The sequence below is a fragment of the Hemitrygon akajei genome, chromosome 5, assembly GCF_048418815.1.
Source record: "Hemitrygon akajei chromosome 5, sHemAka1.3, whole genome shotgun sequence".
NCBI lineage: Eukaryota > Metazoa > Chordata > Chondrichthyes > Myliobatiformes > Dasyatidae > Hemitrygon > Hemitrygon akajei.
In genome coordinates this window covers 89,952,353-90,024,441 of record NC_133128.1, presented here as the reverse complement: position 1 = coordinate 90,024,441, position 72,089 = coordinate 89,952,353, and the positions used below count along the sequence as shown (strand labels likewise).

The 72,089-nt window shown below is 44.0% G+C and overlaps 1 protein-coding gene across 2 annotated transcripts; it reads right to left on the bottom strand.

Annotated features, from left to right (window-relative positions):
* Positions 1 to 19,115: 19,115 nt before the first annotated feature.
* Positions 19,116 to 65,796, bottom strand: epsti1 (epithelial stromal interaction 1). 2 transcript variants are annotated; one of them, XM_073044600.1, is made up of 10 exons: positions 65,519 to 65,796; positions 52,196 to 52,254; positions 51,595 to 51,678; positions 43,676 to 43,749; positions 40,928 to 41,085; positions 37,887 to 37,980; positions 31,061 to 31,144; positions 24,569 to 24,642; positions 23,292 to 23,503; positions 19,116 to 20,030 (listed from the first exon to the last, which is right to left on the bottom strand). In XM_073044600.1, the coding sequence occupies exons 1-10, from the start codon at positions 65,686 to 65,688 to the stop codon at positions 19,903 to 19,905; spliced, it is 1,137 nt and encodes a 378-aa protein (XP_072900701.1). In that variant the 5' UTR covers positions 65,689 to 65,796; the 3' UTR covers positions 19,116 to 19,902. The 2 variants fall into 2 exon arrangements, with proteins under 2 accessions (XP_072900701.1, XP_072900702.1); XM_073044601.1 differs by having other exon boundaries at positions 65,625 to 65,796.
* Positions 65,797 to 72,089: the final 6,293 nt, after the last annotated feature.

The following is a 72,089-nucleotide window of genomic DNA, read 5'->3' as shown; positions in this document are numbered from 1 at the left end:
TACCTTGTTCCCTGAGAGGAGATCTAGTATGGCACCGTTCTGTGTAGGGGCCCCTATATATTAACTCTGGAAACTTCCCTGGACATATTTCATAATTTCTACCCTGTTACCTCTGGCACTGGGTCTGACCCTGTGGTGCAGAATGATGGGATGGAGAAGAGGAGAGCTGTTGTCATTGGAGACTCTATAGTCAGGGGAGCAGACAGGAGATTTTGTGGACGTGAGAAGGACACCCGCATGGTTTGTTGCCTCCTGGATGCCAGGGTCTGGGATGTCTCTGACCGGGTGCATGACATCCTGGTACGAGAGGGAAAGCAACCAGAAGTCATGATACATGTTGGTACCAACAACATAGGCAGGAAGAGGGATGAGGTCCTGAAGTGTGAGTTTCGGGAACTAGGCAGAAGGCTGAAGAACAGGACCTCAAGGGTGGCGTTCTCAGGATTGCTGCCAGTACTACGTGATAGTGATGGTAAGAATTGGAGGAGATGGCAGTTGAATGCGTGGCTGAGGAGTTGGTGCAGGGGGCAGGGTTTTAGATTTTTGGATCATTGGGATCTCTTCTGGGGAAGGTGGGACCTGTACAGATTGGATGGGTTGCACCTGAACTCGAGGGGGAGCAATATCCTTGCAGGTAGGTTTGCTAGCATGGTTTGGGAGGGTTTAAATTAATTTGCAAGGGGGGTGGGACCCGGAGTGATAGAGCAGCGAAAGAAGTGCATGGAGTAAAGCCAGATCTAACATATAGAGAGGCTATGAGGAAAGAGAAGCAGAATAAAGGGTGTAACGGTAGTAAGGTAGAAGTGTGTGTACTTCAATGCAAGAAGCATCAGGAACAAAGGTGATAAACTGAGAGCTTAGATACATACATGGAATTATGATGTAGTGGCCATTACGGAGACTTGGCTGGCACCAGGGCAGGAATGGATTCTCAATATTCCTGGATTTCGGTGCTTTAAAAGGGATGGGGGGTGGGAAGAGGAGGAGGTGTGGCATTACTGGTCAGGGATACTATTACAGCTGTAGAAAGGGTGGGTAATGTAGCAGGATCTTCTTTTGACTCACTATGGGTGGAAGTCAGGAATAGGAAGGGAGCAGTTACTCTACTGGGGGTATTCTATAGGCCCCCTGGTAGCAGCAGAGATACAGAGGAGCAGATTGGGAGGCAGATTTTGGAAAGGTGCAAAAATAACAGGGTTGTTATCATGGGTGACTTTAACTTCCATAATGTTGATTGGCACTTGATTAGTTCCAAGGGTTTAGATGGGGCAGAGTTTGTTAAGTGTGTCCAGGATGGATTCCTGTCACAGTATGTTGACAGGCCGACTAGGGGGAATGCCATACTAGATCTAGTATTAAGTAACGAACCAGGTCAGGTCACAGATCTCTCAGTGGGTGAGCATCTGGGGGACAGTGATCACCGCTCCCTGGCCTTTAACATTATCATGGAAAAGGATAGGATCAGAGAGGACAGGAAAATTCAAGGCAGAGTACAAAGTAAATGGCAGGATACTTGGTACTGTGGAGGAGCAGAGGGATTTGGGGGTACATGTCCACAGGTCCCTGAAAGTTGCCTCACAGGTAGATAGGGTAGTTAAGAAAGCTTATGGGGTGTTAGCTTTCATAAGTCAAGGGATAGAGTTTAAGAGACGCGATGTAATGATGCAGCTCTATAAAACTCTAGTTAGGCCACTCTTGGAGTACTGTGTCCAGTTCTGGTTGCCTCAGTATAGGAAGGATGTGGAAGTATTGGAAAGGATACAGAGGAGATTTACCAGGATGCTGCCTGGTTTAGAGAGTATGCATTATGATCAGAGATTAAGGGAGCTGGAGCTTTACTCTTTGGAGAGAAGGAGGATGAGAGGAGACATGATAGAGGTGTACAAGATATTAAGAGGAATAGATAGAGTGGACAGCTAGTGCCTCTTCCCCAGGGCACCACTGCTCAGTACAAGATTAACGATTTGGATGAAGGCATAGAAAATAACATCAGCAAATTTGCTGATGATACTAAGCTGGGTGGCAGTGTGACATGTGATGAGGATGTTAGGAGAATTCAGGGTGACTTGGATAGGCTGGGTGAGTGGGCAGATACTTGGCAGATGGCGTTTAATGTGAATAAGTGTGAGGTTATCCACTTTGGGAGTAAGAACAGGAAGGCAGATTATTATCTGAATGGTATAGAGTTGGGTAAGGGAGAAATACAAAGAGATCTCAGAGTCCTTGTTCATCAGTCACTGAAGGTGAATGAGCAAGTGCAGCAGGCAGTGAAGAAGGCTAATGGAATGTTGGCCTTTATTACAAAGGGAATTGAGTACAAGAGCAAGGAAATCCTCTTGCATTTGTACAGAGCCCTGGTGAGACCACACCTGGAGTATTGTGTACAGTTTTGGTCTCCAGGGTTAAGGAAGGACATCCTGGCTGTAGAGGAAGTGCAGCGTAGATTCACGAGGTTAATTCCTGGGATGTCTGGACTATCTTGCGCAGAGAGGTTAGAGAGACTGGGCTTGTACACGCTGGAATTAAGGAGATTGAGAGGGGATCTGATTGAAACATATAAGATTATTAGGGGATTGGACAAGATAGAGGCAGGAAATATGTTCCAGATGCTGGGAGAGTCCAGTACCAGAGGGCATGGTTTGAGAATAAGGGGTAGGTCATTTAGGACAGAGTTAAGGAAAAACTTCTTCTCCCAGAGAGTTGTGGGGGTCTGGAATGCACTGCCTCGGAAGGTAGTGGAGGCCAATTCTCTGGATGCTTTCAAGAAGGAGCTAGATAGGTATCTTATGGATAGGGGAATCAAGGGATATGGGGACAAGGCAGGAACTGGGTATTGATGGGAATTGATCAGCCATGATCTCAAAATGGTGGTGCAGGCTCAAAGGGCCGAATGGTCTACTTCTGCACCTATTGTCTATTGTCTATTGTCTATTGACATGGCTTTAAGGTAAGGGGAGGGAAGTTCAAGGGGGATATTAGAGGAAGGTTTTTCACTCAGAGAGTGGTTGGTGTGTGGAATGCACTGCCTGAGTCAGTGGTGGAGGCAGATACACTAAGTTTAAGAGACTGCTTGACAGGTATATGGAGGAATTTAAAGTGGGGGTTATACGGGAGGCAGGGTTTGAGGGTCGGCACAACATTGTGGGCTGAAGGGCCTGTAATGTGCTGTACTATTCTATGTTCTATGTTAGGCTCTCAACTCTCTAGGTGGTTCAGTCAATACAATGCTGGCGAAATTAAAATCTCCAGCTAATACAACCCTATTATTCTGGCAACTATGAGCAATTTCTCAATACACCTGTCCTCAAGTTCCCGCTGACTATGTATGGTCAATGATACAACCCCACTAGATTGCTCCTCCCATTCTTGTTTCTAAGTGCTGCCCGCACAGCCTCACTGGACGATCGCCCAAAGATGTCATCTCAAGTTCTGCTGTTAAGTCGCCCTTTAGCAAAAAGGCATCACCCTTGCTCAATTGCCTGTACCTCTGTCATGTATTCTGTTCCTCTGCTCTCACTGTGCCCCTGGCTATTCTGATTCCTAAACTTGCTCTCACTGTCTACTGATTTATTCCATGATCTGCTCCTGCTCAGAGTCCCACTCTCATTGTAGCGTCATACAGGACGGAGACAAGCCATTTGGTACATCAGATTCGGTGGGCACCCACTCTCCCAGCACTGGGCTCATGACCTGTAATGCTGAAGCAATACCTATTCACAGTATTGTTAAGAAATATATTCTCCACATCTGAAATGCAAACAGAAAATGCTGGAAACACTCAGCAGGGCAGGAACCATCCACCACATGGACAACTGTTTGAAGTTGGCTGCAGCAAAATAGGAACTAGGGTCCCACCAAATCCTTTCCACCTTCCACATACTAGTCAACGTGTGGCCTCCATAGCTGGTTGTCTTCCATGCCAGCAGTGATTGTTGACTGTTGTGAGTCTAGAGCTTCCAACTCCAAGAGATGCAGGTGGCTTATGATAATGGGCTCCTAAACTAAAAAGAATCTTGTTGCTGTTTCTTTCCCATTCTGATGTTTGATCTGAACAAGAACTGAACCTTTTGACCATGTCTGCATGCTTTTATGCATTGCGTTGCTGCCTCATGATTGGCTGATTAGATATTTGCATTAATGAGCAAGTGTACCTAATAAAGTGGCCACTGAATGTATTTTGTTCATATTTTCTACTTCTTATAACGTATTAGGAGTCCATTCAGCCCATCAGTTTTAAGAACCATCCCATCAATCCTTTTTCCCACTCTCCTTCTTGTATTCCATTTGTCTCCCATACATCAACTCTTCATCCCAGATTCTACCTGCTGGCATGATTCTGTCCATGTTAAGAGAAACAGAGTTGATGTTTGAAGTCAAGGACTGGGAAAGGAGAGCAGAGAACCTTGTTAATAGACAATAGACAATAGGTGCAGAAGTAGACCATTCGGCCCTTCGAGCCTGCACCGCCATTTTGAGATCATGGCTGATCATCTACTATCAATACCCGGTTCCTGCCTTGTCCCCATATCCCTTGATTCCCTTGATTAAGCTGTAGGGAGGGTGAAGGAAGGGAGATAGGAGTCTGACAGGGTAAAATCAGGGTGATCAGGGGCATATGTTGTAAACAAAGTTTTCTGGGCAGTGAGCGAATGGGAGCAGTCGGGAAGCAAGGACATAGACGAAAGAATTTCAGAATTGTGAACTGTAGGCTCAGGGTCTTCCCTGCTCCCAGAGGGGAAAGAAAGGAAACACAGGTTGAGACAGTAATGATGGATGACCAATAGAGTTGGAAACTAAATTACCTGAAGCTGTAAAATTTAGTGTAACAACCTTTCATCTGTTTCACTTCCCACAGGCTCAGGTTGATCTGCTAACTATTTCCAGAATTTTCTGGTTTTATTTTAATTTCCAGCTTCAGCAGTTTTTTTTCATTTCAATGTCTGAATTCTTTCCTCAGAAACATTAGAAATGTAACAGTCAAACATTATTGAGCCATTGACAAACCTTCAGAAGAGCACAGAAAGGCTTGTCTGTTTAAATGTGGTATTTCACGTCTGTGTGTGGTTTGCATAATTTGAAATAAGTGCAGGTGCTGGGAAGTTTTTAAAGTTTCACTTTACCCACTTGACATTTAACACTAGTGGGAAGATGCAATTACAGTAAGAGTCCTTTTCTCACTTGTAAATCTTTAGAAGTAAGGCAGTGTGATCCCCTGTCAATACTGAAATTGTGCATTTGATCACCTGGGTTATAATTCAGAATAATGGTTTTATTACAATTAAAAGTGTCTCAAACAACAAACCTTCACACTAGATCACAGAAGAAGCAGCTGTTTCTAGTTGCCGGGGTTTGTAGGAGCCTCAAGGTACTGCAGTCAGGTGAAGGGTGAACAGGGTAGTTCCCAGGCTAATAGTGAGTGACCCAAACCTTAGAGGAACCGTGAGAAAGCAAAAGGTATCCACATGCTTCTAGTCCAGGGGTGGGCAAACTTTTTGACTTGTGGGCCACAAAGGGTTCTAAAATTTGACAGGGGGGCTGGACCAGGAGCAGATGGACGGAGTGTTTTGGTAATACACCTCATAAGAGAAAATAAAATATCATGGGATATGTAGAAAACATGTGCTTTAATTTCAATTGAAAATGAACAAATGCATTACAACAAAATATCTGTCTTTGAAGTCCCATGCTATTTAGCTATTTATTGAAATGACTTTTAAAACACTGAAAATTAAATGAATAAAATACAGCTTTTTAAAATAGTAACAGTTATTATTTTAAAGCACTGAAAATTCTGTTATCCTTCAAGATATTATCATCACCATTCTCCTCCTGACTGTCTTTATTTCAAAAACGGTAGGAGATGCAGGTCTACTTGTCCTGCTCCTTCTTATTCAATTGTCCCCTGTGCCAAAACTCAACAACGACCAGCACAAGGACAGAACAGTGACAGCGCGCCAGTATGCAGAGCGCGTTATTTGATCTGGAGCGCATTTTTTATTTTGAGAACGTACGTGCACCTGCGCACTACTCATGTCCATCACTTAACAGAAATGACATGTAACATGTAAGGCTTATTGAAAAAAATATTTTCAAATGCATTTTTTACATAACACAACGAAGAAACTTATTTTTAATTTCAGTGGGAACAGTGTTGTTGGTCTCCCTTTTTAGCCAGCGCATCAAAGTCTGGATTTAGTTTTGTTGTGGCGATTCTCAGGATGGATCTGAGGTGTTGGTCAGTTAACTTGGATCTGTGGCTGGCTTTGTTGATGTTCATGACGCTGAACGCCTGTTCACACAAATAGGTCGAGCCGAACAACGCCAGCATCTTCTGTGCCGTCCTCCGGAGGTTTGGAAACACCTCTTTACCAAGTGAAGCATAAAAGTCATTCAGTTTAAGAGAGTTGAACTTCTCTTTTAAGACGGGGTCAGACTGAAGGTCGATCAGTTCCAGCTGTAGCTCCTCTGGTGCTGTTTCAGGATCTTGTGACAGGGGACAGGCCACCAACTGAAGTGACTGGTCAATTTTTTCAAAATCAGAAAAGCGACGGCAGAATTCTCTGTGCAGCGCATCCAGTGACTCGCTGTATTTTTTCACATTTGCGCCGGCCTCTTCCAGCGTGGCTAGTGTGGGAAAATGAGTGAATAACTTATTCAAAATTTGCCTGGAGAAAAAAGCCAGCTTGGATTTAAAGGCTTTCACGTTTGTGTACATGTCATGCACAAACTGATCCTTCCCCTGTAGCTTCACGTTCAGTTCATTCATGTGTGAAAATATATCCACAGCAAACGCAAAGTCACAAAGCCAGCTCTTGTTGCTCAGCTCAGGAAATTCGCCGGCCTTCCTCAGTAACTCCAAAAATGCACCGATCTCCTCTTTGAGCTCCCATACTCATTGAAACACTTTGCCCAAACTTAACCAGCCGACACGGGAGTGATAAAGTAGGTCCTGGTGATCCACATCAGTTTCCTCCAGGAACGTGATGAACTGACGGTGCTGAAGTCCCCTTGCACGTATAAAGTTGACAAGTTTTACGACAGGATTCACAACCAGATTCAGCTGTAATACCGATTTACATAGAGATTCCTGGTGGATGATGCAGTGAAGGAAAATAACATCCTGGTCAGGATTTTCATCTTTCACTTTATTCTGTATTCTCCTCAGCAGGCCGACATTTTTCCCTGTCAAATTAGGAGATCTATCTGTGGTGACATTGATAAGTTTACTCCAAGGGAGCTTCATATTTTCGATGACAACAGACACCCAGTCATACAAGTCCTCTCCCCGTGTTTTTCCTTTCAGAGACTCCATTGTCAAAAACTCCTCCATTATTTCAAAAGTATTGTTAATTCCTCGGATAAAAATGAGGAGCTGAGCAGTGTCTTTTACATCGTTGCTTTTATCCAGTGCTAATGAATATAACGTGAATGACTCTGCCTTTTTATTTAAGTCACTGGTTATATCTTCATCTATCAGTTCCACACGGCGAGTCACTGTCCTGCGTGATAAACTGATTTTTTCAAATTTGTCTTTGCTCTCCGGACACAATACACCTGCTGTCTCCACCATACATTCTTTTAAAAACTCGCCTTCAGACAGAGGCTTGCTGGCCTTTGCTAATTTGAATGACAGCATAAAACTCGCCTTGGTACTTGACTCATGAATGGCAGTTTGACGGTGAAAAAAATTTTGTTGAGCCTGTAAATTAGCTGCCAACCTCTGAGCATTAGCTTCCCGTTCTTTCGTTGGCTGGTTGCTAGCATAGTTGGAATGTTTTGTGGCAAAGTGACGGCTGATATTATATTCTTTAAAAACCGCCACAGTCTCTTGGCATATCAGGCATACAGCAGTTGATCGGTGTTCGGTAAAAAGATATTTAGTTGTCCACTCCTTATTAAACACCCGACATCCTCTATCCACTTTTCTTTTCTTAGCTCCACTCATCTTTACAGAAGGAGTGAGAGGTCAAAGAGTAAAGCGCAAATGTGGAATAATACGCTGCACCTCAACAAAGGTCAATGTATATAGAGTGCGTCATCTATTGGGAAAATGCCAGAATTGCGGGGAAAAAACGTTAACAAGGTTTATTAATATAATTTCATCAAGTTCTGCGGGCCGGATTAAAAAGCGTAATGGGCCGCATATGGCCCCCGGGGCCGTAGTTTGCCCATGCCTGTTCTAGTCCCTTAGCCTTCGGTAAAGGATTCCGGCACAGAAAGCGGAACTGCTTCTCTTTGTCATTTAGAATCAGATTGTTATCACTGACATATACTGTATCATGAAATGTGATGAGTCTCAGTAGCAGTGTAGGTATAAAAAATATGAGAAGGAAAAAATAAATAATGCAAAAGAGGTGTAATGAGGCAGTGTTCATGGGTACATGAACTGTTCAGAAATCTGATTTTGGAGGTGAAGAAGCTGTTCCTAGATACAGGCAGCGGTTATGCCCCAGATGGTGAGGGCCTGAATGATGGAGGTGGCACCACCTCTCCGAGATGTCCTTGACGATGGAGAGTGTTGTGCCCATGATGGAACTGGCTGAGACTACAGGCCTCTGCAGCCCCCTGCACATTGGAGCTATCGTACCAGGCAGTATTGCAACCAGTCAGAACACTGTCCACTGTACATCTGTAGACATTTGCAAAAGTCTTCAGTGAAATGCCTAAACTCCTATTGGAGAAGAGCTGCTGGCCTGCTTTCTTTGTGATTACGTATGTGTGTTTGGCAGGTCCTCTGAGAAGCTGCTCACCCTTTCCCCCACTGACCCCTCAACAAGGACTGGTTTGTGTTCTCCCGATTCTCCTTTCCTGAAGTCTACTGCCAGTGAAGCTGGTGGAGGTGGATACAAAAGGGTATTTTAAGAGACTCTTAGTTAGGTACATGGAGCTTAGAAAAATGGAGGGCTATGCAGTAGGGAAATTATAGGCAGTTTCTAGAGTAGGTTACATGGTCAGCACAACATAGTGGGCTGAATGGCCTGTAATGTGCTGTAGATTTCTATGTTCTCTCCAAGACTGATATGTTCTTAATCAATACCCTCTCTGAATGCTCTCTCGTTCCCCCCTTTTACTTCAATGAACCTCCTGTGACCTGAAATATTTAGAAACCCTTCCCGGCCTCTCAGATATTGCCACAACATCATAATCCAACTTGGTTCACTTGCACCTGTAACTGACCAGTCTTGTTTAGAATGGTTCATGTGTTTATGTACACACACTGTCGAACCACCATACCTTCTCTGCCACATAACAACAGAAATACTGGGGATACTCAGCCAGCTAAGTGGAGTGAGAATGGTTTAGTCAAAGTCCCTTCATCAGCAAAGGTGCTGCCTGTCTGATAGCTATCTCCAGCATTGTATTTTTTAATTTCAGATTTCTAGGATCTGCCATTATTTTTGATGATCAACTTTTGTTCTTTCTGTTACATTGGTTTAATTGATCAAAACATTGTTTCTACATCTTCACAAAATGCTGGTGGAATGCAGCAGGCCAGGCAGCATCTATAGGAAGAAGCACTGTCGACGTTTCGGGCCGAAACCCTTTGTCAGGACTAACTGAAAGGAAAGAGAGTAAGAGATTTGAAAGTAGGAGGGGGAGGGGAAAATGCGAAATGATAGGAGAAGACTGGAGGGGTTGGGGTGAAGCTAAGAGCTGGAAAAGTGATTGGCAAAGGGGATACAGAGCTGGAGAAGGGAAAGGATCATGGGACGGGAGGCCTAGGGAGGCCTTATATTCCGTCTGGGTAGCCTCCAACCTGATGGCATGAACATTGACTTCTCTAACTTCCGTTAATCTCCCCCCCTTCTTAACCCAGCCCTGATTTATTTAGTTTCCCCACCCATTTTTTTCTCTCTCTGCCCATCACTCTGCCTGTTCTCCATCTCCCTCTGGTGCTCTCCTCCCCCTTTCTTTCTCCCTAGGCCTCCCGTCCCATGATCCTTTCCTTTCTCCAGCTCTGTATCCCTTTTGCCAATCACCTTTCTGGGTCTCAGCTTCACCTCACCCCTTCCGGTCTTCTCCTATCATTTTGCATTTCCCCCTCCCCCTCCTACTTTCAAATCTCTTACTATCTTTCCTTTCAGTTAGTCCTGACGAAGGGTCTCGGCCTGAAACATCGACAGTGCTTCTTCCTATAGATGCTGCCTGGCCTGCTGCATTCCACCAGCATTTTGTGTGTGTTGCCTGAATTTCCAGCATCTGCAGATTTCCTGGTGTTTGGTTTCTACATCTTGTTCTGGATCCATTTCTCACTCCCAATCTTTCTTCCACTGTCAAATGCTTAACTCCTAGCAAAGGGGATGAGCCTCCAGTGAACCTACTTGTGATGGACTGGAGTCCATTCATTTTGTATAGATCCCTGAAGTAATCCCACAGGAACTGAAATCCCTCCCTCCTAAAATAAGTCTCGAGCCATGTGGAGCCCTCTCAGTTCTAAGCTCACCTGCTAATGGTGCAGGCAATGATAATCCCTTGTCCCTTCTACGCCGTGCTTTGGTACTGATGTGGTCTGTAACCTTTGCCCTCCCCCTTCAGCATGTTTTGTAGTGGTATTACCAGCCCTGAGGACCAGGGAGGCAATGGTACCACAGTGACACACCAGACAGCAGTGCTGAGCAAGAACTGCCAGGCAAACTCGATCAAGCGTCATCTGTGGGGGGAAAACAGACAGTCCACGATTCTGTTTGAGACTGCATGACCAGACACGTCAACTGTCCACTTCCTTCCACGGATCACGGATGCTGCCTGACCCACTGAGTTCACCCAAATGATTTCTTTGTTGATGTTGCTCCCTTAGCTATTGCATCCTGCACAATTACTGCTCTGACCATTCTCTTCAGTCACTCTACAGCCAAGATGCCTATTGTGCTGTGGTGCTGATCAGGATTAGAGGCAAACTAACCACCAACCCCCCACCCCACCCCCTCCGCTGGGGGGGGGGGGGGGGGTGGTGTCTCCTGAGCTTCAGAACGACCACATCCTGGAAAGTGTCATCACTCAGGCTGCCGCACATGAACCGCAGTGACGGCAGGAGCTGAGCTGACAGGGCTCCGTTACCTAGAGCTGCTCCAGCTGGGGGCCCCTCCTGCACCTGCAACCACTGAGAGCAGGGCCCCCCCCTTACAGTTCCCACAAACCTCAGGATCCACGTTCCATGGCTGAGCGGCACCCTGCCACGCCTTTATTTAGACAATTCTCACCTAACAGATAAAGGATATATTTGATGTACTATTATAGTTAGTTTATTATCCACGAAGGTAACTTGAAACCAGATAGTCACATAAACTCAGAGGGGCTTTGTTTTATTCACTGAACACAGTTTCTCAGACACTCTTCAAATCTGACTGGAATGCTTTCTGATTGCCTTGTACTGGAACTTCATTTCCCACTCTCCGCTGGTCTCTTGTGCTCCTTTTGCTCAGCGTGGGTCTATTCCCCAGACTCCTTCTGGTTGACCGGATTGTGTATCTGCTGCTCTTTCTGTTTTCCCTAAGGTTAAGGGTCTAGCAGATGGAGTATAATGTTAGTAAATGTCAGGCAAAAATGGATCAGATTATTGTTTAAATGGTGAAAGATTGCAGCGTGCTGCTGTGCAGAGTGACTTGGGAGTGCTCGTCCATGAATCACAAAAGATCTGTTTGCAGATGCAATGGGTTATCAAGAAGGCAAATGGAACGCTGGCCTTCATTGCTAAGATCAGCGAGGGTATGCTGTAATTGTGCAGGGTACTGGTGAGGCTGCACCTGGAGTACTGTGTACAGTTCTGGTCTCCTTACAGAGAAATGATACACGGGGTTTGGAGGCAGTGCAGAGGACGTTCACTAGGCTGATTCCAGAGATGAGGAGAGAGTGAGTTGCCTGGGACTGTACTGACTAGAATTCAGAACAATGAGAGGAGATCTTATTAAAACATAAAATTATGAAGGAGATAATTAAAATAGAGGCAGCAAAGTTGCTTCCATGGGTAGGTGAAATTATAAGTAGGGGACGTAGCCTCAGGATTCGGTGGGGTGAGGGGGGTGTAGATTTATAATGCAGATAAGAAGGAATTGCTTTTCCCACAGAGTTGTGTATCTGTGAAATTCTCTCCCTAGAGAAGCAATAGAAGCTACCAAATTAATATATATATATGAGACTCAGATTTTTGCACGCATGGGGGGAAAGGCAGGCAGGAGGAGGTGTGTACAGGGTTAGATCAGCCATGATCTTACTGAATGTTGAAGCTGACTTGTCGGGCCAGATGGCCGACTCCTGCTCCTATTTCTTATGTTCCTAAATAACAGGCACTGGATTGTTGGAGATAAAACTGGGGAAAGATGAGTGGAGGAAGGAAGAATAAGGAAGTTTTGCAGGGTGGAACAGGTGATTGGATAGATGCTGTAGCAGTGTAAGAGAGGATTGTGTTAGCACATGTATCGAGAAGGTGAAAGGGGATACGGGAGTGTGCCAAGTCACTGCAAGGTGCTCCCTGCAGATCCAGTCATTATTTCCATTCTACCTCAATGATTTCATCTGTACGAACAGCATGCAGGACAAGTTTTTCACTGTATCTCAGCACAGGTGACAATCTGAATACCTATACCAAACTGGGCTTATAGTGTGGTGGACTGTGAAATTTTAAGGTTCTTGCATCAGGACTAATAAGTTCATAAGCAGGGAGAAAATAAACTTTGAGAGAATACTTGTATATTCTGTAGAGATAAGCAATAAGAGTTTCTATGGATGTATGAATAGGATGAGGGCATCTAAGGTAAGTGTGGGGCCTCTAGAGAAGAAGGCTGTTGAATTAATAACAGTAGATTTGAGGAATTTTTTTTTGCATCAGTCTTCGCCTTGGAAAACTTTACTAATATCTCGAAGATGGGCTCATTTCAAATTAGTGTGTGGAGCTGACAGGGGATAAAGCGTTGGAGAATCTCACTAAATGCAGGCAAGGCCACAGGTCAATGAGTTGCAGGCCCAGAGGCCCGTGTGAGTCCGTACGTCAAGGCCCAAGGGTCAAACCGATGATCAGCCAGTCCTGGGTCTGAGGCCTGAAAGTTAACCCTGTGATCCTGAAGGTCAAGTTGGCAGGTGAGGACAGAGACCAACAATCCACAGATCGGCAAGTTCTGGGTTGGACGTTCATACAAACAGGAGTCACGAGGGCTGGTTAATCCCCAGGTCATTGGTGTTGGAGTCTGGATTTCGAAGCCTGAAAGGTCAAACCTGTGATTGGCGACACCCAGAGGTCAGCAAAGCCTGGAGTTAGAGCCCAAGAGTCAAAGCCCCGCAGCTGGCTTGTCCAGAAGTCAGAGGCCTACTGTCTGCCAGTCTGGGCCAGGGACTGGAGGCTGCAATCTCACAGGTCAAGAAATGGAGGCCGGGAGGTGGCCTGTGGGAGTGTGTGGTAAGGGGCTTGTTCTGCTGTTGTTGCTGCTGCTGTGTTGTATTGTGGGCACGCTATGTGTGGTGAACTAGATATACCTGTCTGACTGCTCCTGTGGCTCCTCCCACAGACCCTGCTGACTGCTCCTGTGGCTCCTCCCACAGACCCCTGCTGACTCCTCCCACAGACCCCTGCTGACTGCTCCTGTGGCTCCTCCCACGGACCCCTGTGTAGAGGCGACTGTGGGCTGCTGCTCTCCCTCATTTTCCCCAGGATGTAGTGCTGTTTATTCTTCCAGTCAATAAAAGCCAATATCTCGTTTCCTAAGTCTCAGCGTGCGCGAGGGATCCCTGACACCTCCAGTTGGGACAGAACCAACCCACTCTCCGCCTCCGGTGCCAACACCACCTCCGGCACCTGTGCAATTGCAGCCGGAGCTACGTAGATCGCAGCGAACGATTTGACCACCTGATAGACTTAACCTGTAAATATACTTGGGGACTTTTTTTTTAAACAAAGGGGGGGTGAATGTGGTGAACTAGATATACCTGTCTGACTGCTCCTGTGGCTCCTCCCACGGACCCCTGTGTAGAGGCGACTGTGGGCTGCTGCTCTCCCTCATTTTCCCCAGGATGTAGTGCTGTTTATTCTTCCAGTCAATAAAAGCCAATATCTCACTTCCTAAGTCTCAGCGTGAGTTATTGATGGTGCATCACTATGTCGGCACTGGAATGTATAGTGAGACCTGTGGGCTGCAGTGTTATCACACATTCCAGTGTCAACATAGCATGCCACAAGCACACTGTACAGTACAACACACCTCACTGCAAGTTTCAATGTACACGTGATAAATAATAAACCTGCCTGTCTGCCTGCCTGCATTTTACAGGGAGGGTAGTGAACTCTGCTTGAAAATCTCACAACTCTGGGGATTACCAGAACACTGGAGAACAATCAATATGACTTCCTTGTTCAAAAAAAAGGAGACAGACAGAAGGGAAGGAACTGCAGGTGAGTTGAAGAACTAATTTTGGCAAGGTGTGAATTCCTTGAACGTGTGACAGGGAGACATGGTAGAGCAGAATATACCGATATATTTAGATTTCCAAAAAGGTCTTGTACAAGGAGGCGGACGTATAAATTGGAAGTTCACCATATCAGAGGAAGAGTGTTAAGAGGGTTTGAAAACTGACTGTCTCATGGAAAAAAAGAGTTGAAACCAAAGGGTCCTATTTAGATTGGAAGGAGGTCTGCAGTGGAGTCGTCACATTGGGAAAGAGAGTGAGCTTTAAAGTGACAGGTAACTGGAAATTTGCAGTCATTCTCGCGCAGATAATGAGCATGCTCTACAAAATGGGTTTGTTGTACTTCAGTGGGCGTTAGTGCAATGTTATTATTGCTCGGGATGTTTGAGATCGCAGTTTAATTCCAGCACCCTCTCCATGACCATGTGTGTTCCCTCCGGCTACTCCAGTTTTCTCCCTGATGCACCATCAATAACTCACTCTGAGACGTAAGAAGCGAGATATCGGCTTTTATTGACTGGAAGAATGAACAACACTACATCCTGGAGAATGAGGCCGGGCTCAGGCCTCAATCGCTTTTATACAGGGGTCTGTGGGAGGAGCCACAGGAGCAGTCCAGACAGGTATATGTAGTTCACCACACAGCCACTGTCGAAAGATGTACTGGTTAGTAGGTTAGTTGGTCATTGTAAATTGTCCTGTGATTAGTTCAATTGGTGGGTTGCTGAATAAAAAAGTATAGGAGATACCAAATCAGCATTTTGCAGACGCTGAAAGCTGAAGTGAAACACAAACTGCTGAAGAAACTACATTAGAATACATTACCTTAAGTTGAATTTCATTGAATTTTTAGGAGTTTAATGTGTAGAGTTTTTGGGGCCTTTGAGAAGGGACAGAGAGAAAAGGGTAGGAGATGTATCTCCCGAGGTTGTGATGGAAGGTGCTGTGAGAATGAGGTGGAAGAGTGAAGCGATCTGTCTGAACGATCCCTGATGTGGGGACGGGGGAATACTGCCATCTGCTGGCTGGAGAGATTGCAGCTTTTGAACGTAGGGAAAAGAGGGCAGACAGCGCCTGAAAAAAATACTAGCCCAGTGATTTACTGCTTTCATCACTTTCTTCCATCCTGCCAGATTTTTTTTAGACTCGCTTTTACCTACTCAGTGGCTATGGTTAATCCAACATACCAGCTTCTTTCATAATATCCTGGAAATTGTTTCAAGATGCATTTTTGGAGTCAGCTTCCCTCATCTTGCTAGCTAAAGGTTTCCAGATTTGGACAGTTCCCACATTGCAAAGTTCTCCAGCCATAAGGTTGACTGCCAATGGTTTTAAATTCACGATCCAATCACAAGAGGGAGTGACTTCTTTTAACGGTTTGCTTCATTGAGACATTGTTGTGTTCAAAGCCTTATTTACTTCAGCACTTTACCTTCCTTGATTTAGGACGAATAGTCGTCACATTTCGCATAATTCTCCTCAGAGTCCCTTAAAGATAACAAATGTCTGTCAGCCTTCTCAGAGAAAGAAAAAAAGAAAGATAGACTGTAAAAGCTTCTGTGAGACTGAAGGAGGAAACGTCTAGTGAGAGTAAATGTGGGTCCATCCTAGGCAGAATTAAGAGACTTTAAAATGAGGGATAAAGAAATGGTGGAGACCACCAAACAGTGCAGCACAGGAACAGGTTCTTCAGCTGACATTGTCTTCCCGCTTTGTGTTACCAACCTAATGTACCCCATTTGCCTACACAAGGCCCATATCCCACAACTCCCTAGTGTCTCAGTGTTTCTTCAATGTTGCCGTCATTTCTGCTTCTGGTGCTTCTATGACCAGCAGGCAATAACTACTGTGTAGAGAAACTTACCTCATATAGCCCATTTAAACTGTTCCTTGTTCTCCTTAAACATTTTTCCCACCGGTATTTGACTCATCCCTACCCTGGAACAACCTCTATCTACTGCATGCCGTCCACAGCTGTATAAACTTCTATCAGATTGCCCCTCAGCTTCTCCTGCTCCAGAGAAAACAATTCAAGTCTGTCCGACCTCTGATTCAGTCCAGTTAATGCTCTTCTGTACCCTTTTCAATGCTGCCACATCCTTCCTGTAATGCAGTGACCAGAACTGCTCACAATAATCCCAAAGGTTTATACCATTGCAACATGACAATCCGATAATTATACTCAATGCCCCAGCTGATGAAGATAAGCATTAAAAAGTTGCTCCATCATTCAAGAAGGAAACAATAGATAATCATGGAAACTACGGACCAGTGAGTCTCATGTCAGTGGTAGGGAAATTACTGAAGAGAATTCTTAGGGATAGGATTTATGAGAATTTGGAGGTAGCCAGCATGGCTTTGTGCAGGGAAGTCATGTCTTATTGATTTGATTGAGTTTTTTGACCTGGTCTCATCACCTGGTGGAGCTGCTGATGGATTCAAGTAAGACGTTTAACAAGGTCCCTCATGGGAGGCTCTTCCAGAAAATTAAGATGCATGAGATCCATGGTAAGTGTATTGGCAATTCAGATTCAGAACTGGCTTGCCCATAGAAGAGAGGGTAATGATTGAAGAGACTTATTCTAGCTGGAGATCTGTGATTAGTGATGTTCTGCAGGGATCTGTACTGGGACCTCTGCTATTTGTGAGGTATATACTTTAAATGACCTGGATGAAAATGGAGATGGGTGGGTCTGTAGTTTATATGGAGCTGCACAGCAGGTATAGGGAGGCAGGAACAAATGAGGCATTTATGGAGTATAAGAAATGGAAAAGAGCACTTACGGAAGAAATCAGGAGGGATAAGAGAAGGCATGATGTTGCCCTAGCAGACAAGGTGAAGGAGAATCCTAAGGGATCTTACCAATATGTTAAGAACAAAAGGATTGCAAGGGACAAACTGGTCCTTGGGAAGATCAGAATGTGAATCCATGTGTGGAACTAAAGGAGATGGGGGAGATCTGAAATGGATTTTTTGTATCTGTATTTATTCCGGAGACAGATACAGAGTCTACAGAAGTGAGGCAAAGCAGCAGCAAGGTCATGAACCCTATACAGATTACAGAGGAGTTGGTGGTTTGCTGTCTTGAGGCAAACTGGGGTGGATAAATCCCTGGGGCCTGACAAGGTGTTCCCTCGGACCCTGTGGGAGGATAGTGAAGAAACTGTAGGGGCTCTGGCAGGGATACATAAATCATCCTTAGCAACAGGTGAAGAACCAGAGGTTAGGAGGATAGCTAATATTATTCTGCTGCTTAAGATGGGCTCTAAAAATAAACCAGGAAATTATAGGCTGGTGAGCCTCATCAGTAGTGGGAAAGTTATTGGAAGGTATTCTGAGGGCCTGGATATTTGTGTTTTGGATAAACATGGACTGATTAGGGATAGTCAGCATTGCTTTGTGCATGGTTGGTCCTGTCTAACCAATCTTATAGAGTTTTTGAAGGAAGCTACTAGGAAAGTCGATGAAGGCAAGGCAGTTGATGTTGTCTACAAGGATTTTAGCAAGGTAGTTGACAAGGTCCTGCATGGGAGGTTGGTCAAGAAGGTTCAGTCACTCAGCATTCAAGATGAGGTAGAGAATTGGATTACATTGGCTTTGTGGGAGAAGCCAGAGAATGGTAGTAGATGGTTACCTCTGACTGGAAGCCCGTGACTTGTGGTGTGCTGCAGGAATCTGCTGGGTCTGTTGTTTGTCATCTGTATCGATGATCCTGATGATAATGTGGTTAACTGGATCAGTGAATTTGTGGATGATACCAAGATTGGGGGTGTAGTGGACAGCAAGGAAAACTATCAGAGCTTGCAGAGAGATCTGCATCAACTGAAAAATGGCAGATGGAATTTTATGCAGACAAGTGTGAGGTGTTGCACTTTGGTAGGTCATACACTGTGAATGCTTAAGCACTGAGGAGTGTGGTAGAACAAAGGAATCTTGGAATACAGGTCCATAATTCATTGACAGTGACATCAACAGTAGATTGGATTGTAAAGAAAGCTTTTGGCACATTGGCCTTCAAAAATTAATGTATTGAGTACAGGAGTTGGGATGTTATGTTAAAGTTGTATAAGGTGAGGTCTAGTTTGGAGTATCATGTACAGTTTTGGACACCTACCTACAGGAAGGATGTAAATAAGGTTCCAAGAGCACAGAGAAAATTTTGAGGATATTGCCAGATCTGGAGGACCTGAGTTACGAGGAATGTTTGAATAGGTTAGGACTTGGAATGTAGAAGATTGAGAGGAGACTTGATAGAGGTATACAAAATTATGAAAGGCATAGATAGGGTAAATGCAAGCAGGCTTTTTCCACTGAGGTCGTGTAGGACTACAACTAGAGGTTAGTGTGAGAAGTTTAATGGGAAAATGAGGGGAAACTTGACTCAGAGTGTTGTGAAAGTGTGATGATGGGTCTCCGCCCAAAACATCAACTGTTTATTCATTTCCATAGATGCGGCCTGACCTGTTGAGTTCCTCCAGGACTTTGTGTGCGTTGTCTTGAAATCTGAGTACTTGTGCACAATTTGTATCTATGTCAACGGAAAGCACCCCACCTGCATGCCAAAAACGGCTTTCAGTCAGTTCAGGCAGGCAGGAATTCTACTAAACTTATAATTAGCTCCCTACTGAATGAAGCCATGAACTGGGAGTGCAGGAACTAAAGCAGTGAAGTAGGATTCACTCAGAAATGCAGCTCCGGATGAAATAAACACACCATCAAGTTTTTAAACTTGAACAAATTTATTCCCTATTACAGTTTGGGCCTTTGGTTTCCCTTCCATTAACTCTTCAGTTGAAGACATCTCATTAGCTGCATAAACATTTTACATCTTTGCAGCTGAACAGTCGGTGGTTTACTGAATTTAGCAATCTTCCCTCAATTAATCATTACTACACTAAGATCTATTGGAATATCAGATGTGAAATGCCAAATTAATAAATGTGAGTTGTATCATGCAAATGAAAGTAATATTGTTAAAAGGTACTAAATTGGAGATCAGTTGTGAATGGGAGAACAGACAGTGGGCTGAATGGCCTCTTCCTGCTCCCAATACAGGAAATTAAAAGTCGTTGACTTAATTCAATGTTTTCTGTTAGCGGCTGATCAAATTTAGAGTCAAGGAACAGGCCCTTCAGGTCACCGAGTTTGCAGCAACCATCATTTACACTAACTCCTTTTTATTCTCCCTTCATTCCCATCAACTCTCGCTGGAGTCCACCAGTCATCTACACACCAGAGGACAGTTACAATCGTCATTTAACTCTCCATCTTGCACACTGAAGGAAATTGGAGCACGTGGGAGAAATTCACAAGATCACGGGGAGAATGTGCAAACTCCACACTGACAGATCTGAAGGCTGAGATTGAACCCAGGTCACTGGAGCTCTCTTGCTGCGCAGCCAAGTGAAGATCTAAAGCTTTCTGGAGGAGGGCCACATTGAAGTTGAATTGACTGCCTGCTACAGAAAAAAGGTTAATCCAAATCATTCCACTTGGTTCCAAGTTGCTTATTGTAGAAGCTCGATCACTCTGGCAAAATCTCCATCACATTGTTGCAAGAATTCCTCAAGAATCGTCAGTTCATAGTCAGGGAAGAAAGAAGAAAGCTTCATCAAATCCCAGTCTGGATTGGTATCTGTTCATCAAAGCATAATGTGAATGGAGTCAATCAGTGACTAACATCTATTGTGTTCACATTTTTGAAATAGCGATCAGATCTCACTGTATCCCCTCCTGAGCATAAGCTTAAACTGCTCTGTATATACACATTACACTAACAAAAGAAATAAATGTTTTACATTCATAAAACACAGTACAGAGAGGCCCTTCACCCATGATGTTATGCTGACTTTTTTTAGCCTACTTGAAGATCAGTCTAACACTTTGTTCCTCCGTAGCCCTCCACTTGCTTTCATCCCTGTGCCTACCTAGAAGTCTTTTAAATATCCCTAATATATCTGCTTCCACTACAACCCCTGGCAGTGTGCTCCACTCGGAGTAAAAAGCCTTCCTCTGATATACCCCCCCAACACCGATCCAATCACATTACGATGATGCCACCTCCTATCAGCTATTTCCACCTGGGCAAAAAGGGCTGACTGTCCCTTCTCTCCAAGCCTCTTATCACCTAATATGCCTCTGTCACGTCACCTCTCCTCCTCCTTCACTTCAAAGAGGCAAGCCCTAGCTTGTTCAACCTCTCTTCATAAGACATGCTCTCTAATCCGGGCAAATCCCCTCTGCACCCTCTCTAATCCGGGCAGCATCCGGGTAAATCCCCTCTGCACCCTCTCTAATCCGGGCAGCATCCGGGTAAATCCCCTCTGCACCCTCTCTGAAGCTTCCACACTCTTCCTTTTTCCTATTGTAACTGAGTGAAAGCAGTTAGTGCAAGCTTAGCTCTGGAAAGGAAATGAAATTTGAACAATTTCACACTTGCATTTGTTCACTGTCAGGTTGAGCTTTGAACCATCACCGACATTTTAAGTAAGTACATGAAACTATGAACCTTTCACTGAAGAACAGGATGACAAAGGCCTTTCACCATCCCTCCCAAAACACATCACTACCACCTATAAGACATGATCACGCAAGACTCTGAGATACAGGAGCAGAATTAGGCCATTTGACCCATCGAGTCTGCTCCACCATTTCATCATGTCTGATCCACTTCCCTCTCAACTGCATTGTCCTGCCTTCTCCCTGTAACCTTTCACACATGACTCATCAAGAATCTATCAACCTCTGCCTTAAATACACCCAGTGACCTGGCCCCCACAGCTGCCTGAGACAGTGAATTCCACAGATTCACCACCCTCTGGCCAAAGGATTGTAATTTGTGGAGTTCCACAGTAATTTTTGCTGGGACCTCTGCATCTGTGATGTATGTAAATAACCTGGATGAAAATGTAGATAGGTGGGTTAGTAAATTTGTGGATGACATGAAGATTGGTGGAGTTGTGAATGGTGTAGAAGACTGGCAAAGAATACAGCACAATATTGATCAGTTGCAGATACGGGCTGGGAAATGGCAGATGGAGTCTATCCCAGATAAATGTGAGGTGTTGCACCTCAGCAGGGCAACTGCAAGGAGACAGTACAGTGTTATGGGCAAGATCCTTATCAGTGTTGCTGAGCAGAGAGACCTTGGGGTCTGAGTTCACTGCTCCTTGGAAGCGGCTACACAGGCTGATAGGGTGGTTAAGAGGATTTACAGAATGCTTGCTTTTATTAGTCAAGGCATTGAGTTGAAAAGTTGGGAGGTTATGTTGCAATTTTATAAAATTCAGGTTAGGCCACATCTGGAGTATTGCACGCAGTTCTGGTCACCCCGCTATAGGAAGGACGTTGAGGTTTTGGAGAGGGGGCAGAAAAGGTTTACCGGGATGCTGTCTAGCTTAGAGGGCATGTGCTATCACGACAGCCTCGATAAACTTAGGTTGTTTTCTCTGGAGTGGTGGAGGCTGAGGGGCGGAACTTTACAAGATCATGGGAGGCATTGAGTGGACAGAGTGCATCTGTTCCCCGGGGTTGAAACATCTAATATTAGGGGACATGCATCGAAGGTGAGAGGCAGTGGATTCAAAGGGGATGAGAAGGCGTAACCTTTTTCTTCAGAGAGTGGTGGATGCCTGGCATGCACTGCCTGGTGTGGTGGTAGAGGTAAATATATTAGAGGCTTTTAACAGGCGTTTAGACAGGCATATGGATGTGAGGAAGATGGAGGGATATGGACATGGTGTAGGTAGGAGGGATTAGTGTTTGGGTGTTGTTGATTTGCTTTTTAGCTGGTTCAGCACAACATAGTGGGTTGAATGGCCTCTTCCAATGCGGCACTCCTCTATGCTCTATGTTCTAAATAAATTCCTCCTCATCTCCATTCTAAGTAGACATCTCTCCTTTCCAGGGGTTCCCAACCTTCTTTACACCATGGACCAATACCATTAAGCTCGGGGTCCATAGACGCCAGGTTGGGAAGTTCTGCTCTATTTTGAGGCTGTGTCCTCTGGTCATAGACTCTCCCACTATAGGAACCTTCCTCTCCACATCTACTCTTTCAAGGTCTTTCAAAATTCAATAGGTTTCAATCAGATTTGCCATCATTAGAAACACAGAAAACCTACAGCACAATACAGGCCCTTCAGCTCACAAAGCTGTGCTGAACATGTCCCTACCTTAGAAATTACCTCGGCTTACCCTTAGCCCTCTGTTTCTCTGAGCTCCATGCACCTATCGAGGAGTTTCTTAAAAGACCCTATCGTATCCGCCTCTACCACCGTTGCCGGCAGCCCATTCCACACACTCACCACTCTCTGCATAAAAAACTTGCCCCTGACATCCCCTCTGTACCTAAATTCCAGTGAGAACATGCCCAGAGCTCCTCATGTGATAACCACTTCATTCGCAGGATTTTTCTCGTGAACCTCCTCTGGACCTGCTGCAATTTCATCACATCCTTTCTTAGATAAGGGGCTCACAACTGCTCACAATACTCCAAGTGAGGCCTCGCCTGTGCCTTATGAAGCCTCCAGCTTACATCTTTGCTTTTATATAGAACATAGAGGAGTGCTGCACAGGAACAGACCCTTCGGCCCACAATGTTGTGCTGAACCAGCGAAGAAGCAAATCAAAAACACCCAATCAGCAATCCCACCCCTCGCTCTAAGAACCATTCCTCCCCTTCTTCCCATTACCTACTGGCAAAGCAGTTTGGGCTAAAACATGTCATAATTTTGTGACGACTTTATCTCTAACCCTGGCTGAAACAGAACAGTTTCCTGTCTTGAAACGCTGAGATTCCAGTCCATTTCGATCACCGTTTACCTCAAAATAGCAGTGAACTGTTTTTTAAAATACTGATTTTAAACAGTCCGAATTTCTGCTAATCATCCATTACCTTCAGGTGAACTTCTACTGGTTTCAAGTTCAGCCAAAGTATCACAGAGGTTTTCTTCTTCCTGAACATCTCCATAATATTTTGATGCAGTAACGTAGTCCTTGGTATCCTGTCCAAAGGTTTGCTCATCAGGTACATGAAGTGACATGAGGTTGGAATTCTGACTAGACTGACCTCTTCTTTCAAGGTTGTCCAAGAAAGCATTATTCTTCCTATTAGAAGAGAGAAAACTCATCAAGAGTTGAAAACATTGATTATATACTTAGTGACCATTTTATCAGGTACACCTGCTCTTTAATGCAAATATCTAATCAGCCAATCACAGGGCAGCAACTCAACGCATAAAAACATGCAGGTATGGTCAAGTGGAACAGTTGCTGCTCAGACCAAACATCAGAGTGGGGAAGAAGTGAAATGATTGTTGGTGCCAGATGGGGTGGTTTGAGTATCTCACTAACTGCTGATCTCCTGGGATTTTCACACAGAACATTCTCTAGAGTTTACAGGGAATGGTGCAAAAACAAAGAAACATCCAGTTCGCAGCGGTTTTGTGGGCAAAAACACCTTGTTAATGAGAGGCTAGAGGAGAATGGCCAGACAGGTTCAAGCTGACAGGAGGGTGACAGTACTGAAATAACCACTCGTAACAACAGTAGTGTGCAGAAGAGCATCTCTTAACACACATGTTGAACCTTGAAATGAATGGACTACAGTAGGAGAAGCCCATGAACACAGACTATCAATAATTACGTCCAAAACAATGAAAGTATGATTTATCAATGACAAGCACTTGTAAAACAGAGACTACAGAGAAGCTTCACTCACTATACCGTTACACAGGTGATGGGCACACTCGTCCACTCCCATGCTGGTTCTGGTCTTTCAGCTCTCCCATAAAGGTTCCCCTCATCACCTTCCTTAACAGATTCTAGTACTGGAGCCCTTGTGTTCCTGGCTGTCTCCCCCACCCCCCCCCCCACCCCCCCCCCCCGATGCAGGGTTTGAACCTGAAATGTTGGCAATTGCTTTCTCCCCACAGGTGCTGCTTGGCCTGCTGAGTTCCAACAGCTGTTGCCCCCTCACTGTCCGGCTGCATAGAGGAATGGGCACACCTCCCTCACAACACAGAATGACAGGCACAGCTGAATCACTCGTGCACACTTTACTGTTCAACATATGACAATTGCTTTGTGTTGTTTCACAACAGAGGCTCCCAACCTTTTTATGCCAATGACCAATACCATTAAGCAGGCTAGGAACCCCTGCTTTACACACACCTCCTACGATCTTCATGAAGCCTTTTCAGCTGTTCAGCTTCCTCTTCGGATTCCTTCTCTGCTAAGTATTCACTCTAGGAAAGGAAATTACATCATTATTATTTGGTTTTATATATATATTTAATTCATGGGTAAAGCCCTCCCAACCACTGAGCGCATCTATATGAAATGCTGTCGTAGGAAAGCAGTATCCATCATCAGAGACCCCCACCACCCAGGCCATGCTTCTTCCTCGCTGTTGCCTTCAGGAAGGAGGTACAGGAGCCTCAGGACTCGCACCACCAGGTTCAAGAACAGTTACTTCCCCTCAACCATCAGGCTCTTGAAAAAAAGGGGATAACTACGCTCACTTGCCCATCCATTGAGATGTTCCCAGACCAATGATCTCTCTTTAAGGACTCTTATTTCATGTTCTTGTCTATTTATTTATATTTGTTGCCTTCTGCACTCTGAAACTGATATAGTTTCTATATGTCCTCAGGAAAATGAAACTCAGGTTGTATATGGTGACATAGGCACAGGAGTACATTCAGCCAGAGGCTCATTCCACCGAGATGAAACACTGAGCGTCATAGGAGGTCATTCCTGTCTGTGACCATCAAACTTTACAACTCCTCCCTTGGAGTGTCAGACACCCTGAGCCAATAGGCTGGTCCTGGACTAATTTCCACTTGGAATAATTTACTTATTATTATTTAATTATTTATGGTTTTATATTGCTATATGTCTACACTATTCTTGGTTGGTGCGACTGTAACGAAACCCAATTTCCCTCGGGATCAATAAAGTCTGTCTGTCTGTCTGTCATATATGTACTTCGATAATAAAACTTACTTTGAGTTTTGACCTTTGGTGTTGATGCTGCTCTCCGAGTAAGAGGATTCCCTGTCCACAGTCTATGTGCTGTTCTGAAGTAAGATCCAATACTTGATCTGCCTGCTATTTGCAATTGTTACTTTAATTACTTTGCAGCTGAATGCCAGAACATGCCTGGGAGTGATGGGAAATGTGTCTATCAGACACCACACAGGGCAGCCTCCAATGTTTAAAGGGGACGTCCCTTTTTTGGCAACACTGTGAGTGACATTGAGTGAGCTCCCTGAGGTGGCACCAGTAATAGAACCCTGGGTCAGTGAGCAGACCTGCCCAAGACCAAGCAGGTTGGGAAGTCTCCCAAAGGTCCAAAGATACATCTCATCACAGTGATAGGAGATGCTCAAGTGCTCCCGTGCAGGAAGAAATGTATTGTCTCTACCAAAGGTGACAAGAATATCGCTCAGCTTACACTAGCTCAGTGTATTAACAAGACTCAGTCAATGTCACCCCACCCTTCCACAGTCCTTGTGATTCTTTCCTCTCACACTCACCACTCTTGCAACCAGTTTACCCCCAACATGAAATTTTATACACCCAGGCTTGAAATCTCTAATACCAAAGGGCATGCATTGTAGGTGAGGGGGGGGGGGTATCTTCAAGGGGGATGTGATGGGTAAGTTTTTTTACTCAGAGTGGTGGATGCCTGGAATGTGCTGCCTGGTTTGGTCGAGAGGTAAATACATCAGAGGCTTTTAAGAGATGTTTGGATAGGCACGTGGATGTGAGGAAGATGGAGATGATGTAGGTAGGAGGGATTAGTGTTTGGGTGTTTTTGATTTCCTTTGGTTCAGCACAACATTGTGGGCTGAATGGCCTCTTCCTGTGCTGTACTCTTCTATGTTCTATGTATGCACAGATACACACACACAAACACATAATGAACTATTCCTATTCCAACATGAGAATTAGAATCTCCAAATCCCTCATGGGAATCTCAGTAGAACTCAGCCTACAGTACAAAGCCAGGGGTTTGCCCCAGAAGAGAAAGAAGCTGCTCCTGAGCATCGTTTGCTCCTCAGAAAGCCCGTGCTAGCTGTCAAGTGCTGAGGAGATGTGCAGGTCCCTCTCCCACACACTCGGTAGGACTGGGCATATCCAGTGGCTCTTTTTTGCTCTCTTTTCAGCGTCAGCCTGAATGCCAGCAGAAGTGGTGGATGCAGGTTCAAATGCAACATAAGGCCCATGGATGAGAGGGGTACGGTGGGCAATGGTCCAGGTACAAGAGGATGGGGCAAGGCAGAAAAATAGGCACCGACCTTTTGTGAACTCGGCCTTTTCTCCTTGGAGTGATGGAGGATGAGAGGTGATCTGATAGAGGTGTACAAGATAATGAGAGGCATCGGTCATGTGGATAGTCAGAGGCTTTTCCCCAGGGCTGAAATGGTTGCCACAAGAGGACACAGGTTTAAGGTGCTGGGGAGTAGGTACAGAGGAGATGTCAGGGGTAAGTTTTTTACTCAGTGGTGAGTGCGTGGAATGGGCTGACGGCAGGGTGGTGCAAGTGGATACGGTAAGGTCTTTTAAGAGACTTTTGGATAGGCACATGTGGTGAACTACATATACCTGTCTGGACACGCCCCCTGATGACTGCTCCTGTGGCTCCTCCCACAGACCCCTGTATAAAGGTGATGGAGGTCTGAGCCCGGCCTCTCAGTCTCCAGGATGTAGTATGGTGGTCACTCACTGCTCGTTCCTTCTTCCAGTCAATAAAAGCCGATAACTCGCTTTTACGTCTCAGAGTGAGTTATTGATGGTGCATGAGTACATGGAGCTTAAAAAAAGAGGGCTATGGGTAAGCCTAGTAATTTCTGAGGTAGAGACATTTTCGGCACAACTTTGTGGGCCAAAAGGCCTGTATTGTGCTGTAGGTTTTCTATGTTTCTACAAATGGGCTAAAGGATCTGTGTCTGCACTGAGGTACTCCTTGACCCCTTGGTCCACAACGGTCAGTCCCATTAAGAGCATGATACTAACTACTAACGTGGAGCCTCTTTTGCCAGCTCCTGAAAGCTGTTTTGAAAACTCATACTGCTGATCTGAAATTTGATTCTTTGGGCTTGGCTGCTTCTGCTGTCATGGAAACTAGAACAACACCCTACTTCATTCTCCAGGAGAGCACTAGGTGCCTTGGAGAATCGCAGTGTGCCTGCTTCCTCAGGAGTTGAGGGTGGAAATCAGATTAGTGCAGGACGACTGTAGCCAGATGGTTAATGGTCAGCACAGGCCTTTTCCGTGTTGCACTGCTCTACCCGTCCGTGGCAGCAGGAGGCGGGGTTTGCCTGCCTCATAAAAAAGGAAATGTTCGGGTGAAAGGTGAGGCCACAGTTACCTTTCGGGAGGAGCAGGAGACTCCATTCACTGCAAGTCCCTTCAATTGCTGTACCACAAACACTTACCACTAAAAGGTGACCCAGCTGCTTGTCCCCACCTTAATATAACTAGAACCATAGAACCTTACAGCACAGAAACAGGCCTTTTGGCCCTTCTTGGCTGTGCTGAACCATTTTTCTGCCTAGTCCCACTGACCTGCACCTGGGCCATATCCCTCCATACACCTCTCATCCAAGTTTTTCTTAAATGTCAAAAGTGAGCCCGCATTCACCACTTCATCTGGCAGCTCATTCCACACTCCCACCACTCTCTGTGTGAAGAAGGCCCCCCCCCCCAATGTTCCCTTTAAACTTTTCCCCCTTCACCCTTAACCCATGACCTCTGGTTTTTTTCTCCCCTGGCCTCAGTGGAAAAAGCCTGCTTGCATTCACTCTATCTATACCCATCATAATTTTATACACCTCTATCACATCACCCCTCATTCTCCTACGGTCCAGGGAATAAAGTCCTAACCTATTCAACCCTTCTCTGTAACTCAGTTTCTCAAGTCCCAGCAACATCCTTGTAAACCTTCTCTGCACTCCTTCAACCTTATTAATATCCTTCCTGTAATTAGGTGACCAAAACTGCACGCAATACTCCAATTTCAGTCTCACCAATGTCTTATACAACATCACCATTACATTCCAACTCTTATACTCAATACTTTGATTTATAAGGTCCAATGTACCAAAAGCTCTCCTTACAACCCTATCTACTTGTGACGTCACTTTTAGGGAATTATGTATTTGTACTTCCAGATCCCTCTGTTCTACTGCACTCCTCAGTGTCCTACCATTTACCTTATATGTTCTACCTTGGTTTGACCTTCTGAAGCGCAATACCTCACACTTGTCCGCATTAAACTCCATCTGCCATTTTTCAGCCCATTCCTCCAACTGGTCCAAATCCCTCTGCAAGCTTTGAAAACCTTCCTCACTGTCCACTACACCTCCAATCTTTGTATCATCAGCAAATTTGCTGATCCAATTTGCCACATTATCATCCAGATCATTGATATAGATGACAAATAACAATGGACCCAGAACTGATCCTTGTGGCACACCACTAGTCACAGGCCTCCACTCAGAGAAGCAATCCTTCACTTCTACTCTCTGGCTTCTTCCATTGAGCCAATGTCTAATCCAATTTATTACCTCTCCATGTATACCTAGTGACTGAATCTTCCTAACTAACCTCCCATGCGGGACCTTGTCAAAGGCCTTACTGAAGTCCATGTACACAACATCCACTGCCTTCCTTTCATCCACTTCCTGGTAACTTCCACGAAAAACTCTAATAGATTGGTTAAACATGACCCACCAAGCACAAAGCCATGCTGACTTTTTCTAATAAGTCCCTGTCTATCCAAATACTTGTAGATCCTATCTCTTAGTATTCCTTCCAATAATTTACCTACTACCGATGTCAAACTTACTGGCCTATAATTTCCCGGCTTACTTTTTGAGCCTTTTTTATACAACGGAACTACATGAGCTATCCTCCAATCCTCCGGCACCTGACCCGTGGATATCGATATTTTAAATATTTCTGCCAGGGCCCCTGCAATTTCAACACTAGTCTCCTTCAAGGTCCGAGGGAATACCCTGTCAGGTCCTGGGGATTTATCTACTCTGATTTACCTCAAGATAGCAAGCATCTCCTCCTCTTTAATCTGTATAAATTCCATGACCTCCCTACTTGTTTGCCTTGTTTCCATAGACTCCATTCCAGTTTCCTTAGTAAATACAGATGCAAAAAATCCATTTAATATCTCTCCCATTTCTTTCGGTTCCATACATAGCCGACCACTCTGATCTTCAAGAGGACCAATTTTATCCCTTACTATTCTTTTGCTGTTAACATACCTGTAGAAGCTCTTAGGATTATCCTTCACCCTGACTGCCAAAGCTACCTCATGTCTTCTTTTAGCCCTCCTGATTTCTTTCTTAAGTATTTTCTTACTCTTTTTATACTCCTCAAGCATCTTATTTCCTCCTTGTTTCCTATACATGTTATACATCTCTGTCTTATTCTTTATCAGAGTTCTAATATCCCTCGAGAACCAAGGTTCCTTATTCTTATTCATTTTGCCTTTAACCCTGACAGGAACATACAAACTCTGCACTCTCAAAATTTCTCCTTTGAAGGCCTCCCACTTACCAGTCATATCCTTGCCAGAGAACAACCTGTCCAAATCTACGCTTTTTAGATCCTTTCTCATTTCTTCAAATTTGGCCTTTTTCCAGTTTAGAACTTCAACCTGAGGACCAGATCTAACTTTATCCATGATCAAGTTGAAACTAATGGCGTTATGATCACTGGAACCAAAGTGTTCCCCTACACACACTTCCGTCACCTGCCCTAACTCATTTCCTAATAGGAGATCTAATATTGCATCCTCCCTAGTTGGTACATCTATATATTGATTTAGAAAACTTTCCTGAACACATTTCACAAACTCTAACCCATCTAGACCTTTAACAGTATGGGAGTCCCAATCAATGTGTGGAAAATTAAAATCCCCTACAATCACAACTTTCTGTCTCCTGCAGTTGTCTGCTATCTCTCTGCAGATTTGCTCCTCCAATTCTCGCTGACTATTGGGTGGTCTATAATACAACCCTATTAATGTGGTCTTACCTTTCCTGTTTCTCAGTTCCACCCATATGGTCTCAGTAGACAAGCCCTCTAATCTGTCCTGCTGAAGCACTGCTGTAATATTTTCCCTGACTAACAAAGCCACCCCCCACCCTTCATCCCTCTGCCTCTATCACGTCTGAAACATCGGAACCCTGGAACATTGAGCTGCCAGTCCTGCCCCTCCTGTAGCCAAGTTTCAGTAATGGCTACAATGTCATAATTCAATGTGTCGATCCAGGCCCTCAGCTTGTCTGCCTTCCCCACAATACTACTCGCATTGAAATAGATACACCTCAGAAGATTGTTACCACAACCTTACTATTTGTGACTTTGCATGAACTACTAATATCATTTATTTTTACCCCCGTCCCACTATCTTCTCTGGCACTCTGGTTCTGGAAGTAAAAGTATCTTGGTATGGGCCACTATGGTGTGCTGCTAAGAACATTAAGCTACTTTTGGTCTTGGCAAGAAGAGAAATATGCTCTTTACATAGCAGCCGGGTATCAGGTCATTTTGAAGGCAGTCACTTTACATTTCGTGTTCCTGAGGTATTGCCCTGTTGAAGAGACGTAGGCTGCGGTGATTTTACGGTGTGCTTACTTTTCTTCTTTGTTCATTCTTCATCTCCTGTAGTTTTTGGTCTTCTGCCTGCTTCTGATGCTCCTTATAAGTGTGAGTCTTGGCCTAGACGGCAAATGAAAACATCCATGTTAGTTGTACATCAGATCGAGTCAGTGCAGGAAGCCTCAAGCATTAGCAAGGGCAAATAAATATAAGACAGGGACAAATAAGCTGCCATTGTGTGAGTGGACCAGCGTTAGAGTGGGGAGGTTTGGGCAAGGTACAAATCTAGTAAGGTTTTTCTTATTCATTTTTCATTCTTTGTCTGTTAGCACAGTCATAACAGTGAAATTGGCTCCAGGGACTGCACTGTGTTCTTTATGTGAGATGTGTCAGACCTCCAACCTCCTGGATAACCACATCTGCACCAGGTGCACCGAGCTGCAGCTCCTCAGAGGACGTGTTAAAGAACTGGAGCTGCAGCTCGATGACTTTTGGCACATATGAGAAATTAGGCAGATGATAGATAGGAGCTACAGAGAAGTAGTCACCCCTAAGCTGCAGGAGTTTAGGAAATGGGTGACTGTCAGGAGATGGAAGGGAAATGGGCAACTAGTACAGAGTACCTCTGTGGCCATTTCCCTCAATAATAGGTATACCGTTTTGGATATCGTTGAGGGACGACCTACCAGGGGAGCCGCATTGACTCATTCTCTGAAACGGGCTGGCACTGTGGAAGGGGGGGGAGAAGAAGACTACAGTAGTAATAGGGGATTCCATAGTTCGAGGAGTAGACATGAGATTCTGTGGACACCCAGAAGGTATGCTGGCTTCCAGGTGCCAGGGTCAGGGACATCTTGGATCGGCTCCCAAACATTCCAAAGGGGGAGAGTGAGACTTGGTACATATTTGCATCAATGACATAGGTGGGAAAAGGGAGGAGGTCCTGTAGAGAGAATTTGACTATCTAGGTATGAAGCTGAAAAACAGGACCTCCAGTGTAGTAATATCTGGATTGTTGCCTGAGCCACATGCCAGTGAGAATAGGATGAATTTGCAGATGGTTGCGTGGTTAAGAAATTGGTGCAAGGGGCAGGGTTTCAGATTTCTGGAATATTGGGATCTCTTCTGGGGAAGGTATGACCTTTACAAAAGGGACTGGTTGTACCTGAGCCCGAGGGGACCAATATCCTTCCTAACAGGTTTGCTAGAGCTGTTGGGAAGGTTTTAAACTAATTTGGCAGGAGGAAATGGAGCCGGGGTGATACTGCTGAGGAAAGGGCTGTTGGTTTACAAGCAGAGGAAGTGTGTAGTGAGACTGTCAGGAAGGGAGGCAAATGTTAGGGTAAAATTGCAGTCAGTGGGATGAGCTGCAGTGTAGCAGGGGGACAAATTGAAAAGGATGACAGATACAGGACTGAAGGTGTTTTGTTTAAATGGATGCAGTATATGGAATAAGGTAGATGATCTTGTAGCACAGTTAGAGATGATTGGTAGGTATGACACTGTGGGCACCACTGAGTCGTGGCTGAAAGAAGATGATAGTTGAGAGCTTAACATCCAAGGATGCACATTATATCAGAAAGACAGACAGATTGACAGAGGAGGTGGCATTGGTAAAAAGAAAATGAAATCAAATCCTTAGAAAGGGGTGACATAAGATTGGAAAATGTAGAATCCTTGTGGGTAGAGTTAAGACACTGCAAGGGTAAAAAGACCCTGATGGAAGTTATATATAGGCCTCCGAAAAATAGTCAGAAAGTGGGGTACAAATTACAACAGGAGGTAGAAAATGCATATCAAAAGGGCAATGTTACGGTAGTCACAGGGATTTCAATATGCAGGTAGATTGAGAAAATCAGGTTGGTGCTGGATCCTAAGAGCGAGAATTTGTAGAATGCTTACAAGACAGCTTTTCAGTGCAGCTGCTGGTTGAGCCCACTAGGGATCAGTTATTCTGGATTGCGTGTTGTGTAATGAACTGCATTTGCTTAGGGATCTTAAAGTAAAGGAACCCTTAGGAGGCAGTGACCATAATATGATAGAATTCATATCATATGAATGATATGAATGATAGTGAATGCAAGCAGCCTTTTTCCCCTGAGTCTAGGGGAGAAAATAACTAGCGGTCATGGGTTAAGGGTGAAGGGGGAAAAGTTTGAAGGGAACATTGGGGGGGGGGCTTCACACAGAGAGTGGTGGGAGTGTGGAATGAACTGTCAGATGAAGTGGTAAATGTGGGCTCACTTTTAACATTTAAGAAAAGCTTGGACAGGTACATGGATGAGAGGGGTTTGGAGGGATATGGTCCAGGTTCAGGTCAGTGGGACTAGGGAGAAAAATGGTTCAGCACAGTCAAGAAGGGCCAAAAGGCCTGTTTCTGTGCTGTTAATGTTCAATGGTTCTAATTCACCCTGCAGCTTGAGATGGAGAAGTGAAAATCAGATGTATCAGTATTACAGTGGAGTTAAGGGACAGAGGCATGAGAGAGGAGCTGTCTGGAAGGGAACACTAGTAGGGATGATGGCAAAACACCAATGGCTGGAGTTTCTGGGAGTAATCTGGAAGGTGTACAGTTGACACATCCCAAAGAAGAAGTATGATGCAACCGTGGCTGACAAGGGAATTCAGAAATACCCTAAAAGCCAGAGAGGGCATATAACAGAGCAAAAATTAGTGAGAAGTTAGAGGGATGGGAAACTTTAAAAAATCACCAGAAGGCAACTAAAAAAGCCATAATGAGGAAAAGAAAAAATGAAGGTAAGCTAGCCAACAATAACAACGAGAAAATCAAACAATTTTTTCAGATATTAAGGAGTATAAGAGAGGCAAAATTAAATATTGGACCGCTGGAAAATGGGGAACAAAGAAATGGGAGATGAACTAAGAAAGTATTTTGTATTAGTCTTCATTGTGTAAGACACAAGCAGTACGCTAGAAGTTCCAGAGGCTCAGGGAGTAGAAGTGAGTGCTCTTGTTATCACTAGGGAGAAGGTGCTTGGGAAACCAAAAGGTCCGAAGGTAGCTAAGACACCTGGTCGACTACACCTCAAGGTTCTGAAAGAGGTAGCTGAAAAGATTATGAAGGCATTAGTAACAATCTTCTAAGAATTACTGGATTCTTGAATGGTTCCAGATGTCTGGAAGATTTGCAAATCTCACTCCACTCTTCAAGAAGGGAGAGAAGCAGAAGAAAGGAAATTTTAGGCCAGTTAGCCTGACCTCAGTGGTTGAGAAGATGTTGGAGTCAATTGTTAAGGATGTGGTTTCAGGGTACTTGGGGCACATGATAAAATAGGCCAAAGTCTGCATGGTTTCCTTAAAGGAAAATCTTGCCTGTTGGAATTCTTAGATGAAATAACAAGCAGAATAGACAAAGGAGGGTCACTGCATGCTGTTTACTTGGATTTTCACAAGGTCTTTGACAAGGTGCAGTGCTCGAGGCTGGTATTGGGCCATGGTATTACAGGAAAGATACCAGCAGTAGCTAATTGTTAGGAGGTAAAGAATGGGAATGGAGGGCACCTTTTCTGATTGGCTGTTGGTGACCAGTGGTGTTCCACAGGGGTCAGTGTTGGGTCCGCTTCTTTTTATGTTGTATATCGGAATTGATGACTTTGTGGCCAAATTTGGAGATGATGTGAACATAGGTGGATAGCCAGATAGTGATGAGGAAGCAGGGCAGACTTGGACAGCTCTCTTATAACCGGAGGTGACAAGAGAGCTTAAGGTTAAGGAACCCTTGAGAAACAGTGATCACAATATGATCGAGTTCACATTGAAATTGGAAAGGGAAAAAATAAAATCCAATGTGTCGGTATTTCAGTGGAATAAAATAAATTACAATGGCTTGAGAGGGGAACTGGCCAAGGTTGACTGGAAAGGGACACTAGCAGGAAGGACAGCAGAGCAGCAATGGCTGGAGTTTCTGCAAAAAATGAGGGAAGTGCAAGACAGAGCCAAAGTAAAAGCAAAAGAGAGGGCATATAAAGAAGCCAGAGCTAGTGGGAAGATAGATAGATAGATACTTTATTCATCCCCATGGGGAAATTCAACTTTTTTTCCAATGTCCCATACACTTGTTGTAGCAAAACTAATTACATACAATACTTAACTCAGTAAAAAATATGATATGCATCTAAATCACTATCTCAAAAAGCATTAATAATAGCTTTTAAAAAGTTCTTAAGTCCTGGCGGTTGAATTGTAAAGCCTAATGGCATTGGGGAGTATTGACCTCTTCATCCTGTCTGAGGAGCATTGCATCGATAGTAACCTGTCGCTGAAACTGCTTCTCTGTCTCTGGATGGTGCTATGTAGAGGATGTTCAGAGTTTTCCATAATTGATAGAGCATTGGGAAGCTTTTAAAGACTTGCAGAAGGAAACTAAGAAGGTCACTAGGAAGGAAAAGATGAATTATGAAAGGAAGCTGGTGACTAATATCAAAAAAGATACTAAAAGCTTTTTTGTATATACTGTAAAGGCTAAAAGAGAGTTGAGTGTAGATATAGGACCAATACAAAATGACGCTGGAGATATTGTAATGAGAGATGCAGAGATGGCAGAGGAACTGAATGTGTATTTTGCATCAGTTTTCACAGTGGAAGATGTCTGCAGTATATCAGACATTCAAGAGTGTCAGGGAAGTGAAGTTTGTGTGAAGTGAAAATTACAACTGAGAAGGTGCTGAGGAAGCTTAATGGTCTGAGGGTGGATAAATCTCCTGGACCTGATGGAATGCACCCTCGGGTTACGAAGGAAGTAGATTGCAGAGGCATTAACAATGATCTTTCAAGAATCGATCTATTCTGGCGTTGTACCGGATGACTGGAAAATTGCAAATGTTACTCTGCTATTTACGAAGGGCGGGAGGCAGCAGAAGGGAAACTATAGACCTGTTAGCCTGATATCAGTGGTTGGGAAGTTGTTGGAATCGATTGTTAGGATGAGATTACTGAGTACCTGGAGGCACATGACAAGATAGGACAAAGCCAGCATTGTCTCCTGAAAGAAAAATCCTGCCTGACAAACCTACTGCAATTCTTGGAAATTACAGGCAAGGTAGACAAAGGAGATGCAGTAGACGTGGTGTACTTGGATTTTCAGAAGGCCTTTGACAAGGTGCTGCACATGAGGCTGCTTAGCAAGATAAGAACCCATGGAATTACAGGGAAGTTATTAGCATGAGTGGGGCACTGGGTGGTTGGCAGAAAACAGAGAGTGGGAATAAAGGGATCCTATTCTGGCTGGCTGCCGGTTACCAGTGGAGTTACACAGGGGTTGGTGTTGGGACCGCTGCTTTTTACAACGTATGTCAATGATTTGGACTACGATATTAATGGATTTGTGGCTAAATTTGCTGATGATACAAAGATAGGTGAAGGAGCTGGTATTGTTGAGGGAACAGAGAGCCTTCAGAGAGACTTAGATAGTTTAGGGGAATGGGCAAAGAAGTGGCAAATGAAATACGATGTTGGAAAGTATATGGTCATCCACTCTGGTGAAAGAAATAAACGGGTAGACTATTATTTAGATGGGGAGAGAATTCAAAATGCAGAGATGCAAAAAGGACTTGGGAGTCCTTGTGCAAGATATCCAAAAGGTCAACCTCTAGGTTGAGTCGGTGGTGCAGAAGGCGAATGCAATGTTGGCATTCATTTCCAGAGGTATAGAATATAAGGGCAGGGTTGTGATGTTGAGGCTCTATAAGGTACACACACGAGAGACCACTCTTGGGAGTACTGTGTTCAGTTTTGGGCTCCTTATTTTAGAAAGGATATACTGACATTGGAGAGGGTTCAGAGAACATTCACGAGAATGATTCCAGGAATGAAAGGTTTACCGTAAGAGGAACGTCTAGCAGCTCTTGGGCTGTATTCCCTGGAGTTCAGGAGAATGAGGGAGGATCTCATAGAAACATTCCAAATGTTAAAAGGCCTGAACCTATTAGATATGGTAAAGATATGGTAGAGGAGTCTAGGACGAGAGGGCATTGAAGGACGTCCATTTTGGACAGAGATGCAGCAAAATTACTTTAGTCTGTGGAATTTGTTGCCACAAGCGGCTGTAGAGGTCAAGTCATTATAGGTCAAATATAGGTAGGTTCTTGATTAGCCAGGGCATCAAAGGGTATGGGGAGAAGGCAGGAGAGTGGGGATGACTGGAAGAAATGGATCAGTCTGTGATTGAATGGCAGAGCAGACTTGATGGGCTGAATGGCCTACTTCTGCTCCTATATCTTATGGTCTTACTAGCTGAAAGGGCAAAGAAGTGGTAGATGGAATACAATGTTGGAATGTGTATGGTTATGCAACTTAGTGGAAGGAATAAAAGCACAGACTATTTTCTAAATGGGGAGAAAACTCTAAAATCCAAGGTGCAGAAGAACTGAGGAGTCTTTGTGCAAGATTCCCTAAAGGTTAATCTGCAGGTTGAGTCAGTGGTGGAAGAAAGCAAATACAATTTTAGCATTCATTTCAAGAGGGCTAGAGTATAAAAGCAAGGATGTAATGCTGAGGCTTTACAAGCCGCTGGTGGGGTCTCACTTGGACTACTGTGAGTATTTTTGGGCCCCTTAGTTAAGAAAGGATGTGTGCAGGATTCAGCTGGGAGAGAAGTGAAACCTCCCATATCAGGCTGATGTAACACTCTATTCTGTGTTCAGCCAGTTTACAGCCAGATAGTGACTGATTGTCACCAGCTGGGATGAACAATTAGCCAGCACGAAAAAGGACTGGGTTTCCTCGAACAATCGTTGCAAGAACTGGCTACTCCATGCAAAACTGCAGCAGGAGAGAAAAACAAAGATAACCAGTTGAATATTTCAGTTTGTGGATAGTACATGAGCTGCCTTAAGAAACTTACCCATGACGTGGTTGAAACTGCTGAGCTGGGACGCAGGCACTGCTGACTGTAAGATCTATTGGCCCCTATCCTATCAAGGAACTTCTGGTTTGCTCTGTTAAAATAATCAGATCACAATACGTATGAACCATCACTTAAACAGCCAAAGGGAAGACAGACACTAGTGACAAGTCAATTTCGAATATACCACTGCTGTGAAGTTCCCAAATGGGCAGTATTTCTAATTATGAAAGGCAGCAATCAGTGGCTTAGGTATCTGCTGACTGATGTGGCCAAGATGGGGTGTTGAGCTTCAGTGCAATGGTACAGTGCAATAAACCATCTTGGTATGAAGATGAACTGCCATTATAAAAAGGCCATCTGGACATTTACTAAACAGGTAATTTCTGTTCAATTTTTCATTTACATTCATTAAAAAAATTCTTCATGGTATGTTGTAGTCAGATCTTGCCTCAACTAACACTCTTTCCCAACAGCAACTCCAAGAAGAGAGTAAATACAACATTTGTGGAAATTTCAAGCACAATTTACAAAGATATTCATTATTTAAAAGGTCTTGTCACTTTTTCATGTTCATTGCTGCTGGAATTGTAAAGTTGACCCTGAACTGTAATGGGAGGCTTTCACAAACACACTATTGCTATTTATTCTAGCACTTTTCTGAAAACTACCAACAGTAATTTTTTATCACTCCACTTTAACAAGCGTTATGTAGGACTCACCAGGAGAAAGTCATGTGGACAAGGAATGGCAGAACCTAAGGCTAGGGAGAGAGTCATTAACAGCTGCAAAATAGATGGACAGAATGGTGAACTGGGCAAGGTTGTCTCTTTTCCACCACTGGCAAGTGTATCTTCCTCCTCCTCTAGGCCCCTCAAATCTCCGGCCAGTGCCTCATCTGCAAACCCATGCAACTTGCTGTTTGACCACACTTACAATGCCCTGAAATGTGGTAACAGAGTACTATTGAGTGTTGTGTTTAGTGTCAGTTGGCAGGAGATATTGTTGAACTTTCAACTCCTTGAGGGCACCTTCAGTAAACTTAAACAGCAAGCACAACCAAAACTACTGTATCTGACCTAAGAAGACTTTCAAATGGACATGTATTTTGCCCAAAATAAGCCCAACAAACTCGAAGGTTTATTTTCCAGGATTTATATTTTAAATGTAAATTCCCAAATAGGAAAATAATGGACAGATTTGGAAACTTGCCCTCAACAATCCTTCTAGTTAACTGTGGAAGAATTTTCTTGTCAATTAATTTGTGGGTAATATCCATCTTGGCAGCTCCTGATTGGATGCACTTAATGCTCAGAACATACACATTCCAGAAGTTTAAGAATGTCATTATGTGATATTCCAACTTTTTGCTATTTAAGCACTCAAGAGTCCAACCTCTTGGCTTTGAGGAGAAACCAACATGCTCAGAATGTGTCACCAATTCCGGTATGAGACAGAAAAAAGGTCAGCAAGATCATGATGAATCCCACCCGCGCTGCTCATGAACTGTTTGTCCCACTCCCAGCGGGGAGGAGGTTATGCAACATCCACGCCAGGACCACCAGACTCAAAAACAGTTACTTTCCCCAAGTAGTAAGACTGATTGACACCTCCACCCACTAACCCACTCTACAACATCTCCTACCTCCACCTCTTTATCATTTCCTGTCAAAATCACCTTATGTTCAGGCACTCCTGTACCTAGTGTGACTTTATTTTTTATATATATATATACACATACACACACACAAACGTTTATATATGGCATCTGTTAGTCTCGCGAGACCATGGATCTGTGCCTGGGAAGTCTTCTCCAGGATGCAGGCCTGGGCAAGGTTTTATGGAAGACCAGCTGTTGCCCATGCAGCAAGTCTCCCCTCTCCATGCCACTGATGTTGTCCAAGGGAAGGGCAAGGGCCGATCCAGCATGGCACCAGTGTCATCGCAGGAGTTGCCAGAATGAGGCTGAAGACAACATCGGACTATCTTAGGGATTCCAGCTCCAGATTTGTCCTCAGGGTTTACTCCCGAAGCCTTTCCCATGAGTGGGTATGGCCGCAAGGCAGTGGAGGTTTGAAATCAGAGTTCTCCCTCTCTTAGATGGACTGCCTTTCCAGGCTGACGAGCTCCATCAACCCGACATATATATACAATCAATCTTTGTATATAAGCTATCTTATGTATTTATACTTAATGTGTTTTTTTCTTGTACTGTATTGGATCTGAACTAATTTCGTTCCCCTTTCTATTTGTGTCCAGGAAATGACATTAAACAATCGTGAATCTTGATCTTGGTCAAAATAACACGTTTAATGACTCTTTATTAACTTGTCAACTGCCTGGCAACTTATAGGATGAACAGATTTACATGAATTGCAAAATATCAGATCGACAGCATCATATCCCTCTGCGAAAACTTTTAAAAACATTATCTTATTTTCAACTCCTTTATCTCCAGCTTCTCCAATTCTGATGTAAGATCATTGACTGACTCTCCCTACGGGAGCTGTCAGACCTGCTGTAGCATTTTCTGTTTTTATTTCAGAATTCCATCATCTGGGGTATGTTGATTTCAGATCAAAATCAAACCTACTGTGTGTGAGACAGATGCCTAAACAAGTAAACACACTGGGATTTCCACAGGCGACTGGATCTGTTGGGTAGACAGACCTACAGGCTGGGCAACAGATTGGGCTGATGCTGGAAGAGTGCAGACATTGACACTATGAACTGAATGGTCCCTTCCATAAACCCTACATTGCATTTCTGAAAACTGACAACTTACTGACAATTGCGAAGTTGCAGTGGTTTCCAGCCAATGCCCTTATCCAATTTAAGATGCTATGAAATGAGCTCTTGACCCTGGAGTTGGTGGATATCCCAGCTGAATGGCTATGTAGCCTCGACTGCAAATCTAGTAAACCCCCCAATTTCTATTGCCTGGAGCCTCTGCTCCAGTCAGCAATCTGCCAGTTAGTGCAGGAAGTCTGAAGTTTCACCATGCATTAAAGAACCGCCTCACAGTTGTTTCTGAAACTCACTGGTGGTGCTGGGCTTGCTGCTGTGCTTTCCTCTGCTCATCCTCCTGCCTCCTTCTTTCCGCAAGTTTGTTGGCTTTTTCCCTCTGGACTTCCTTCATCTTCTGATATTGGAGTTCTTCGGCTTCCCTCCTTTTCCGGTCATATTCTTCTTTCTTAGCCTGATGGGAGGAAGGAATATCAATGAGGTGGTGGGAACATGCAACAAACAGCCAGAAGAAGTGGCAGAGGCAGGTACATCTACAACATTCCCACTGGTACATGGATAGCTTTAGAGGGATAAGGAATGTGGGATCGACTCAGGATGGTCAACGTAGATGAATCGGTTTGAGGAGCCCTTTTCTGTGCTGTGTAACTCCATGGACACTCATTCACTGCAAATATAGATTGCAGGGGGAATAGAACATTGGGTGTAGGTAGAGAACCTGATACACAGGGTGGACAAAGGGGTCAAGGATTTCTGTGCATGGTTCATGGGGGGGGGGGGGGCGGGTGAGGAGCTGAGCTTGGGCAAATAGCTAAGGCCTTGACAAAGAGAACTCTGCCAATGCTTCCTCTAAGATATGCACACGCACACATCTCTTGCTACTAGTACAAAAAGGGTTGTCACCCTCCACCTCGTTGGTATGTTAAGTATATTTCACAATCATACACTATCAGATATCCTTTTCCAGTTTGATCATGTGGTTTGTGATGGTTTGTCTGTAGATTTTAGCTCATTTATACTGTTTTAATTGAAGTTATTTACTCAATAATTCAGTGTACAGATGCTGTTGTTACCGGACTATGGACTACTGGGTTATGCCATATGCTTTGTTCATGCCTGAGTAACCTATCTCCACCTCACTCAGGAGATCAGAGAGCTTGGGTGAGGTATGGAGTGTACATTTCCGGATATACAAGGTTATGTGCACACTGACTAGGTGGTCTAATACGTGCATTTATCTGCCCACTACTCTAATTCCATTTGCCAACATTGTGTTCTTCCATACCTTTTCATAGTGATTGTGCCCAATCCATTACCTTCTCCAGCAGCCAGTTCCTGATATCAACTTCTCTCTGGGTAACCCTCAATTCCCCTTAAAACCTTATACTTCTCACCTTAAACCTTTTGTTTCTAACACCCAAAGCCTGAAAGGAAAGGTCTGTTGAACTACACCTTCCAACCCCCAACTAAATCCGTTTAAGTCGTTCCAAACAGCACAAGCAAATCTCCCTGCAAGAATATTGGTGCTTCTCCAGTTTTGGTGCAACCTATCCTTTTTGTACAGGTCCCACCTACCCAGGAAGTGACTCCAATTATCCAAGTACCTGAAGCACACCCACCACACCAGCTCTTTAGCTACACATTCATTTTTCCTGTCTTCTGCTACCAGTGCTCACCTGCTTATGCCAACAGCAGTGGGAAACAAAACAACCAATCAGATTAATAGATATGGACGGGGGATTGGGACAAGATGGAGGCCAGGAAGCATGATGGAATTGAGTGGAGGGTCATGGGGTGAGGCTGATAATCAGCAAGTGTTGGAGGTCGATTATGGGGTGGGAATAGATTCATCAGTCATTGGATGGGACCATTTCAGATTCAACCAATTTATACTGAGAATGATGGCAGACAGATTATTTCAGAATGATGTTGCGCAATCTATTTATTTATTGGCATACAGTGCAGAGTAGGACCTACCAGCACCGCCCAGCAGTCCCCCGAATTAATCCTAGCCTAATCATGGGACAATTTACAATGACCAATTAACCTACCAACTGGTACGTCTTTGGACTGTGGGAGGAAACCAGAACACCTGGAGGAAACCCACGCAATCATGGGGAGAACGCACAAGCTCCTTAAAGGCAGTGGCGGGAATTGAACCTGGGTCATGGTTAATGTAAAGCGTTGTGCTAACCACTACGTAACTGTGCCACCTTTGTTTCCCCTACACAGTTCTAGAATGAGCAATGCCTGGTGAACAACATTTGTATGGAGATTTAGAAAGTGGCCGTGACTGTGCTTCTTGAAGTATCGAAGTATCACTTGTTAGAGAGGACACAGAAAATATTCACAAGGACGATGCCAGGAATTGAGCTATAAGAAGGTACTGGTAGGCAGGTACCATTTTTCCCAGAGCAAATGAGGCTGACGGGTGACTTTACTGAGATTTATAAAATCATGAGGGTTATAGATAGGGTAGTCAGCTTTTTTTCTAGGGTAGGAAAGTCTAAGAGAAGAGGGCATAGATTTCAGGTGAGAAAGGAAAGATTTAAGAGGTCAAGTATTTCACTCAGAGGATTGTTTTGCATATACAATGAGCTTGCAGAGAAGGTAGTAGTGGCAAGTTCAATTACAGCATTTCAAAGACATTTGGACGCATACATGGATAGGGAAGTTTTGGATCAGACACTGGGAAATAAGATTAACCTATAAAGGCTCCTTGATCGATATGGATAAGTTGGGCCAAAGGAATGGATTCTGTGCTGTATAACTGTATGTTTCACTCATTAGGAGAAAATGTAACTACTTGTTGCATGATATTGGAAAAATTATGCATGCAGTCAGATGGGAAGAACCAGGAATACACTGCCCAAAAGAATGTTGCAAACAGAATCAATAATAAAGAGGAGGAAAATTGCATGGATATGGGAAAAGGGCTTGGGGTAGTGAACAGCCCATTGACCAAAATGGCACACGCACAACAGACAAATATTCTCCTCATGTGTTGAATAATTCTATGATATCTACTGGAGTTGAACACTAACTCTTTGTTGAATCTTGGCCCCCAGGAGATTTATTTGTTGCTTTCGTCTTACTTCGTGCTCTGCAGTGAGTCCACCTGAAAGGAAAGAAATTGAGAAATCAATATGGAGATGGAAAAAAAGGTTGAGAAGACATTAGGGAAGGATGGATTATTGGGTGAGAATATTTTTTGATGTTAAGATGTTGGAAGAATTAAGCTGCCTCTCAAGGCAGGGACAAACAGATTACTGCATTTTTCTCAAATGGATAGAAAATTAGATAAGATTAGATTAGATTGTGAGGACACTCAGTCTTCGTTTATTGTCATTTAGTAATGCATGCATTAAGAAATGATACAATGTTCCTCCAGTATGATATCACAGAAACATAAGACAGACCAAGACTAACTGACAAAAACCACATAATTATAACATATAGTTACAACAGTGCAAAGCAATACCGTAATCTGATAAAGAGCAGACCATGGGCACGGTAAAAAAGTCCCCGATAACCCATCATCTCACGTAGACAGTAGAAGGAAGAAAAACTTTTCCTGCCATGAACCTCCACCGCAAACTTGCCGATGCAGCACCCTGGAAGCATCTGACCACAGCCAACTCTGAGTCCGTCCGAAAACTTCAAGCCTCCGACCAGCCCTCCGACACCGAGCACCGAGCACCATACCGAATGCTTCGACCCCGGCCCCGGCCGCCAAGCAACAGGCAAAGCCAAGGATTTGGGACCTTTCTCTCTGGAGATTTTTCGATCGCACAGTTGCAGCGGCAGTGAAACAGGCATTTCAGAAGTTTCACCAGATGTTCCTCCGTGCTTCACACGTCCGTCTCCATCAAATCAGGATTGTACACGGCATCCTACTTGACAGGTAACAGATATTCATCCTGGAGTGGCCGCTGCGCGCTGCGTCGCGCCGCCATCTTTGTTCGTTTATAGATACAGATCAGAGGTTAAAAAATCACTGTAATGTTACTGAACCCAACATTTTTCAATCAAATTCCATGGATTTTATAAGAGGAAGCAAGGGAATCTCAGACAACTGATATTAGATATAGGTCAATAATGGGTCAGACTATTGACTACGATGATACTGCAAAGCTGCTTAATGTAAATGGGACAGTTAATCATAAACTGTCCCATGAATCATGAATCACCAGTAAAGTGTTAGTTTATTGGCAAAGACCTGGTGTGGGTTAATGAAGACATAACAAAATGGTGGTTGCTTTGAATGCAGGAGTATTTTGGGTCATAGATCAGCAGTCATGTAACTGAAGTCTAGAACAGGCTAGTGCACCTATTGCTCTTCCTGCATCACATATTCCTATATTCTGATGGAATATCACACCACAGAAAACCATTTTAGTACAGCATACTGATTCAACTTTTACCTGTTTACTTCACCAAACTCATCTTCCCTCCCAGGAGACCCCTGCACCATTAATCAGCCATTAAGATTGAGAAGCAGGTTTCCCCGTAGTTTTCTGAACAAGCACAAGTTTCTTCTGTCCGACACACACAAAATGTAGCAGGAACTCAGCAGGTCAGGCAGCATCTCTGGAGGGGAATAAACTGTTGACGTTTCAGGTTGAGACCTTTTATCAGGTCTGGGAAGGAAGGGGGCAGAAGCCGGCAAAAGGAAGTGGAGGGAAAGAAGGGAGTGAAAGCAGCTGAGGGGTAAGGGGGTGAGTGGGGGAGGGTTGATGCAGTAAGAAGCTGGGAGCTGACAGGTGAAAGTGGTAAAGGGCCAAAGAAGGAATCTAATAGGAGAGGACAGTGGACCATGGAAGGAAGGGAAAGGTGAGAGCAGCCAGAGGGAGATGATGGACAGATAAGGAGGGAGAGTAACCAGAACAGGGAATGGAAAATGAGAAAAGTGAAGACAGGGGAGTGATTACTGAAAGTTGGAGAAATCGATGTTCATTCCATTAGGTTGGAAGCTACGTAGACAGGATATGAGGTGTTGCTCCTCCAGCCTGAGTTTGGCCTTGTTGAGGAAGCAGAGGCAGCCATGGACAGATGTGTCAGATTGGGGCTGGGAAGTCAAAGTGTAATGGATACCTCTTCCACAGATCACCTCCCAGGTTCTTACTTCATCCCCCCTCCTCTACCCACTCACTTTTCCCCGCACCTTGTCTCACCTGCCAGCTTGTACCACTTCCCCTCTCCCCACCTTCTTATTCTGGATTCTTCCCCCTTCTTTTCCAGTGCTGATGAAAGGCCTCAGCCCAAAACATTGACTCTTTATTCCTCTCCGTAGATGCTGCCTGACCTGTTGAATTTCTCCAGTATTTTTTGCATGGTGTGCAAGATTTCCACCATCTGCAGAACATCCTGTCTTCAAGATTCTCCTTGGGGAATGTTTCCTGTCATTGCAATGTTTGAGGGTGAGAAACTGGCTTGAAGACAGGAGAATATGCCCGAAAAACACAAAATCATAATCGTACTTTTACCTTCTACTACTGTTGCACAAAGGTGCCACCTTTAAGTGCTGGGGAACCTGTTTCAAATCAGAGATCAGATAGGAAGTGGGCCCTGCCCAGCCCCCAGCATGGACCATGCACTATTTGGCTTTCAGCTGCTGCCAAGTAACTGGATCAGAATAAGAAATTTAATCATCAGGTCTCTACTACAAGCAATGCTCCAGAGTGAGGAGTGCAAGGTAGGAATGCAATAAACAAAATTCCACAGTAACACCATACAACTTGGTTTATTATTTTATATAGGAGAGATTAATGTTTGATGACAGTGAGAATCATCCTAATGAACAGTGCATTGCTGTTTTGATTGGTTGTGGGCATGTGATGTGGTGTGGGATGGATACACTAGGCAATGCATGACAGACCTGTTAGCTGGAATATTTTTTTTAAACAGAACTACAAAAGTTTATTCACTCACAATCAACACACAATGATCAGAGATTCACATAACTTTACAAATTAAAATTAAAATGTCACCTACAATATACTCAATTCCCTAGGGGGGTGGTCCATCATTCTTGGAACTCCTCCACCGTGCCCATAGTGACTACACGCTCTCCCCCTAACCACCTTTGGAGATGAACGTAACCCTGGAAGAGGGGCAGAGCCTCAACTGCCTGCTGCCCGGACCTGTGAACGGCCACCTTAGCCAGGCCCAGGAGCAAACCCACCCATCAGTCTCCCGAGTGACCCATCCCACTCTGTACTGGATGACCATGTACCAGGAGTGCAAGGCTGAGGTGTCACCAGAGCTTCAGGAGCAGTCCCCTTCAGATACTCAAACAGGAGCTGCAACCTCTCACACTCTATATAAGCGTGGTACACTGACTCCTCCCGGCTACAGAATGGACAGGTGGATGGGGTGCAAATGAACCGGCTCAAAAACCTGTTGCACAGCACTGCCCTGTGCAACAGCTTCCACCGGGGACCTCCCTCATCACTGGATGGTAAAACAGACTGCCCCCTCGTTTCCGGTTGGCAGATGACGGCAAGGAAGTGAAAGATGTGCAGGAGCAGCCCATACAAGATCTGCCTTGGTGCATTGCGTAATGGCACAGTAGGCATCTCCTACCAAAGTGACCAGCCAGAAGCCATGGTACACCTTCCCCATGATAATTATTCTGACATTGTTTGACGATTACATTCATTCGCTTGACTTGTCCTGAAGACTCGGGTTGATGTGGACAATAAAAAGACCATTCAATGTTCATCAGTCAACCTAATTCCTGACCAACACTCTCAAACACATGGCAACCAGAGCTTTTGCTGTGTGTGGCAGTGGCTCCCCTCGCCACCCATCTTGAAATCTTGTCCACTTCTACCAGTACATCTGAGTATCCCTGACACTTTGGCAAAGTAATGTAGTCCACTAGTAAGTGTGAAAATGGACCGCCCCAAGTGGGTCAGGGGCACTTAATTGTGGCAGCTTTTCCACTGCTCCAGGATTTGCTTTCTGGCACTTCATGAAGCTTGTGCCCTGATACTTGGTGATGCCAGTACTCCAGTTTCAGAATCAGCCATTCAAATTTCTCTCTCATCATCAAGGAGCCATCAGTATACAGAATTAGATCTGGGCTCGATAAAGGTGTTTCTTTGTAATAATTTGCATCTTCTTGCCACATTATTGTTCTTGCACAGTCATGATCTTCCATGTGCGACGGTGACAGTGTAGCTGGATCTGCTGGGCTCACCTGCTGAATGGTGATATTAGTGCCTCTAGAACAGTAGACCAATTGGATATCCAAGCAGATGTTACTTGAGGGGCTAGTTCATAGTCAATGTGGACATCAAACATTCAAGCTTCGACTGAGCACAATGCTAGAAACAGCCATGACTGCCAGAGAGGTTGCAATCGATAGAGAATCAACTAGGCCTACTAGATAGAGTTGACCCATGCTCTGTTGTAGTTGCACAAACCTAGAAATGACCAAAGTTGCTGAGCTGTTATAGGGGACCTTTGACAGCTTTAGCACAATCCTCAATGATTTCCTGTTTACCTTGGGAATTTTTTTGGGAATAAATTACTTCCTCTTGTTGCAATTGTGCCTCATCTAGATTTGCTTTGTGACCTTGGAGGATAGATAATCCAGCAAGTAAAGTACATCATGTTCACGTCAGTCTGCAGCTTTGGATGAAGGAGACCAAAAGAAATAGGAGCAGAATTAGGCCATTCAGCCCATCAAGTCTGTTCTGCCATTCCATCATGGGTGATCCTGGATCCCACTCAACTCCATACACCAGCCTTATCGCCATAACCTTTGATGCCTTGACCAGTTAGGACACTACCAATTTTTGTTTTAAATATACCCACAGACTTGGCCTCCATAGCAGTCTGGTCTGTGACAGAGTACCCACAGATTCACAGACTCTGGCTAAAAAAAATTCTCTTTACCCCTGTTCTAAAGGATTGCCCCTCAATTTTGAGGCTATGTCCTCTAGTTCTGGACACTCCCACCATAGGAAACATCCTCTCCACATCTACGTTATCTAGTCATTTCAACATTCTGTAGATTTCAATGAGATTCCCCCTGCCAAACACTACTCATATGTTAACCCCTTCATTCCCAGACTCATCCTGTGAACCTCCTCTGGACTTCCTTCAATAACAACATATCTCTTTTGAGATATGGGGCCCAAAACCGTTGACAATGCTCCACGTAAGGCCTAACTAGTGTCTTATAAAGCCTCAGCATTATCTCTGTTTTTATATTCTATTCCCCTTGAAATGAATGCTAACATTTCATTTGCTTTCTTTACCACAGACTCAACCTGTAAACTAACCTCTGGGAGTCTTGCATGAGGATTTCCAAGTCCCTTTGCACCTCTGATGTTTGAATCTTCTCCCCATTTAGATAATAGTCTGCCCTATTGTTCCTTTTACCAAAATACATTATCGTACATTTCCCAACACTGTATTCCATCTGCCACTTTTTTGCCCATTCTTCCAATTTGTCTAAGTACTTCTGCAATTGCTTGCTTCCTCAGCTACCTACCCCTCCATTTATCTTTGTATCAGCTGCAAACTTTGCCACAAAGCCATCAATTCCACTATCTAAATCAATGACAAACAATTAGCAATCCCTAACACGGTCTCTAAGGAGCTGCATCTCGATGCACCCGGTGCAGATGTGGCCACTGGGGACGCTGGAAGTCTCCTGGAAATCCCGCATCTGACAACCAGAACAGAACACTAGCTCTGCAATCAGGATATCAACCACATATTGTATGGCAGTTGAGTCATTGGCTGATAAGTTCATCAGATGTTGCCTAGAGACCTTGTGGTAACCTCATCCACTGCTATTGCTGATCATCAGCTGTAGAAACCAACCACAATTGGCATTCAGACATCAGTGCTACTGACCAGAATCCATTGCCCCTATCAATGGCTGTAAACCACTTATGTGACAGGTTCAATAGCTGATAGATTTTTCCACTACAGAGGTTAGCATGTCAATATCTCAATTAGCAACACTTTCATCTTCAGTCCTGTATGTTTTTTTTCCCTTGATCTCATTTAGAGCAAGCTGTGACATTCAAGAATTTTGGGGTTGGTCCTTAATGAGAGGGATCTGTGGGTTCAGGGTTGTGGGGGTGGTACAAGTCAGAGTAAGGGCACTGGGTAAACTAAGAGAGTAGATGTTGAATTAGTTGTTAATGAAGACAGCAAATGTGATAACCCTTATTCCAAAAGAAAAGCTAGGATAAGGAAGATAACTATAGGCCTTTGAGTCTAATGTCAATGGGAAAGGAAATCTGACAAATAGATTTGAGCTGCACTTGGAAAGGCAGGAGTTAGTCAAAGCTAGTCTATATGGCTTTGTTAAGGTGAGATCCTGTCTGACACATTTTTGTTTTTTTATTTATGGAATAGGCCTTTCGGGCCCTTTGAGACATGCTGCCCAGCAATCCCCCGATTTATTCCTAGCCTAATTACAATGATCACTTAATCTACCAACCAGTAGGTCTTTGGATTGTGGGAGGAAACTAGAGCATATGGTTACAGAGAGAACACACAAACTCTTTACACAATTCCCCAGTTTAATCCTAGCCTATCACAGGACAGTTTACAATGACCAATTAATCTACCAACTGGTACATCCCTGGACTGTGGGAGGAAACTGCAGCATGTGGTCACAGAGAGAACGTACGAACTCCTTACTGGCAGTGGTGGGAATTGAACCCTGGGCGCCTGTACTGTAAAGCACTGTGCTAACGACTATGCCACCATGCTGCCCTACTATTTGCCTGAAACTTTTGAAATGATACCAAAAATGTATTGATGAGGGCAGTGCAGCAATGTAGACTGCATGGATTTCAGTAAGGCCTTTGACAATGTTCCACATGGAAGATGGGCTTAAAAGGTTAGAGGTCGTGGGATACAAAAGAAGCTGGTAAATTGGATCCAAAATTAGCTCAGTAACAGGATGCAGAGGTTAATGGTGAAGAGCTGTTTTTGTCATAGGAAAAGTGTGATACTTCCCTTCATTAGTTGGGATACAGAGCTTAAGAGGAGGGAAGTTTTGGTACAATAGTCAGGGTTAGGCAATCTGTTGGTTACATTAATGACATGGAACTGAATATGGCAGATATTATTATTAAGTTTGTAGATGACGTGAAAATTGGTAATGTTGCTGATATTACCAATTTACAGAATGGTATTGTAAAATAGGCAGAGCAATGGGAATTTAATCCTGATTAAGTGTGAAGTGATGCACTTTTGGAAGATGACCAAGAGTCTCATTGAGTATTAAGGAATTTGGGGACATTGGTGCACAAGGAAGGCTGTAATTGAAATAGTGCTGAGGAGGGTCACCGGGGTGGAGCATTTCAGTTATGAAGAGATTGTATACTCTGGATTTGTTTTCCTTAAGAGTAAGGGATGCTAAGTAGGGGGTGGAGGTGGACCTGAAAGAGGTATACAAAACTATGAAGAGCATATTAGAGTAGATAGTAGGAAACGTTCCCTCATAGTGGAGGTATCTAAAATGGGAGGGTATAGATTTAGGGTAAGGAATGAGAGTTTCAGGGGGATCTGAGGAGAAACTTTCTCTTCCACCACATGAGCAGTTGAATTATCAATGAATAGAAGACTATAAACTGAGTGTTTGGTAGTTGGGATCAATGAATAGAAGACTATAGACTGAGTGTTTGGTAGTTGGGATCAATGAATACAAGACTATAGACTGAGTGTTTGGTAGTTGAGATTAATCAAGACGGTCAGCATGGAGAGAGTGGACTGAAGAGCCTCTCTCTGTACTGTGGCTGTATGACTTTATAACACCAAATGCATTAAAACAAACAATAATCACATCTATAAAACCAGTCATAGCACACTCAAAGTGCACTAGTAACTTGTTTTAATAGGTAAGACCACCTCAAAGATGAAAGAAACCAGTCTCCCTCCATAACTAGGGCCTCTGAATGGGGTTTAAGTCTACCCTAATACTTACCCAATTGTGTGGGAGTCATGTTGATTGGACCAGGTTTATGAGCTTCCTTCCACTGCCTTAGCTCCTCCAGTTCCTTGTTGGCCACTGCAATAAAAAGCACCAGCTTAATTCCAACATTGTGAAATGATTAGCACGTGAATGGTGTGTATTCAAACTCTAAGACCCCTTTTGCAGTGCACTACTCTAAATGGCGACTGAACTGCAGATAATGCACGCAATACAAATTCATTGGAAGGAAGAGAAGTGAAATTGATTGCTATCACGGTCCTTCCACACATCTTAATTAGCTTCTGTCCTTAGAATAATACAAACTACAGAGGTTGCATTTAATGTTGCAATTGGAGAATGCAGAAATCCTGGAGAGTTGTGGACTGGGAGAAGTTGTACCATCCTAAAGATGAAATGCAATGCTAGAACGAGAAGATAAAATTATAAGTGAAAGCTGCATTGGGAGAAAAACTAGCTCACCATTAAGCAATGGGTATCTATGAACTGAGGAAAATAATAGCACCAGAGCTTCACAGGAGTTCTGGCTTACAGAGGGTGAAAAGGCAAGATCACCAAGTTAAAATGATATTACATTTACCGTTGAAATACTTACTCTGCTGTATCTGAGATCGCTTGCTCTGATTTGGTGCCATCATCGAATATCCACCTTGACTGCGATTTAAAAAGAGAAATATTGTTTAAATAAATTATACATTAGAAGAAAAGATTTGACCTTTCTCAGAGGGCATAGGTATAAATGATGGGGGCCATGGACTCAGAGGGTTTAGTCTTCTGGGGTGTGGTGTGTGTATATTGTCTCTGATAGGAGGAGGGTAAATAACTCATTATGGCTCTTTGAACACATTGTCTCTCTGTTTGTGTACCATGTCTGTGGGTGTGCCCAACAGAACTGACTATACTACAAGAAAGAGTGACAAGAAGTTATTTTTCACTAGTAGAGGAGGTAGAAGAGGAATGTGTAGACAAGGAAATACCTTTGACTGGGTGAGACCAGACAATAAAGAGGGTGCAGAGGAGATGTATCAGGAATTTTATTGCTTTTGTATGAGCTCTTCAGGCCTGTGTGGGGTGCCCAAGAACATTGCACTTTGAGGTTTTAGAACACATGAATTGATTAATTGTTGTTTAATGAAAGTCATTAATCATTTAGAGTCCATTGTGTTTTACTTGAGCAACTCACTCTTTAAATTGCGGTCTCCTGGTGCTTTCTATTTAAGCTTGTTAAATCTGATAGGCTTGGGGATTCCAGGTTATTTGTATTCTTTAAGTGGATGCCTGATTAATAATAATCGCGGGGTTCTAGCTTTGAGAATGTTATTTCCCGCAGTGTCTCTCGGCCGAGGGACTGACGTTCTTTTGGAATTATTATGAATAAACTCTTGTCGCCATCTCTACATCAGCATCTGTTTTTCCTCTGCATTGTGTTCCGGTATTGTCAACGCACATCATGACAGAAGGACCCCGCCAAGTAATGGACCTAAAGGTGGCTGAACAGTGGTGTTTTAACATTGGTCAGCTTTAGGCGAGAATGCCATCTATTCTCAAGTCCACAATCTGAGTTCCTCAAGTTCACGTTTTGAATGTCTCTAGACTATGTTCTGAGTTTCTCAAATCCACATGCCGAGCTCCCTAGTCTATATTCTGGGTTTCTTCAGTCTTTGTTCCGTGCTTTTCAAATTGTAAATACCTGGTTCCCAGCTTCAGGATCCCATGACTCAGGTCTGAATAACAGCTGAGTGCTTCAAGTAAAGTTATCAAAGAAGTTCGTTTGATTCAACAAATCAGCTTTGATTGGGGAGGGGGGTTGCACTACTAATCAGGGACAGTATCACAGCTGCACTCAAGGGAGACATAATGGAGGGGTCAGACACTGAGTCCATTTGGGTGGAACTCAGGAATAGGAAGGGTGCTGTAACACTGATGGATTGTACTACAGACCCCCAAATACCCACCAGGACATTGAGAAACAGATATGTAATAAAATTAAGGGAACCTGTAACATTAATAGGGTTGTTATCATGGGGGAATTTCGACTTCTCTAATATAAACTGGGACCTTCTTAGTGTAAGGGGTTTAGATGGGGCAGAATTAGTTAGAGAGTATCCAGGAAGGTTTCTTAAATCAATATGTGGATAGTCCAATGAGAGGAGGGGCTGTATTGGACTTGATGTTAGGTAATCAGCTTGGCCAGGTGACTGACCTTTCAGTGGGTAAACATTTAGGAAGAAGTGACCACAACTCCTTAAATTTCATGATAACAATAGATAAGAATTGGCATGGTCCTTGTGGGAGAGTTTTAAATTGGGGTAGGGCAAATTACAAAGGGATTAGGCAGAACCTAAGAAGCATTAATCGGCAAGTCCATATCAGACATTTGGAGTGTGCTTAAAGATCAATTGCACAAAGTAGAGGAAAGGTATATTCCAGTTACAAGGAAGGACAGGGATGGAAAGATAAGAGACCCTTGGATGTTTAGAGAGGAGATGAATTTTAGTCAGGAAGAAAATAGGACAAGTATGTAAAGACTTGGAGGTCAGGATCAAATGAAATACATGATGATTATAAAGAAGCCAGAAAAGAACTAAAGAAGGGAATTAGGAAAGCCAGGAAGGTCCATGAAAAGTCCTTGGCAGGTAGGATTAAAGTGGATCCAAGGCATTCGATACAAACACCAAGCACAAGAGGATAACTAGGGCAAGGGTAGGATCACTCAAGGATAAAGAGGGAAACAATTCCTTGAATATGGAGAATGTGAGTGAGGTACTTAATGAGTACTTTGCTTCAGTATTTAGTAAGGAAAGGATGTGGAGGACCAGTGTATAAGTACATTAGGGTGTTTAGAGGTCAAGTAGGAGGAAGTGTTGAGCTTCCTAAAGAGTGCTAAGGCGGATAGGTTTTACCTCAGGTTATTGAAGGAGGCAAGAGACAAGATGGCTGGGCCTTTGACCAGTAGCTTCACGTCCTCTGTAACCACAGGTGAGGTCCTGGAGGACTGGAGAGACTAATGTTGTACCTCTATTTAAGAAGCGAACAAGGGAAAATCCTGGGAACTATAGACTGGTTTGTTTCATGTCAGTTGTAGGAAAATTGCTGGAGAAAGTTCTTAGGGATAGGATATATGAACATTTGGAAATCCATGGCCTAATCAGGGAGACCAGCATGGCTTTGTGTGTGGCAGTGGATGTTGTCTACGTGGATTTTAGTAAGGTGTTTGTCAAAGTCCCTTATGGGAGGCTAATCCAGAAGATTAAGATGCATGGGGTCTGTAGCAAATTGGCTGTTTGGAGTCAGAACTGGCTTGCGGATACAAGACAGAGATAGTGGTTGAAAGGAGTTACTTTGAGGCTGGAAGTCTGCCATTAGTAGCATTTTTCAGGGATACTTGCTGGGATCTCTACTGTTTGCGATGCATATAAATAACCAGGATGAAAATGTAGGTGGGAGGATTTATAAATTTGCAGTTGGTACCAAGACTTGCAAATATAGTGCAATATAGCTCAGTTGCTGATACGGGCTGGGAAATGGCAGGTGGGGTTTAACCCAGATAAATGTGAGGTGCTGCACCTCAGCAGGGCAAATGCAAGGAGACAGTACACTGTTAAGGGCAAGATCCTCAACAGTGTTGCTGAGCAGAGAGACCTTGGGATCCTAGTTCATAGTTCCTTGAAAGAGACTACATGGATTGATACCGTGGTTAAAAAGGTTTATGGAATGCTGCTTTTATCAGTCAAGGCATTGAGTTCTAAAGTCAGGAGGATATGTTGCAATTTTATAAAATTCTAGTTAGGCCATATCTGGGGTACTGCATACAGCTCTGGTTGTCCCACTATAGGAAGGATGCTGAGGCTTTGCGAGGGTGCAGGAGAGGTTTACCAGGATGCTGTCTGGTTTAGAGGCTGGAGAAGCTTGGGTGGACAGAAAGCATCTGTTTCCCAGGGTTGAAATGTCTAATACCAGACAGCATGCATTGAAGGTGAGAGGGGGATGTTTAAATGGGATGTGATGGATGAGTTTCTTATTCAGTGATGGATGCCTGGTGTGGTGCTAGAGGCAAATACATTAGTCTCACGGTCCAGTCCGCGGACTCCGGGTCCTCCGGCTGTCCCTTGTTTCGGCCGGACTTAACCTGAGACACCTGATGCTCATCTTGTTGGCTGGGAATATAAGTGGCCCTGGGATTGAGTGTGGTTGGGGGGGTCGTCCCGTCAAGATTCTCATGGAGCAAATGGCTGGTGGAAGGCTGGTACGGCCACTTGCCATCTTTAGGCTGCGTTGGAGAACCATTGCTTCTTGGAGCCTTTCTGTCAGTAGTCGGAGCCGTCATTGTGGTATGCATTCGGCCGTTTCCCAGGCCAGCTGGGTGGCTGTCAGCCGCTCCGAGCTAGGTAGGGATCTGGTTGTTTCCGTAGCCAGCCAAGATTGCTGGCCGTAACGGCTACTCGGAGCTACCCCGATGTGGAGATGGAACTGTCATTCGTTCTTTGGTGTTTGTCTCTTCCTGTCCTCGCCCCATGGGGTAAGTCAGGCCATTCTGCCATTGCCCTGCGGGGGGAATCTGTCTTGTCTTGTCCTCACCGTTGGGTAAGTCAGGCCGTTCTGCCGTTGCCCTGCGGGGAGATCTGTCTTGTCTTGTCCTCACCTCCGTGGGGTAAGTCAGGCCGTTCTGCCGTTGCCTTGCAGGGGGAATCTGTCTTGTCTTGTCTTTGCCTCCGTCAGGTAAGTCAGGCCGTTTTGCCGCTACCTGACGGATGGTCCTGCCCCACCTTGGTGTGGAGTTAAAGTTGAGTCCTGGCTTGTCGGAGGATAAGTCCCGGCTCTATGTTTATGTACTGTCCAGTCTCACGTCAGTGTCTTGTTAAAGATGAGTCCCGGCTTGTCGGAGGATAAGTCCCGGCTCTATGTCTGTGTTCTGTCCTGTCTCATGTCAGTGTCTTGTTAAAGTTGAGTCCTGGCTTGTCGAAGGATAAATCCCAACTCTATGTTTATGTACAGTTCCTAGTCTGCCTCCTAGCTCCAGCCTCTGAGTTATCCTAGCTCCAAGACTCTAGCCTCAAGCCTCGACCCAAGCCTGCAGCTCCAAGACCCCAGCCTCGACCCAAGCCTGCAGCTCCAAGACCCCAGCCTCGACCCAAGCCTGCAGCTCCAAGACCCCAGCCTCGACCCAAGCCTGCAGCTCCAAGACCCCAGCCTCGACCCAAGCCTGTGGCTCCAAGAACTCAACCTTGACCCTCAAGCCCCAAACACTCAAGCCTCAAGACCCCAAGTCTCTAGCCAAGCCTCAAGACCCCAAGTCTCTAGCCAAGCCTCGTCACGTCTTCACCTGGTTTTGGGGGTCCAAGCCTGAGGCAAGACCCAGGTTCTGGGTCCTTGTCCAGTCTCGGGCTCAGAGTCCACCCCAGGCTCCTTGTTCCCAGTCCCTAGTACTACAGTGTCTGTGTCCTGCACTTGGGTCCTGATTCAATACCCATCCTATGACAATTAGAGGCTTTTAAGAGACGTTTGGATAGGCACATGGATGTGAGGAAGATGGAGGGATATGGACATTGTATAGGTAGGAGGGATTAGTGTTTGGGTGTTTTTGATTTGCTTTTAGCTGGTTTGGGTCGAATGGCTGGTTCCTGTGCTGTACTGTTCTAGGTTCTAAGTCAATAGTATAAATTCTGGAAGAACGTGCCCTTTCCTAATGTTGATCCTTGCTAGTAATGGTATACCTTTGCTAATGTCAAATCAATGTTTGGCAGGACACTATTGGGAATAACTGAAATATGCTAACAGCTGCAGTGGGATGGTCTATCCTTTTACAATACATAATTCCCATCTGTCTGTTCCGATAGGTGATGCTAATTGTAGCAAACTTTCCAATGTTCAAGTGTCTCCTGACACATTAATTTGAATTTACAACAGTGAGGAGCCCTACCCAAAAAACGAATCCCTGGCTGGAGTGTGCAATCACATAAATAAAGTGACCCTATCAAGAGTAAGCTACCTTATATTGAGCTTCTTGATGGAAGCCATGGTTCAGACTGCCAATATCGAACTTCCATGTAACAAATGAAACAGATCTACACTGAGCCAGCAAGCCTGGTGATGAGGCGCCTGTCTATGCTGTTTCAATCCGTAGAATTGGGAGTACAGCTTTCTGGACTTAATTGCCTTGGAAAAACTGTGAGGAGTAAAACACCGTGAGCAATGTCCTTCCCAGATCCTTCTCTAGGTTTTGAATTTCATGTTTTCAAGGACTCCAGTTTCTGGATCTCTTGGTTTTTTCCAGGTCTAAGCATCCCGGACAAAGTGTTCAAGGCTCTCCAGGTCTCCATGGCCCTCAAAGTTTCCCAAGGACTTTTCAAGGTTTCCAATTGTTTATCAAGGTTTCTAAAATCGTCTTAATGTTTCCAAGGTCTTTACAATGTTTTCCCATCTCAACGACCCTAAAGCAGATGCTTTAACATTGCATTGAGAGAGACAGAACAATGTCTATGCATAGACAACAGACCTATACATAGTGCTAAGGAGGCTGGTCATTGCTCTAAAAGAAATAGATCCATACATTACCCTTCCTCCCCCTTGAGATTAATGCAACATAAAACTGTATATATACAAAACATTCAATTTCCCTTTCATAAACCCATATTCCAAATAAACATGCTTTCACAAAAACAGTCCATAACAACTTCACAGTTCTAAAGGTTCAGTCTTTTGGGTGGCGCTCTTGTTTCTTTCGGGATAGCATCTCTGTACCTGTGGAATGGCATCAGGTTTGGTAGGTGTCTTGTCTAAGACAACGTTCTCAGTTTCCGGTGTCACATTGCTCCCAGTGTCATCATCACTGAGAGGTAAGTCCAGTGACTGTAACGTGTCTGTCTTGTTGGATGCAATTGACTCGGGTGTGTTCTTCAGTTGAGCATCCAGTATCTGGTCCATAGGATGTCTCCATGTCTGATCGCCAACACCCACTGTGTACATCAGTGGTTCCGTTCCTGTAACTATTCTACCGAGTGTCCATTTGTCTTCTCGATAATCACATGCTAGAACTTCCTGTCCAAACCTGAAGCTCCTTGCTGCTTCACCTGGCAACTGGCTGAACTGTTTATTCTTCACTGCCCTCTGTAGGTCTGGTCTCAGGAGATATCCATGCAGATCTCAAGATTCCTGTTCATGAACAGCATTGCAGGTGTTTGATTTGTCGTCACATGAACAGAGTTCTGATACATAAAAAGGAAGTTGTCCACCTTGTGCTGTAGAGAAATGTCCTCCTTGTCCATCGCTTTAATGGCCTTCTTGAAGGTTTGGATAAACTTTTCAGCTAACCTATTCATTGCTGGGTGGTGAGGAGCTGACTTGGAATGCCTGATGCCATTTTTCTTCATGAATACTCAGAATTCTGGTGTGTATTGTGGTCCATTGTCACTCATAATTTGTACTGGTAGTAAGCTGCTTCTGGCGAAGATAGTCATCAGAGTGGAGAAAGTCTTTGCTGACATGGCTGACTTCATTGGTATAACCACCAGCCACTTCGAATGAGCATCCACAGTAATCTGAAACATGGAGCCAATTAATAGCCCTGCAAAATCAGTAGGTACTCTTTGCCATGGCGAAAGTAGCCATTCTTATGGGTGGAACGCTGCCTGTGGGCGTGCAGTTTGAACTTTGTGGCATCCCGAACAGCTTTTGGCGACACTTTGTGCATTTCACTTTCTAACCTCTTTTTCTGTAGTCCTGCTGCATTCTCTAACAATATTGCAATGGTCAATGCCCGTTCTACGGTTAGGTTCTCTTTTGGACAGTAGCCTCATTTGAGGGCTTTGAATATGTATGCCACATACAAGCTTATCCTTTAATGCAACAGAAAATCAATCTCTAAAATCACAGTACTGGGAAAGTCTGCACAGTTCTGGAATGTATTCAGAAATGCTTTAAGCTTTTGACTGCTACTTTTTGTAAAATCTAAAAATCTCAGCTATTGCCAACAGTTCAGGGCACAAGTGATTTTGTGAAATTATAATAATTTCACTGAACCTCTTGCTTGCTGGCTTTGCAGGGGTTACTAAGTTGTGTAAGAGACTGTACGTTTTTGCACCCATTAAGCTAAGAAGCGTGGGGGCTTACTTTGCTACTCCACGTTGTTCTCATTACAATACAGTTCAACCCTCTCAAATACGACTCGCAGTCTTCAAAATTTGTCAACTTTCCTGACTAAAGCCATCGCTACATTATTTTCACTTTAGATTCTGTGCATCTTTCACTGTTACTATGTACTGTTTTCACACGTTTGTTAGCACCTGTGATGGCCTTCTCTATACTGTTTAACTCTCACTGTTTCATCCTGTAATTATGCCGTAACTGTCAGTGCTGTGCATGATATTTTCTGACATTCGGGTTTGTACCCCTTGCCAATGACTACATATCAATTAAATAAAAGCAGACGCACGGGAGTTGGCTTTAACTGATGTGTGCATATTGGGGGGAGGAGGGAGAGAGAGAAAAATGTGCATGTGCAGACATCAGATCAATACCCAGTGCTAAGGGAAGGGGGTCATTGCTGTAGAAGAAATAATCCATACATTACACCTCCCTTGCGAGTTCTCCATCCCTTCCTCTCGAATTCTCCAGGTCTCTCGAATCATCCCTAGTTCTCAAGTTTTCAGGTCTCCCTGAGTGTCAGGTGCCAGCCACAGGGAAAGGGATACTGTAATGACCTCTTTGAGCCTATGTGGACCATGTTGGGCTCTGAGGATTTTATAACACCTGAATTGGTTAATTGTTGTTTAATGCGAGTTGTTAATTGTTCAGAGTTCTTTGTGTTTTTCTTGAGCAACTTGCTCTTTGTAATGCAGTCTCTTGCTGCGTTCTATCTCAGCTTGTTAGGTTTATTTTGATAGGCTCAGGGATTCCATGTTACTTGCATGATTTAAGTGGATGCCTGATTAAACGGGGTCCTCGTTTTGAGAATGTTACTTCTCACGGTGTTGCTCGGCCGAGCCACCAATGTTCTTTTGGAATTATTATGAATAAACTCTTGTCACCACCTCACATCAGAATCTCTCTTTCCTCTGCTCTTGGGTTCCAATATTGCCAGCTTATTTTTTTTTTGAGGTATACAGAATTATCAAATGTAAGATAATGGCAGACAGTAAGAAAGTTTTCCCCACAACACAGGCAATTAAAACCAGAGGGTATATACATAATGAGTGAGGGAATTGAGAAGGAACATTTTCACCAAGGTAGTGGGGACAGCTACTTTTGCAACATTTAGTAAGTATCCACATGAACACTTAATTCACACAGCCATAGTGTTATAGACCAAGAGCCAGTAACGGGGGGAAGTATAGATGAGCACTGGACGATTTGCATGGACAGGATGGGCTGAAAGTCTGTTTCTGCGGTTCTATTATTCAAAGATTAATGTAACAGAGGTAAATTGAGTTTTTTTTTAAACCTGCATAACATGCTTCTAATCGCAGGGCTGTGGAAAATGTCCAGCAAACCAGGCTAACCTAACAGCCAATATCAGAGATGGATATCTGGTTGAAGTGGCCAGTTCCTGTTACTTGTTCCAATCAAATGTACTGTATTTTGTCATTGCAACGTGGTCTTCTCTATACTGGAGAAACAGACTGGTTAACTGCCTCGTAGAGTGCTTGTGTTTAGTTTGTAGCTGTGATCCTGAGCTTTCTGCTCCCTGCCACTGTAATTCACCATTCCACTCCCACTCTGACATATCTGCTCATTGTCTCCAGCAAAAACTTAAGGAACAACACTCATCTTCTATCTGGGCATGCTTAGAGCCTTCCAAACTTGATATTGAAACCCTCCCAACTAAATCACGTTTTCTTTCTGTTTGTCTCAAAAGTAGCCCTTTATGCCTGCCACTCATCTATGACTTTAGCTCAGTTTTTCTCTCTGTCTGTAACTCAACCAGAGAACCAAAAGCCTGGGATGAACCAAGAGGTCTGTAATCTGCTGAGGGCTAGATCAGTGATGTTCTGATCTGGTGACTGAGAAACTACAAGAGATCTAGGTATAACCTTTGGGAAGTAATCTCACATGCAAAGTGCAATTTCGGACCAAACTTCTTACACCTCCTTCAAAGTAAAACCAAGCAACATCTGTGACAACAAGATCTTGCTCCCAGATGAGCTCAATGCCTTTTATGCTCGCTTTGACCAACAGAACAGGGAGGCACCTTCATGAACTCCCAAAGCCCCCAACAACCTTGTGATTTCAGTCTCTGAGGCCGATGTGAGAGCATCCTTCAGGCAGGTGAACCCCTGACCCAGATGGTGTACCTGGCCAAGTACTGAAGACCTGTGCTCATCAATTGGTTGGAATGATTACTGACATCCTTAACCTTTCACTGTGGCAGTCTGAGGTACCCACTGGACTCAGTCCGGCTTCAATATGCCAGTGCCCAAGAAGAACATGATAACCTGCCACAATGACTATAGTCCAGTGGTGCTTACATCATTGTGATGAAGTGCTTTGAGAGGTTGCTGATGAAACCTATTAACTCCTGCCTGTGGAGTGATTTGGATCTGTTCCAATTTGCCTACTGTCACATCAGATGCCATTTCATTGGCTCTTGACTCAGCTCTTGAACATCCAACAGTGAAGGTACATACATCAGGATGCTCTTTATCAACTACAGCTCTGTATTCAACACTATCATCCCCTCAAAACTAATCAATAAGCTCCTAATCCTATGCCTCGATACCTCCTTGTGCATCTGGCTTCTGATATCCTCATTTGCAGACCCTAGTCAGTTTGGATTGGCAACAACATCTCCTCCTTAATCATCATTAACACAGGGATCTTCAGCTTCCTAACCGGAAGACCACAATCTGTGCAGATCGGAATTAACATCTCCACCTTGCTGACGACCAACACTGGCACACCTCAGGGGTGTGTGCTTACCCACTGCTCTACTCTCTCTACATTCATGACTGTGGCTAGTTACAGCTCAAATGCCATCTATAAATTTGCTGATAATACAATGACTGTTGGCAAACTTTCAGATGGAGACAAGAGGGCATACAGGAGTGAGATACATCAGCTAGTTGAGTGAAGTTGCAGCAACTCAACATCAGTAAAATCAGTGAATTGTGGACTTCAGAAAGGGCAAGATGAGGGAACACTCACCAGTTCTCAGAGGGATCAGAAGTGGAAAGAGCGAGCAATTTCCAGTTCCTGACTGTCAATATCTCTGAGAATCTAACCTAGACCCAGCATATCGATGCAGCTACAAGGAAGGCATGATAGCAGCTATATTTCATTGAGGAGATCTGTTATGTCAGTCGCAGACATTTGTAAATTACTATAGATGTTCTGTAGAGAGCATTCAAACTGGATGCATCACCATCTGGTATCGGTGGGGGGGGGGGGGGCACTCTGCACAGGATTGAAATAGGCTGTAGGGTTGTACACTTAGTCAGCTCCATCATGGGCACTGGCCTTCAAAGTATCCAGGACACCTTCAAGGAGTGATTCCTCAAAAAGTACAGCAGCCTTCATTAGTGAACCCCGTCACAGAGCTGATGCCTTGTTCTCTTTGCCATTCGGAAGGAGGTACAGAAGCCCAAATACACACACTCAATGATTCAGGAACAGCTTCTTCCTCTCGTCCATACAATTTCTGAATGGATGTTGAACCCACAACTACTTTTTAAATTTCTATTTTTGCACTACTTATTTAATTTATTTAATATACTGCATATGCTTATACACAGTATACGTAATTCACTATATTTTTCTATATTATGTATTGCATTGTACTCCTGTCACAAAGATACATGCTGGTGATATTGAACCTGATGCTGATTCTGATATAGGAGGGAGACTAAAAATCTGGCCACAACAACAAATCTCACTCAATGTCAGTAAGCTGATCATTGACTGGAGGAGAGGGAAACCAGAGGTCTATGAGCCTGTCCTCACCAGAGGATCAGAGATGGAGAGGGTCAGCAACGTTAAATTCCTCAGCATTATCATTTCAGAGGATTTGTCCTGGGACCAGCACGTAAGAGTCATTACAAAGAATGGCATGGCTGCACCTCTACTTTTTAAGGAGTTTGTGAAGATTCAGTATGTCATCTAAAGCTCTGACAAACTTCTATAGATGCACAGTGGAGAGTATCCTGACCGGTTGCATCATGGAAACACCAATACCCTTGAACAAAAAAGCCTACAAAAAGGAGTCAGTACGGTCCAGACCATCACAAAAAAAAGTCCTCACAACTATGTTTGAGAGGTTTGACATCTGCCGCTATTCCTATGCTCTCAGCACCACTCAGAGCCTCAGAAGTCCTTCCAGGTTTTTCCCAAACTATATCTTGTCTGAGTTTAGAAAAAATCAGAAGTGTCATTTTCGACCCTTCGGTCAAATCTGAAGAAACCTGGAGACCATTTATTCAACATTTTCACGTGAGCTAAACTGACCTTTCCTGAAACTTTTTTACTACCCCCAGTTATTTGGATAGATGCGGAGTTATTGACACTACTGTGTATACCTGACATGATACAATAGCCCAGGTCGGTTACGTTAGTTGCTGTTAGTTTTTTAAAAGGCAAATACAGTATGAGTTTGGGAGATTATTATATCTGTGTTAACAACTGTTTGCATCTCTATTCTGGCCTTATTAATTATGTACTCTCAAGCTCTCTATTTGTTTTTTTTCTATGTTCTGTTTGAAAATTAATAAAAAGATTTAGAAAGAAAGAAATCTTTTCAGGTGAGGAGACAACTTGCTTACATCACTTCCCTTGATACAGATTGGGGGATCTATTTCACTGAGTATCCTTTCTCCGCTTGCCACAAAGGACCGGATTTCCCCTTTGTCACTGAAGTTTGTCTTCCCCTTCCTATCGCAACATGTTGGTCCATGGCCTCCTCTACTCCAGTGATGATGCTACACTCAGGTTGGAGGAGCAACACCTCATATTCTGTCTGGGTAGCCTCCAACCTGGTGGCAAGAACATTGATTCTGTGAACTTCAGGTAATTTCTTCCCCCCCCCCCCCCCAGTCTCTTTTTGCATTCCCTTTTTGGCTCCTCTCTTGCCACTTGTCTTCTCTTCAGCTGCCACACTCCTTCCACCATCCCTTTCTGCTGTGGTCCACCCTGGCACGTCTCAGATTCCTTAATCTGAAGCCCCTAACTTCTTCCACCTCCTGGCTTCTTTCTTCATCTCCGCCCCTCCCCAACCCTGGGGTCTCACTTATCACCTGCCAGCTGGTATTCCCTCCCACCTCCTCATTCTGACTTCTGCCTCCTTCATTTCCAGTCCTAATGGCTGAAACGTCCGCTGTTTATTCCCGCCCGAAGATGCTACCTGACTTCCTCCAGTACTTTGTGTGTGTGTTGCTTAATGCCCTAATGCTGAAAGTAAGTTTTCCTGGGAATAACGAGTCTGCCGTATGAAGCTGCGAAGATCGCTCTCCTCCCGAAGGCTGCACAGATGCAAGCGGCTCACGCTGTATTCCGCCCGGGCGAGCTGAGCTGTATAACCCGAGGCGCCCCTTTCCCCGCCCTCGCTTCTCGCCGTCACAATTTTCCACGGCGAACTCTGCAGAAACGAAACTGAAACCCGAAGCTGACACTATTGAACCGCATTCGCTGAATTAAAGCATTAATGCTGTTTACCTGAACTACGGGAATATGAAGAAACAACTCTAAAACAGCCGTTCCCATTTTCCTTACGGCACGGAACCTTATGCCGAGGGAAACCCTGCTCTGAAAGTTTTTTTTAATGGAATTTCTGACATTTACTTTATATTTCAGCCCATTTTGCAATTTTCAATGTAAAGTATTTGCAATCTGAGACAGCACATCTATAAACAAAATAAGTACATTGCGATCCCCAAGTTTTTCTCGATCTATACACCTGTCTGTGTCCTGTAGGCAACGGGAGATCTGTACTTACTACCGAAGTTGGCCCGCCTCGGCTTTGGTTGTGTTCGGGTCGGTTCTCAGTTCCGGATTCTCCGGCCCGGTGGCTCCCTGGTCATCTGGCTGGTCGGTGAACTCACCGTGTGGCTTCATCCCGCCAGGCTGTCCCAGATGACTGGTATAAAGTCTCCTGTTGTGGGACATTAGCGAATTTGTGGAGCGCCGGCCGCCGACTGCCAGCAGAGGGGAGGAGTCCGGTGCAGCTAATCAGCCGGAGTCTCCAACATCCGCAGACGAGCTACCCCTGGACACAAAAATGAGGAATATGCTTTCAGGTTCCTGAACTGATCACACCAGTGACTCATCTCAATGGGCGATTCCCAGAAGGGAAAGTCCAAGGAGAACTAAATTACTTTGGAATGCTTCCTAGTGCTCTGGCTGCCTTCACAGGTACAGAGATCTAGTGAAGCCTACACTATTAAAACTAACACCAGTCTGCTAGAGAAATAAAAAGTAATGTAAACAGGATGAACTTAGTGTGCTAGGCAGCATCTAGGAAGGGAAAAAGGCATAAAGATGTTTTGGGTTGAGACCCTTCTTCTGAACTGAGACCAACTGAAGGGTCTACCCTAAAAGTTGGCAATTCCTTTCTTCTCCACAGGTGCTGCTTGAGCCACTGAGTTCTTGTAAAGCCCAGACGGGTAAGTATGTGGGCGATGGGCAGCTGAAACCAGGTGGGAGGAGGGTGACGAGTCTGTAACAAAGAGGGATGGAAAAGGCAGAGAAAGGAAGGGGGACCCTGGGAGTGTGAGAAGATTATAGGATTGCTTAAAACGGGAAACTTCAGTGTTTATAACATTGGATTGTAAGCTGCCCAAGTGGGACCTGAGGTGCTGTCCTGCTGGTCTGTGTTACGCCAGTGAAAAAAGCAGAGAAGAGGCAGGTCTGTATGGGAAGAGGAAGAGGAGTTGAAATGTCAAAATGATGAGAGAGACCATACTGGATTTGGTACTAGGCAGTTGTCAGGTCTCTCTGTAGGAAACCATTTTGTTGGCACTGACCACAACTCCCTGACCTTTACTATCGTCTTGGAGGGGGATAGGAGCAGAGGGTATGGGGAAGCATTTTAATGGGGGAAGGCGAATTGTAAGGCTGATTAGGCAGGAATGGGGAGCGCAAACTGGGAACAGATGTACTCAGGGAAATGCACAACTGAAATGTGGAGGTTGGTTAGGGATAGGTTTGTCCCAATGGGGCAGGGAAAGGAGAGTAGGGTGAAGGAACCCTGGCTGAGAAGAGATGTGGAACATCTAGTCAAGTGAAAGAAAGAAGCTAATTTAATGTTTAGGAAGCAAGGATCACTCAGGACTCAAAAGAGTTACAGAGCACCCAGAAAGGAGCTGAAGAATGTACTTATGAGAACTAAAAGGAGGCAAGAAAAGGCCTTGGTGAGCGGGATCAAAGAAAAACACCAAGGGTTCTACATGCATTTGAAGAATAGGAGCATGGCCAAAGTGAGGGTAGGACCACTCAGAGATAGTAGAGGAAACGCGTCTGGAGTTGAAGGAAGTAGGAGAGATCCTTAATGAAAACTTTGCTTCAGTATCCACCAGTGACTGGGACATTGACGATTGTGAGTACAGCATAAAACAGGCTGATATGCTTCAACATGTTGATGTTAAGAAAGAGGATGCGCTCGAACTTTTGAAAAACATTCCGATAGATAATTCCCCAGGGCCAGGTATGCTGCAGGTTTCTAAGAGAAGTGGGGGAAGTGATTGCTCTGCCCTTGGTGATCATCTTTGCAGCTTCATTGGCCAAAGGAGCAATATCAGGTGATTGGATGGTGACAAATGTTATTCGTTTGAACACCAGAAGTTTTTGTTTGTTTAAGAAAGGAAGTAATGATAACCCAGTGAGTTATAGACTAGTAAGTCCATGAGACACAGGAGCAGAATTAGGCCACTTGGCCTATTGTGACTGCTCTACCATTCCATCATGGCTGATTTATTAATACTCTCAACCACATTTTCTTGCCTTCTCCCTGTAGCTTTTGATGCCGTGACTAACTAAGAACCTATCAACCACTGCTTCAAATATACAGAATGTCTTGGCCTCAACAGCCATCTATGGCAATTAATTCCACAGATTCACTACCCTCTGGCTAAAGAAATTTCTTCTCATCTCTGTCCTAAATTCTGAGGCTCAGCCTCTTGTCCTAAACAAACACACTGCATGAAATATCCTCTCCACATCCACTCTATCTAGGCCTTTAATCTGATAGGTTTCAATGAGATCGTTCTCATTCAGTGAGTACATACCCAGAACTATCAAATGCTCCTCATACGTTAACCCTTTCATCCCCCGAATTATTTTTGCGTACCTCTTCTGGACCTTCTCCATTGCCAGCACGTTGTCTCTTTGATAAGCAGCCCACAACTGATCACGATAGTCTAAGCATGGTCTGACCAATGTCTTATAAAGGCTCAGTATTACATCTTTACTTTTATATTGAGTCCTCTCAAAATGAATGCTAACATTACATTTGCCTTCCTCACCACCAACTCAACCTGCAAGTTAACCTTTAAGGAATTCTCTTAAGGACTTCCAAGTCTCATTGCATCTCTGATTTTTGAATTTTCTCCCTGTTTAGAAAGTAGTCTACATCTTTATTCCTTCTACCATACACTATATTCCATCTGCCATTGCTTTGCCCATACTCCCAATCTGTCAGTGTCAGTGGTTTCCAAATTTTTTTTTACCATGCAGCTGTACCATTAACCAAAGTTCCTTGGACCCCAGGTTGGGAATCCCTTGTCTAAGTCCTTCTGTAGATTCCCTGCTTCCTCAACACTACCTGCCCCTTCACCTATCTTTGAATCATCTGCAAACTTAGCCACAAAGCCATCAATCATTGAGATATAACGTGAAAAGAAGCAGTACCAATTCTGATCCCTGTCAAACACCACGTCACCGGTGGCCAACTAGAATAGGCCCTCTTTATTCCCACTCTTTGCCTCCTGCCAGTCATCCAATCTTCCATGCTAGTAGTTTTCCCGTAATACCATAGGCTCTTAAGCAACCTTTTATGTGACAGGTTGTCAAAGGCCTTCTGAAAATCAAAGTAAATTACATTCACTGACTCTCCAGTGTCTAGCCTGCCTGATATTTTGCTGAAAGAATTCCAACAGATTTGTCAGCCAAGATTTCCCCTTAGGGAAGCCATGCTGTCTTTGGCCTACCTTTTCATGTGCCTTGAAATACCCCGAAACCTCATCACTAATAATGGACTCCAACATCTTCCCAACCACTGAACTCATGCTAATTGGCCAGTAATCTCTTTTATTCTGCCTTCCTCCTTTCTTGAAGAGTGGAGAGACATCTGTAATTTTCCATTTCTCGGGAACAATTCCAGAATCTAGTGATTTGTGGAAGATCATTATTAATGCATCCACAATCTCTTCAGCTACCTCGTTCAGAACCCTGGAGTATGGTCCATCTAGTCCAGGTGACTTATCTACCTTCAGACCTTTCAACTTCCCAAGCACCCTCTCTTTAGTATAGCAACTACACATTTCTGCCCCGATACTCTTGAATTTTTGGCATACTGTTAGTGTCTTCCACAGTGAAGACTGACGCAAAATACCTATCAAGTTTGGCTGCCGTTTCTTTGTCTCCAAGTAGTACTTCTCCAGGGGTCCAGTATCTACTCATATCTCTTTTATTTTTTATATATCTGTAAAATTCTTGGAATCCGCTTTGATATTATTGGCTAGCTTACCTTCAAATTTCATCTTTTCTCTCCTTATCATTTTTAGTTGCCTTCTGTTGGTTTTTAAAAGCTTTCCAATCTTCTAACTTCCCTCTAATCTTTGCTATATTAAGTGCTCTCTCTTTTGTTTTTATGCTGTCTTTGACTTCCCTTGTCAGCCATGGTTGGCTCATCTTTCCTTTAGAAGACGGGATGTACAGTACTATATCTATTGTGCACCTTCTGAATTGCCCCCATAAATTTAAGCCATTGCTATTTTGCTGTCATCCCTGCTAGTGTCCCCTTCCAATCAGCTTTGACCATCTCTTCTCTCTTGCCTCTGTAAGTTCCTGTACTCCACTGTAATACTGATACATCTAACTTTATCTTCTTTTGGGATCCAGCACTAACCTGATTTTCCCCATCTACCTGCATATTGAAATCCCTCATGACTATTGTAACATTGCTCTTATTGCATGCATTTTCTAATTCCCTTTGAAATGTAATATATATTCCACATCGTGGTTATAGTTTGGAGGTCTGTACATAACTCCCTTGAGTGTCTTTCTGTCCTTGTAGTTTAACTCTAACCACAAGCATTCTACATCTTGTGATCCAATGTCATCTCTCTCCAAGGATTTGACTTCATTTTTAAGCACATGGCTACCGAACCCTCTCTGCTTACCTACCTGTCCTTTCAATACAATATGTATACTTGGATGTTAAGCTTCCAGCTACAATTCAGTGATGCCCACGCCATACCTGCCAATCTCTAACTGCGCTACAAGATCATCTATCTTGTTCCGTTTTATTGCGTGCATTCAAATATAACACCTTCAGTTCTGTTATTCCTCACATGCTACTGAGGCCAGAATGAGGAAGATGATACAGTTTAATATGTGGCTAAGTAGCTGGAGGGCATAAGATTTTTGGATCATTGGGCTCTCTTCCAGGAAAGATGGGATTTGTATAGAAAGGACGGTTTGCACCTGAACTGGATGGGGACTGATATCCTGGTGGAAAAGTTTATTAATGCTACATGGAGGAGTTTAATTTAGAGTTGCAGGGGGGTGGGAACCAGAGAACCAGAACAGTTAGGGCAGAGATTGGTAAGACCTCAGACAAAGTTAGGAAGCAAAAGGTTGGGTATGGTGCAACTATTGCCCTGAGCTGTATATATTTCAATGCAACAAATATTGGAGGAAGGGGCAGATGATAATGTTGAAGATGAGGTAGCTGGTTTACAATCGGAGGCAATGTGTAGTGAGGAGAGGCTGTTGATAGGGCAAAATTGCAGTCAACAGGATGAGTTGCAACATAAAAGGCAGGCAAAATCGAAAAGGGTGAATACAGGACTGAAGGTGTTATATTTGAATGTGCACAGTATATGGAATAAGGTATAACCATATAAAACCATATAACAATTACAGCACAGAAAACAGGCCATCTCGGCCCTTCTAGTCCGTGCCGAACGCTTACTCTCACCTAATCCCACTGACCCGCACTCAGCCCATAACCCGCCATTCCTTTCCTGTCCATATACCTATCCAATTTTGCTTTAAATGACAATACCGAACCTGCCTCTACCACTTCTACTGGAAGCTCATTCCACACAGCTACCACTCTCTGAGTAAAGAAATTCCTCCTCATGTTACCCTTAAACTTTTGCCCCCTAAGTCTCAACTCATGTCCTCTAGTTTGAATCTCCCCTACTCTCAATGGAAAAAGCCTATCCATGTCAACTCTATCTATCCCCCTCATAATTTTAAATCCCTCTATCCTCCTCAACCTTCTACACTCCAAAGAATAAAAACCTAACTTGTTCAATCTTTCCCTGTAACTTAGGTGCTGAAACCCAGGTAATATTCTAGTAAATCTTCTCTGTACGCTCTCTATTTTGTTGACATCTTTCCTATAATTTACTGACCAAAACTGTACACAATACTCCAAATTCGTCCTTACCAATACCTTGTACAATTTTAACATTACATCCCAACTCCTATACTCAATGCTCTGATTTATAAAGGCCAACATACCAAAAGCTTTCTTCACCACCCTATCTACATGAGATTCCACCTTCAGGGAACTATGCACCATTATTCCTAGATCACTCTGTTCTACTGCATTCTTCAATGCTTTACCATTTACCATGTATGTCCTATTTGGATTATTCCTACCAAAATGTAGCACCTCACACTTATCAGCATTAAACTCCATCTGCCATCGCTCAGCCCACTCTTCTAACTGGCCTAAATCTCTCTGCAAACTTTGAAAACCTACTTCATTATCCACAACGCCACCTACCTTAGTATCATCTGCATACTTACTAATCCAATTTACCACCCCTTCATCCAGATCATTAATGTATATGACAAGCAACATTGGACCCAGTACAGATCCCTGAGGCACACCACTAGTCACCAGCCTCCAACCTGACAAACAGTTATCCACTACTACTCTCTGGCATCTCCCATTCAGCCACTGTTGAATCCATTTTACTACTTCAATATTAATACCTAATGATTGAACCTTCCTAACTAACCTTCCATGCAGAACCTTGTCAAAGGCCTTACTGAAGTCCATATAGGCAACATCCACTGCTTTACCCTCGTCAACTTTCCTCGTAACCTCTTCAAAAAATTCAATAAGATTTGTCAAACATGACCTTCCATGCACAAATCCATGTTGATTGTTCCTAATCAGACCCTGTCTATCCAGATAATTATATATACCATCTCTAAGAATACTTTCCATTGACGTCACTGATGTCAAACTGACAGGCCTATAATTACAATAAATAATAAACAAGACAATAGTGCAGTAAGGTGTCAGTCCAGGCTCTGGGTATTGAGGA

Bases quoted from the DNA above. Each gene is read 5' to 3' on its own strand.
- epsti1 (XM_073044600.1), bottom strand. From the start codon at position 65,688: ATGTCCCACAACAGGAGACTTTATACCAGTCATCTGGGACAGCCTGGC. The intron at 43,750-51,594 runs GTAAGTATTAGG...CTTTCCTTTCAG, and splicing joins CATGACTCCCACACAATTGG to GTGGACTCACTGCAGAGCAC. The intron at 20,031-23,291 runs GTAATGGATGAT...TTTGATGAACAG, and splicing joins CAGTAGAAGTTCACCTGAAG to ATACCAATCCAGACTGGGAT.